This window comes from Pistacia vera, unplaced genomic scaffold (assembly GCF_008641045.1).
Source record: "Pistacia vera cultivar Batoury unplaced genomic scaffold, PisVer_v2 Contig857, whole genome shotgun sequence".
Classification (NCBI taxonomy): Eukaryota; Viridiplantae; Streptophyta; class Magnoliopsida; order Sapindales; family Anacardiaceae; genus Pistacia; species Pistacia vera.
In genome coordinates, this window is record NW_022196731.1 from 189,688 (window position 1) to 261,776 (window position 72,089).

The 72,089-nt window shown below is 35.2% G+C and overlaps 2 protein-coding genes and 3 pseudogenes across 2 annotated transcripts in view; 3 read left to right on the forward strand and 2 right to left on the reverse strand.

Moving 5' to 3' along the window:
- Nucleotides 1-16,973: 16,973 nt before the first annotated feature.
- On the forward strand, nucleotides 16,974-21,933 carry LOC116118706 (annotated as a pseudogene).
- A 1,854-nt stretch (nucleotides 21,934-23,787) lies between these two features.
- On the reverse strand, nucleotides 23,788-24,348 carry LOC116118707 (annotated as a pseudogene).
- Nucleotides 24,349-35,014: 10,666 nt separating this feature from the next.
- LOC116118709 lies at nucleotides 35,015-39,825 on the forward strand (annotated as a pseudogene).
- A 1,876-nt stretch (nucleotides 39,826-41,701) lies between these two features.
- On the reverse strand, nucleotides 41,702-42,263 carry LOC116118710. The gene is made up of 2 exons (XM_031404684.1): nucleotides 42,002-42,263; nucleotides 41,702-41,934 (listed from the first exon to the last, which is right to left on the reverse strand). Exons 1-2 carry the CDS (start codon nucleotides 42,261-42,263, stop codon nucleotides 41,702-41,704), a joined length of 495 nt encoding a protein of 164 aa, XP_031260544.1.
- A 24,444-nt stretch (nucleotides 42,264-66,707) lies between these two features.
- Nucleotides 66,708-72,089, forward strand: part of LOC116118724 (dynamin-related protein 1C) — an 8,754-nt gene continuing 3,372 nt past the window's right edge. Inside the window, exons 1-11 of the mRNA XM_031404696.1 lie at nucleotides 66,708-67,038; nucleotides 67,163-67,226; nucleotides 67,626-67,730; nucleotides 68,507-68,608; nucleotides 69,837-69,887; nucleotides 70,010-70,071; nucleotides 70,575-70,665; nucleotides 70,790-70,854; nucleotides 70,947-71,141; nucleotides 71,265-71,384; nucleotides 71,486-71,556. Coding sequence (XP_031260556.1) covers nucleotides 66,907-67,038; nucleotides 67,163-67,226; nucleotides 67,626-67,730; nucleotides 68,507-68,608; nucleotides 69,837-69,887; nucleotides 70,010-70,071; nucleotides 70,575-70,665; nucleotides 70,790-70,854; nucleotides 70,947-71,141; nucleotides 71,265-71,384; nucleotides 71,486-71,556 — 1,058 coding nt within the window. The 5' untranslated portion in view covers nucleotides 66,708-66,906. The remainder of the gene's footprint in view (nucleotides 67,039-67,162; nucleotides 67,227-67,625; nucleotides 67,731-68,506; nucleotides 68,609-69,836; nucleotides 69,888-70,009; nucleotides 70,072-70,574; nucleotides 70,666-70,789; nucleotides 70,855-70,946; nucleotides 71,142-71,264; nucleotides 71,385-71,485; nucleotides 71,557-72,089) is intronic.

Genomic DNA, 72,089 nt, shown 5'->3' on the forward strand with positions numbered 1-72,089 from the left:
AGTCGTGCTGAGTTCCGTAGACCGAGTGGGGCCAATACGAAGGTGCAACTCTCGAATCGGGTAGGACCGATCCGAGGATGTCATTGTGAATCGAACAGGGTTGATTCGAATGTGTAAGTACGTTGTCGATTCAGAGGTGCAAGTATGTTTATCGGGCAAGACCGATATGAAGGTGTCATCGTGAATCAAGCAGGGTCAATTCGAAGGTGCACGTACGTTTATCGGGCAGGGCTGATTTGAAGGTGTCAGTACGTTTAGGTGTCATCGTGAATCGAGCAGGGTCGATTCAAAGGTGTATGTACGTTTATCGGGCAAGGCCGATTTGAAGGTGTCCGTACGTTTATCGGGCAAGGTCGATCTGAATGTGTTATCGTAAATCGAGCAGGGTCGATTCGAAGGTGTACGTACGTTTATCAGGCAGGGTCGATTTGGAGGTGTTGTCGTGAATCAAGCAGGGTCGATTCGAAGGTATACGTACGTTTATCGGGCAGGGCCGATTTGAAGGTGTCAGTACGTTTATCGGGCGGGGCCGATTTGAAGGTGTTATCGTGAATCGAGCAAGGTCGATTCGAAGGTGTACGTACATTTATCGGGCAAGGCCGATTTGAAGGTGTCGTCGTGAATCGAGCAGGGTCGATTTGAAGGTGTACGTATGTTTATCGGGCAGAGTCGATTTGAAGATGTCAGTACGTTTATCGGGCGAGGCTGATTTGAAGGTGTAAGTAATTCGTCGACCGGGGTCGGTTTGGAGACGAAAAACTTCTGAATAGTACTTCATTAAATATTTGGCCATGAGGCCGAATGTCTAAGAGGAGGTGGATAGGCCCACTCATCCTTTTTAAAATGAAAAAAAAAAAGAAACAAAGTTCACCTAGTAGTAGTAACGTTTGAGGTGAATAGCATTCCAACTATTGTTGATGTCTTTGCCCTCGGGGGTCTGAAGTTTGTAGGCGCCATTCCCTACTGCTTTGATTATCTTTTATGGGCCTTCCTAGGTGGGACCAAGTTTGCCAGAGTTGGTCTCCTTGGTGTTTTGGAAGACCCTGCGGAGGACCTAGTCATCTATCTTGAAAGTACGGATCCTCACATTGCGTTTATAATGTCGGGCGGCCTGTTGCTGGTAAACTGCGTTGCGGATGCTCGCCCGTTCCCATAGCTCGTCCACGGTGTCTAGGTTCTAGCAGAGGTTGTGACTGTTTGATTCCTCATCCGCCCATTGGAGCCTGGTGGATGGAACTGATACTTCAGCTGGGATGACTGCTTCAGAACCGTATGTGAGGGAGAACGGGGTTTCTCCCGTTGATGAGTGAGCCGTGGTTTGGTACGACCAGAGGACTTCGGGTAGCTCGTCTGCCCATGCACCCTTAGCTTTCTGCAATCGCTTCTTCAATGTCTGAATGATGGTCTTGTTTGATGACTCAGCCTGGCCGTTAGACTGGGGGTTACGGGGAGTTGAGAAGCTCAGTTTAATTCCCCACTTGTCACAATAATCCCTGAAGCCCGAGCTAATGAACTGGGATCCATTATTGGTAACGATCTCCTTCGGTATCCCGAACCTACAGATGACATTCTTCCAGATGAAGGCCTTTACCTCTCGATCTCTGACTTGTGCGAAGGCTTCGGCTTCGATCCACTTGGTAAAGTAGTCTGTCATAGCTAACATGAAGACTCGTTGCCCAGGTGCAGTAGGCAGCTTTCCCAGGATGTCCATTCCCCACTTCATGAATGGCCAAGGTGTGAGGATGGAATGGAGTCGCTCTGGTGGGAGGTGTGAGACATGGGTAAACCTCTGACAGTTGTCACACTTCTTCACGTAAGTGGTCGAATCGGTGCGTATGGTTAGCCAGTAATATCCAGCGATGATCACTCGGTGTACAAGACTGCGGCCCTCTGCGTGGTTCCCGCATTCACCTTCATGGAGTTCGGCTAGAACACTTTGGGCTTCTTCTGGGCTTACGCACTTAAGATAAGGGCCCGAGAATGACTTTCTGAGAAGTTGGCCCTCATGTATGGTGAATCTGGCGGCTCTTGCTTTCAGTCGGCATGCTTCGTTCTTGTCCGGAGGTTCATCATTTTCCAGGTATCTTACTATTGGAGTCATCCAGCAGTCGGCTTGTTCAACGCCCATGGCTTCTACACTGCATGAGTTAGCCTGATAGTTCTGGTTTGTGCAGTATCTTCTTGAGTGGGAAGGAGGTGATTACAACAATGGAGTGGCACTGAAAGTACGGCCTGAGCTTCCTGGATGCATGGATGAGGGCGAGGGCCAGTTTCTCCAGTTGACTATACCGAGTTTCTGCGTCGAGGAGCGACTTGCTCACATAGTAGTCCAGTAACTGCTTTGATTCTTCTTCCCGAACTAGCACTGCTGAGATGGCTGTTTCTGAGACCGCTAAGTAAGAGTAGAGCTTCTCCCCGTCCACAGGTTTGGAAAGAAGCGGGGGTGTGGTCAGATACCTCTTTAGCTGTTGTAGGGCTTCTTCGCAGGAGGGGTTCCAGTCGAACTTCTTAGACTTCTTGAGGGCATGGAAGAATAGGTGGCACTTATTAGCTGATCTGGAGATGAAGCGGCTCAGGGCGGCTACTCGTCCTGCAAGGCGCTGGACATCTCTAATGCAAGTCGGGGATGGTATGTTGAGGATCGCTTTGATCTGGTCAGGGTTCGCTTCTATCCCTCGCTGAGTAACAATATAGCCCAAGAATTTACCTGATGAGACGCCGAATGAGCACTTGGCTGGATTCAGCTTCATGTTGTACTTCCGGAGGACGGCGAATGCTTGGCTAAGGTGGTTAAGGTGTTGTTCGGCAATCAGGGACTTGACGAGCATGTCATCGATGTAAACCTCCATAGTCTCTCCTAAGTGGTTGGAGAACATCTTGTTGACTAGCCGTTGGTAGGTGGCCCCAGCGTTCTTCAGTCCGAATGGCATTACTTTGTAGCAGTAGGTTCCCCTCTCTGTGATGAAGGCTGTCTTCTCTTGGTCGTCTGGATGCATCAGGATCTGGTTATATCCTAAGAAGGCGTCCATGAAACTAAGGAGTTTGTGCCCTGCAGTCGCATCTACCATCATGTCGATATGTGGGAGTGGGAAAGAATCCTTGGGACAGGCTTTGTTCAAGTCAGTGAAGTCGATGCAGACTCTCCACTTCCCGTTCTTTTTCTTTATGACTACGACGTTTGCTAGCCATTCGGGGTAGTGACCTCTCTGATCATGCCGTTGCTTAAAAGCTTTTCAATCTCTTCATTGACGATCCGGTTTCGCTCAGGTGAGAATTTCCTCCTCCTCTGCTTCACTGGTGGGTGATCTGGATCTGCCTTGAGCTGGTGGACCATTGCGTTTAGACTGATTCCGGTCATGTCGACGTGGGACCAGGCGAAGCAGTCTTTGTTCTGTTTGAGAAATTCTATCAGCTTCTCTCTTGTCTCAGGTTTGAGGCGGGAACTTATATGTGTCTTTCTCTCGGGGTCATCCGGATGCATCTGCACTTCATCCAACTCCTCAATAGTCGGTTGGTCAAGCTCGGTCCGAGGGGTTGGATGAGACTGTAATTGCTATGAAGAGTTTCCTTTGCTCTTAAAGGCGTTCTTATAGCAGTCTCTGGAAGCTTTGGGGTCGCCCTTGATCTCTCATGCCCCCCACTCGGTTGGAAACCTGATCGTCTGGTAGAAGGTAGATGGGACTGCCTGCATGTCGTGGATCCAAGGTCGACCCAAAATGACGTTGTAGGGAGATGGGCAGTCGATCACCAGGAAGACAGTCTGTTTGTTTACTCTGCCGGCATAGATAGGAAAGACGATCTCTCCGATAGAGTATTTCTACTCCGAGCTGAACCCAACCAGCAGTGTCGGCCGCCTGTTGACGTTTGCTTCTTCTAGTCCCATTGCCTTTACTGCTTCGAGGAACAGGATGTTTGCTGACGAACCCCCATCTACAAACACCCTTTTCACTAGGATGTTGGCAATCTGCAGGGAGACGACTAAAGCATCATGATGAGGAGTGGCCAGGGTGACCGGTTCGTCATCTTCAAACTGAATTACCTGGTGAGAGTGTGACCGCGAGACCGGATAGATGGACTGGATTTCATGGTGGTGGTTGGCTCTAGCATACCGCTTGGCCGATGAGTAACTTATCTCACTGATCTCTGATCCTCTGGAGATGAGCGAACAGAAACCTTTTGGTGTGGGTTCCCGCGAAGGGGGTGACGGTTCTTTAGAGCTTTTCTGGCTAATGGTGTTCTTCCCCTTGTCAATAAGTAGATCACGGAGATGTCCCCTTTTCAGAAGTGCGGCAACCTCGAGCCGCAAGGCAATACAGTCTGCAGTGTTGTGCCCATGGTCACTGTGGAACTCGCACCACTTGGTTGTGTCTCTCCTTGCCTCGGGATTGAGCTTGCCAGGCCACTTGACGGTGGATCCCAATCTTTCATTATTGCTACGACCTGGGTTGGTTCGACGTTGAGGTTGTACTCTGGTATTTTGTGTCGGTTCGATCCGAACTGCCTGTTATCATTTCTCGCGGGTTGGCAATCATAAGGCTTCCTAACTCTGCCCATATTACGTGCTGGAGGTTGGTAGCGGTGCTCTATTAGTCCAGGCTCTGGCTTCCTGTCACTCCGCCTTGATTCATATCAGGAATGAGCAGCTCGGTTCATCTCATTTTCCTCCCCTCTTATCTAGATAACCGCCCGGGCCAGAATGTCTTCCATTGTGGTGTAACCCAGCTTCGTAAGTTCTTTGTACAGTTCTCCGTCTGGGAGGAGGCCTTTCCTGAAAGCGTCCACAACAGTCTCGGGGTTACATGAGGGGATAGAGATCTTTTCTCTATTGAATCTGCTAACATATTCTCTCAATGGCTCTCCCCTTCTTTGGTATATTCAATATAGGTCGGCTGACAGTTTCTCTAGTTTCTTGCTGTTGGCGAACTGTTCCACGAAGGTGTCGATAAGCTGGGTGAATGAATCGATGGATCCGTTCGGGAGGTTTGTGTACCATTAGAGCGTCGGGCCGGACAAACTAGAACCGAAACTTTTGCACATGCAGGCTTCCTTAAGCGGTCGGGGTATTGAGACTGTGAACATCTGCTGCTTGTACGAGGCTATGTGGTCATCTAAGTCGTTGGTACCATCGTACGGTTTCATGTTGGGGATGGTGAACTTCTGGGGCATGTCCGCTAGAGCGATCTCATCCACAAAGGGTGAATCAGCGTAACAATGGGGTCTGCTCTTCTTGGTTGGGATCGACATTCCTGGAATACATCTCATCACTGCCTCGACATCGGCCAGTCTCTTGGCCAGTACTTGTTCCACAGGAGAGAGGGATACTACAGGGTCATCCCGTCTTACATCTTACTGGGTCTACTACTGCATTCGTTCTTGGCACATTCCGTTGGGTCATCCCTCAGGGGGCAGTCTGATAGATCATTCCGTCGTGCATTCCTTGGTAGCATGGATCTTCGTTTATCCCTTCCGGTTGGATGAATCCCATTGTCACTGTTCTATTATTCCGCCCTACATGAATGGTTAGGGGAGTCGACTGGTAGTCGCTTGGTCTGTCAGGATGGATGAGCTCGAGTGTTGGAGTTGGCTTGGTTTGGCCATTCAACCTGCGAAGGTGAGCCGAGCCGAATGGGGTTTGTGTTTGGGTTGTTGACTAGAGGTGGAGCGGGATGGTAAGGATGGGCTGGTCTTGCAGATGTGAGCTTTCTGTTATTGGATTGTCTTGGCCACGAGGCTGGGATGGGTCGACTGGATGGTGTTCTACTAGCATATCTTTGTCTCCATTAGTCAAAACGAAGTCGTTGAGCGCCAATGCGCTTAACGGACGCTGCCCTTTACCGAAGACTGAGGGCCGATGCTCTGGTGTAGAGAGTGGTTGCATGGATGGGATAGGGGCGCGGAACCGATTGGGGGGTACTTGGTTGGGCAAGAACTCGAGATCATAGAATTGATTCACCTTCTCTTTTAGAGACGGGTTTTCAACCCTAATGGACGTGTTTTCAGTCCGGATTGCAATGTTCTCGGCTTCTAGTGCTGCCACCTTGTCTGAGTTTTGTTGCATGAGAGAGGTCAAAGCCTCCAGTCTGGCCTTGAGGCTGGAGTTAACGTTGTCGGGATTGTCAGCCATGGAATGTTCCTCCACGTAGCAAGGTTTGTCGAGTCGAATGATTGCTAGAGGCCCCACGGTGGGCGCCAAACTGTAGACGTAAAAATCTACCTGTACGGAAGGGGGGTCTGATCCCATGAGGTTGAGGCCACTAGCGATCTGCTACACCTGGACACATAGAGAAACATATGCGTGAAGCGAACGGGAAACACCGGGGTGGTATTTGCCATAGGCACTCCGACGCTCAAGTCAGCAAGGCTAAAAGAGGCTTGTATAGTGAGGGCTAGGGAATAGAAAGATTGCCGGAAGTCTAGTCGGAGACTATGACTACGACGGTGATGTAAAGCTCTCAAGTAGGAGCTTCAGGTGTGAATGTGTAATGTAGTGTCCCTTGTGAGAGGGCGGGCCTTTGTTTATATAGTGACTGTTTGGTCTCCCAATCCTAGTAAGAGTATGAGTCCTAATGTGACTCTGATGCAAACCCTAGAAGAATTAGGGCTGTGGTAAGCTGTCTTACCAGTGTCCGGATAGGAAAGTGATTCTGATCAGGAAAGTAACTTCGTGTAGGAAAGTGTTCTGAACAAGAAAATGACTTCGAGTAGGAGATTGATCAGGAACAAGAATATGATCAGTGGACCGTGGACTCGGAACTTGCCTACAGGCCCATGAAGTGAACTGGAACTGGGAGGCCCGTGCCCAGAGGGTTTGGGTCGACCGTATCTCGTATCAAATGGGACTGATCTGGCTTGGGCCTCTTTAGGACTGGGCACGGTCTTTTCTTCACTAGTGGTCCTATTTTCTTATTTGGGCCAAGGACGATTTTTGGCTTTAACAAAGATCATGGGCCAAAAGTCCAAGAAAAAAGGGGTACTGCAGCCCGAGGAATCAGAGTCTTAGCCGGAGGCCTTGGGGGTGCAGCCTGGGAGGTCGCAGTCTTATCAGGCTTTTCGCTCAAGAAGGAGCACAAGGCGCGCGATCGGGGTTACACTGGTCTGTCCGCGCAGGGACAAAGGGAGGCTACAACTTCCGGGAGGAGAGAAGGCAAAGGGCCGGCTGGCAAGGTGCCCTCTACTTCAAGAGCTAACATACCAGTGTTGGACTCTATGGGTCAAATTTCAGAGCACCTGTAGCCAGTGGTGTTCACCCTTTTGGAGTGTCAATTTACCAAAGTCTTTGAAGAGCTCGTGGCCTCCAACCCTGTGGACCTGATGATTAGGGCGGTTCAAATGTAAAGCCGTAAGTCCTCGAATACTTTACTCTTTTCAAGGAGACAGTCTAATGTTTGCTTATTTTACTATGCAGTCTTTGCTCGCCAGGCACCTGGCCTAACAAAAGATCCAACTGGAAGCTGTCGGGGGACTCTTCGAGCTGAAGGAAGAGAACACGCAGCTGAGGCACGACTTAGCAGCTGCCGGGGGACAAGTGCGCTTTATTATTTTTCTCTGTAAACAAAGTTTTTCTCCATCTTTGTATGCCTTACGGGCAATATCATAGAAATAGCCAGAGAATAGCAAAATAATAGTGGATGTAGGATTCGCTTTAAGCATCTGAACCACTTTAAAAACCTCTCTTGCCAATCTTTTATTTATGTTTCTGCAACATATATAATCTCAGCACCATATTCAAATCTCATGGATTGATCACATGTAATTTCTAAGACTCTCTTAGTACTTTGCATGTGCGAGTCGTTGGTGTCAAAATCAAGCATCAACAACTTTCATTCTTAAAAAGCCCCACGTATGCTATCTTAAAATTAGATCTTCCATATCACATGCTTCCTTTAAGAGCCCTTTTTCTTTTCCATTATTGATCTCAGTGGCTTGAGTAGCTTGCAGTATTCTCATACATTCTGGAAAGCTAAAACTTCTTCATTCATAGTTCACATTACTCGTTTTATTATTTTATTTCATCAATGAGACATAAGGGAAAAGTCGCAACTCAATTACAACTGTGGAGGTTATATATCTTCCACATCAAAATACATGATTAGAACAATTTTGCCAACAATTTGAGATAGTGTTCTGCCAACAAGGAAATTGTATATCTTAGCTACTGCTCTTTTCTTTGCTGCCATTTTTGTGTATAATCTGAGTGGTTTTTCATTTAATGTTTCTGACTTTATATCCTTTTTGCAAAGGGATTTGTTAATTCCAATGGAGCATCTGTCATTCACCCCCAATCGAACACACCCTTCCACTTCACGAATGCAAACAGTAGAAGATATCTTTGAAACGTGATCTGATGACGATGCCACACCCACAGCCACACCTAGTGATGGTGTTGATGCTTCTACCCCTCGTATTGACGAGGAGCAAGTTAATCATTTTCAGAGGAAAAAGAGACCAAAGACATCAGTGGTTTGGAATGAATTTAAAGAGGTAGTTTTATCAAATGGTTCTACAAAGGGAGAGTGTGTTCATTGTAAGGCAAAGCTCGCAATAACGGAGACCAAGAGCACAACTCAGTTTGCAAGACATTTGAAAGTTGATATGATTCGGTAGAAGAACATAGTACTCGTAGAGGATGCTTTTTGTTTCCCATGGACTTAATTTCATATGCTTAATGTTTGCTTGTATTTTGTGTTTTGCTTTGGATGTTGTTTTTGGATGAAGGATTGTTAAATTTACAGCTTGTGTTTTGCTTTAGATGTTGTTTTTTTTTATGAAGGTTTGTTGAATTTAGAACTTCATCAATGCTTTGAATGTTGTTTTTTTTATGAAGGTTTCCTTGGGATCAAGTGGTTGGCTCATTTTCCGAGTTTGTATTCTGTGATTTTGGTGAAAATGATTAAATTAAAGTTGAATTTCTTTTCCTCTGTTGATTTGTAGAATTGTAGTCCAAGTGTTGATAATTTGGCTGAGTTAACAGAAGACAACAGCATGTTTTGTGAAGCAGAAACCCTAAACTGAGCTTGGCTCGAATTCGGCTTAGCTCGGCTCGTCAAGTTTCGAGCCAAGCTCGAGCTCACTCCCAATCTCAACAAGTCGAGCTCAAGCCAGCCACTACTCGGCTCGGCTTGTATGCACCCCTACTTCCATCCATCACGAATTGCTTGAAAATTTGGACGTGGGTCAAGACGAGAGAAGGTGAAAAGCCCAACAGTGTCATCTCCTTGATAAAAATATATAGAAGTAAACGACATTTTTCCAACTAAGGTTTGCCTTAATGACACTTTTTTATCCAAAAAGTTTTAAAATATCATTTTTTACCCAAAATTTATTATTCCGTTAATATCTAAAATACACTTCATTTTCTTAACCGATGTTCTGCGAGTTACCAATAGCTAGGGTAAAAGAGATTTTATATAGTGGAGGCCGATGGATCGAATGGTGGTAATCAAATTAATATTTCCTGTCGAAATCAGCCGAAAATTAGTTAAGAATAAGAAACCCTAACTTTGCAGTGGTAAAGAATTTGCGAGAAATCAGATGCTGAAGTGAGAGGGGTTTTGTAAAGGAGAGACCAAAGGTTCAAATGATAGTTATAGAGAGAATTTTTGTCGTCAGAATCGGCTTTGGGTAGTGATACAATATTAACTTTGGATGGGATAGTTTATTAAGGCAAACCTTGGGTAGAAAAAATCATTTACTCAGAATATATAATATAATTAATATTTATTTAAAAATTAAATTAGGATTTATGAATACAGGGCTGGGATATGTATTGCATTCTCCTCCTAGATATACTGACCCTTGACCTGCTCCAAAATCTAAGGTTGAATCAAGAGGATCCCACTCCAAAATCTAAGGTTGGGTTAAAAGAGACGGCATCATAACGGAATACGGTTAGAGATGAAATTCCTTAACTCTGTCCCCGAAAATTACTAACACTATATTATTAGTTTTTTTTTTTTTATTTGCATAGAAATGTATATTATTACTACCAAAGATATTAATTCAAACTCTTTAAATATCAAACTAATACAGAACAATGAAGTAGATATTTATCATGACATAATAATAATACCGCATCAATTTTATGCATGATATTATAATATATATATAAACTGCAAAGTAGAAAGATATTACAGTTTATTGATTTAGCCATCAAAATCTAGGGTTAGGATTTTTTTTTTTTTTTTTTTTTTAAAAGACCATGTTGCATATAGGAGACAAATGAAGCAGAACACTTACACATAACCAAGGTTTGTTGAAACATAAGTTGGTACCTAAAATGTTTTAAAATGACAAATAGGTATCTTCCGTCATATTCTGTTAGTGATTTTCGTTTGATAATAGTGAAAGGCTAGAAGCCGTTGAAAGTTTATATTTTAATTTTTTTATAAATTAAAAATTTCTAAAAAATCTCCTAGGTTTGCTAATTTGACTAATACCCCAATATATAAATTTTTATAAAATACAAAAACACCCCCGTCACCTGTAGTGCCAGAATTTTCGACCAGATTCTGCGGTGGTGGCTGGAATCTGGCACTGCGGTGGTGGGAGTTTTTTTGTTATTTTATAAAAATTTTATATATTAGGGTATTTAGTCAAATTAGCAAACCTAGGATTTTTTAGAAATTTTAAATTTATAAAAAAACTAAAATATCAAACTTTCAAGAGCATTTTGTCCTTTTACTATTATCAAATGAAAATCACTAACAGAACATGATGGAATGTACCTATTTATTGTTTTAAAACCTTTTAGATACCAACTTATTGTTTCGGTAAACTTTGGTATGCATAAATCGCTTGGCCACAAATGAATGGGCTCACCACTCTTTGTATCATCAAATCTAGGACATCTTGGAGGTAACGTTTATTTCAATAATTTAACTGACAACCTGAATGTTCTCCACTATCTATACTTATAATTTTAAATAAGCCTGTCTGGATACACTCTGCACAAAACAAATAATTAATATCACGTTCATGCATGTCTTACAGAATCTAATGAATGAATGTGGCAATTATTGCGGCCAAAATTTTGCATTATTTTTATGCTCCCTGAAATCTTACTCCATTCATTATCTGTAAATTAATATGTGTCAGTGCATAGATTCAATGACATAAATCTGTCTTTGTTAAGAGTACTAATACAATAATGAATGAATCTTTTGAGCCCCATCTTCATACACATGGCCTGGGCCTTAAATGTGAATCTTTGAGCCCCTTTGTATGATAAGGGAAGCAATTTTTTGTCCCCATCTTAATTTTAGTGAGGATATAACTTTAATAAAAAATTATTATTATTATTATATTTTTATAACTAGTATTTGGATCATTTGTACATACTTTACCTAATTTTCAGGATTCATTAAACCCCCTACAAGCTCAATTTCCAGTAAGCTACAAATGTGATAGGTAGTTCTAAGATAATTTTTAGGACCCACTGAAGATCCTACAAGTTCAATATTTCAAGTAAGTTACAAATTGGTAAGTGATCCTAAGATAGTTTAACCAAAAAGTCAATAAAAAGCAAACCTTCTTGACTACTAGACCAACCCCTTTAAGGGTTATAAAAAAAAAATGATTCTTCTTTCCTCCATACTTTTAGGTTGTGAATCAACATGGAATAGAATCTTTTCCCCCATCCCATGTTTGATTTTATTAATTTAGTGTGTAAAAAGACTCTTATTCCTTAAAGAAGTGTGAAGGAGTAGCATTGCTCAAAAATTTGGAGGAATGCCATACATTACCATAATGGATGAAAATGTTTATTTTAACACTCTTTACATTTTAATTTTCCATTTACCCCTTAGAAAATTAATTAAAAAATTTATTACTTATTAAATATTAATAATTAACATAATGAAACTATTTACTGTTTTGCCACCGCCGGTGCCATTGTTGGAAACAGCCACTAACCGTCAGTAAAGTCATTAGTGGTAGATTTCCTTCTAATATCCATTTCTTTACCACCAATTTTACATTTGTTTTTACTCCCACAAAATATTTACTTAATATGCTTTATTTATCTTTTAAAATATTTCTCTGTACCTCATTTATATCTAAATACCCTTAATATTGAAGTTAAACCTCTTTCTAAAGATGATTGTTAGGCGGTTAATGATATTTTCACCCCAATCTAAGGTGAAGGACATTTTCGAATTCAAGCATTAAAACTTAACCATCAGAGGGCAATCTTATCAATTCATAATGGTAGATTGGGTTTTTTGTCTTCATATGTTAATATGGAAGGTGAATTGACAAGATTACCCTTTCACAATTAAATTTTATGCATAAATTCAAAAAGAGGATAATTTGAGTGTTTGGAACCAGGGGAAAGTTTCCTTTCATGGTAGTTAGGGAGTTAAAATGTTAGTCAGCCTCAGTTAGTCTTTTTTTTTAAATGATTGGAGTGTGTTAGCCAATTTACATGCACCCCAAATGATTCCCTTAAGACCTTGAAACTACTGGTCGGTAAAATTATAGTTGCCACCTTTATTAAAAACCGAAGAAGGACTCAAATTTAAGATCTCTTAAATAATACATCTAACCAGCCTTAATTAGACTTTTAATCTTCATGTATTTTATCTTCAATATCTAAGTTTTCTCTTTCCGAAAATAATTTCATTGAATAACAACTGATGGATTTCAAGGGAGAACGACCTTTTCCCCAAGGTTTGGCGAAAAGGTTTGGTGAAACAATACTTTCCCACCCATCAAGTTTCAAATGACACTTTCTCACCCATTGTTATATTCCGTTAGGAAAATCCGTTATCAAGAAGATGGGTAAGTAAGTGGAATGGATAGGCTTAAATCCATCAAGTTTCAAAGATTCAGGAGATGTTTTTGGGTCTGGTATTAGGATGCGCAAGAGATGGGTATGCTTATAAATTGACCATCCTACCCTTCTTTAGAACAAAATTTCTTACATAATATAACGGTAGGTGGAAAGTGTCATTTTGAAACTTTGGTGGAAATGCCGATTTCAATAGGTAGTTTTGATGGGGTATAGACAATGTGATGTACATAAGAAGAAATTGGAATTTACTTTTAGACTTCACAAACTGCCACGCCTATTGTTAGCTATGGCTATTTGAAAAGAGAACACCACAATAATTCTGCACAAATACGCAACTTAGACAAATAAATTACGTAATTAATTAAAACTTTGCTCAATGAAGTGGTGATTGGTCCATTTGTGCACATGTTGGTATCTCACAATTGATTTTGTCTGCCAACTCAATCACACTGACACGTGCATGGATATATTTTAATTTCATCTCTTTATCAATCTAATCCATAAATCATGTGACTTCTTCTGGGACAAGGAATCAATCCACGTTTAAAACTTGGGATTTGAATTTTGGAGTAGAGTAGAGTCCAAAAGAGATTGTGTTGTGTTCTTGTATGTTACCCTATTCTGGTTAATTATATTTTATCTGATATTTAGATTAAAATATTTTCTGTATTTGTTTATTTATTGGGATTATTATTCTAAAAATTAATCCAAATCAAATAACTTTTTTTTTTTTTTTTCTAAAAATGAAAAGAGATGGGAATTTGTTTTCAGATTATTCAACTCAAAAGTATTTTTTTATTCAACTCTATTTAGCTCAAAACATTTTTTTTTTTCTTTTCTCCTTCTCATTTTTCTTTCCTTCCAATTTGAAGATCAATCCACCTAAGACCACTGTCGCCTGTCCAACCACAACCGTCAACGCAGACAAAATGACAATCCAGCCAGTTATGCATAGATCTGGCTAAAAAACCAAATCTACGACCAGATTTTGGCTGCAATCTGGCTATCTGGCTGTTAAAGAGAACCAGATCTCAGCCGTAGATTTGGTCGTCAACAACTAGATCTTTGGCCATAGATCTGACTGTGTCACATATCGATGCATGATCGACCAATCTAACAGGTTGTGTGTCGTTCCAGTGATTGTCGCTACCATTCGACGTGGTGGTTGGTGGCCAGTTGTCCTCTTGGGTGGTTATGGTGCTTTTTTTAATTTTTAAACTTTTATTATGGGGTTGTTTAGCTAAATAACAATATAGGAAAAATAATAATGAATATTTCAGAAAATATACCAAACAACTATTCTGTCTTAAAAACCTCTTTAAAAAAATGTACCAAATAATTATTACAATATTTTATCCAACTCTGATATAATTTCAAATATTTTACTAAGCGCATTTTCAAAATCTAATCCTTTCGATTAATCTAACTCAACTCAACTTAAAACACTTTTTCAGAATAACATTTTTCAAATAATCTACCAAATAGCCCACAACATTTTAGAAGAAATTATAGATTTTGTCTTTTCTTTTTGGGTCACTAAAGAAATCCCCACAACTATTTTCTTATTAGATACATCTTTATTCATGTAAATTTCAAATTTTTATAATTACTTGTAAGGTATATATAGATAAACAAATGAGTCTAAATTTGTCTAGGTCATAGCTGGGCACACACCAATCAACTAATTTCGAGGTCCATTGAACACCTTATAGGTTTAAAGAGTAGGTACCAATATAATTGTATCAATAATACTATGCGTACTAACGAATTTCTAACCAATGTATCAACCTAAAGCATAGTACGGTACTATACTCATAGTAACGGTACCATATGTATTTTAACAAAAGTTAATAAGATGGTTGAGTAAGATTCGTGAGTACGCATAACATTACCCTATTGTGATAGGTGGCCCCAAGTTTTAACCTAGAAACTTGAGGAATTGAACAAATCTTCTTTATCACCCGATGCAATTAATCAAGTTAGCATACTAAGACCAACTACAAGTCATAATGAACTTTTTTTTAAAAAAAACTTTTTTGGGTTGTATTGATACATGCATTGTGTCAATGGATCTTACCTAACCAATTTATGATATTTTGTTATGACAAAGAAAAGCAAGCATGCTTCTGATTTGTAAATTAATTTGAGATGTACAAAGTTTGTGATGTATTCGCATGACTATCATACCCCATCAATCATTTTACGTTACATTATAAAATAATAAACTATATAAATATTTGTAACACTTTTATTTATTCTTTCAAATTCAATTATATTCAACTAACAATGAAGATGGTTAATTAGTATAAGCAATTGGAAATGGAATGGTCAATTGTGCGTTTTATGGACAACTCCCAATTTCACTACAAGAATGCATGATTTAGGGCAATTGTAAGGTATATCTTAAAAGTTTTATTACACCAATACAGATTTACTTATAACTCAATTTCCACAAATCTCTCCCACAACCCCTAGGTAGAGCTGTCCAGTTTTGTCTTTGGATTTCCCAAAATGCTATTATAAGGTATATCTAAAAAGTTTTTATATACCAATAAAGACTTACTCATAACTCAATCTCACAAACTCTTTTTACAACTCCTACGTGATAGCTCCCATTTTTTTGTTAATGAATTTTGAATTTTGGGAAATTCATCAATAAAAACTAGACAGCTCCTACCTAGGGTTGTGAGAGAGAGTTTGTAAGATTGAGTTGTAAATATAGTATTGTACTTATTACACATTAAGAATATCTCAGGGGTTTTAGGAAAGGATAAAATTGGCTTACAACTCAATCTTACAAACTTTCTCTACAATTCCACATGAAATCACAATTGGTTAACTCGTAATTTAGCAGGCAAGACCCATAACAAGCAGGTGGGACCCATTTGTGATTTGAACAATTGCTGTTGTCATTTTGAGATTGTGAAAAAAAGTTTATGAGATTAGATTTAAAAGTAGTATTACTCTATAGCTAAAGCTTTGTGCTTTGAGGTTTTTTATACTTGTTTTTGAGTTTAATGTAGGAAGACCTTATTTTAGCTTTTTAAAATCTATGAGAACAACTTTCCCCACCCAAGTGTTGGTGAAACGGCACTTTCTTACCCTTCAAGTTTCAAAATGACACTTTCGCACCCTTCATAGGTTATTTATATTATGTCTTTCATTAATATTTACTGAAAAGACGAAAATATCCTTAAATATTTGACCTTATAATTTTTATTTATTTTTAATTAGCTAAAAAGTTAAATATTAAAAAGTCAAAATAAAAATAGTAAACACTACCTAAAAATTTATGAGTAATGCTATAATTTTTAAAGTTAAATGAGGTTAATATTTTATTTATTTATTATATGTCATCAATATACTATCACTATTTTCAATAATCTACTAAATTCATAATTTTTATAATATAATGTTTTTCATTTTTACTAATTAACATAGAAAATCAATATTTTTAATTAATTAATAAACAAAAAATAAGATATCTTTACACTTGAACTAATAAATATCGAGTAAAGACTTTACTTAACTAATTTTAATTTATAGTAAAATAATTAAAATAAACTATTTAAATGTTTTTTGTCTTTTCAATAAATGTTACAAAAAACATTAATGAATCTGCCGAATGGTGGAAAAATATCATTTTGAAACTTAACGGATAAAAATGTCCTTGGCCAAACCTTGGGTGGGAAAATGCTGTTCTCCCAAAAATCTATAACTATAATTATTATTTTTCAACTGTCTTTTTAGTTGACCTTCAGTTGGCTAAGTTCAACTTACAATAGAAAATATCGCACTGCCATTTCATCCCATTAATAATTCCTATATCAGTGTTGCATTTAATGTAGGGATTAATTACCCCCATTATACCTTATACCTTTATATATGTTGTAAATAAACCACTAGTATAGAATTATCAAATCTAATTCATAAGGTACTCAGTCTTCCATTAAGTTTGTTGAAAGAACACTCCTGGTGGGATTTTTAATCTCTTTCTTGGATCACTAAATTACACTCGACGTTCTTGTTCTTGCATAGAATTATCATAAAGACACCGACATCAAACAGAGATTTTATTTTTCATAATCTTTAAAAATTCCATTCTTTTGTTCTTTTTCTTACCTTGTCGTCTTCCTGACCATTGAATTCTGATCCCTCCTTGTCCCTTTCCGTGGCACCTCATGCCATGCCACCATCACTAACCGCCACCGTCACTTAATCATTTCCATCACTCTCCAACTCATTTATTTCCCACAACAACTTTTTTCAAACGTGAAACGACAGCTAGAATGAAGAAACTAGCGCTCAAGCCCGGGAGCCGGCCGCCGTGGGTGGGCTTAGCGGCTGCCGTGGTGGGTGGAAATGTCAGCTGGGAATGCTTACAACTTTCCTTTATTTCAACTGCGTTGAAATCGTGATGGGTTTATCAGCAACAAGTTACAATCTTGGGTGGCGAATGATATTGGGGAAATGTTGGCTTGCTTCCGGTTATTGCTTGCAACAAGTTCCCACCTTGGGCTGTTCTTCTTGTTGGTGTTGTGTTTTGTTTCTTGGTTTATGGTGTTCTCTGTCTTGCTGTCAGTGAGACTGTCACTGTCTGCCTTACTGGCTGGTAATTTTTTTTTTTTTTGGTTGATGGGCAAACTTGTTTTTTGAGAAGATTGGTTGCTTGGAAATAGTGGTGGAGATAATTTGAAGGGAGGTTTCAAATTTTGAGTTTGATTTGCTGTGTGTATGAAATTTTCTTTTTTAACTAAGAATTTGATGGATGTTTTGTGAACTGAATCGAGAAGTTGGTTGGGGGAATATTGCCTGTGTGTTCGATTGTAGTTTATTTCATGTTTGATTGATTTCATGTTTTTTGTTTTTTTCGTATCTATTTGGGGATTTGATCTCTTGGTATTATAGTTGATGGATTTACTTGCTTGGGTTTTGATGCATTTCTTGGTGACTTCATTACTGGAGCTGATTGACATAGCTATTACTTGATGTTTAGTACGCTCAAGGATTTTGGTAGTTTGGTAGACTGACTCTGAATTTATTCATCTTGCTGATTGGAAAGTGTAAATGTGTGGGACTTGTTGCAAGTTTGATTGTAGAAATGGTATAAGCTTCTGAAATGGTCTATCAGCAAATAGGGAATAGGTTGTTTTCAACAGGTTGTAGTGATGATTGATTCTCATAGCAGTCTCATGTGTGTAAGATCTTACTAGTTCTATACAAATTTGGTTTTTCTTAGTTTCTAAGCAGTCAAATACAAGCAACTTAAGCTTGAATGAAATAAGTAAGGTAATGAGAGAAATTTCTTGTTGTAGAGCTGTTCTTTGCTCAAATTTTGTAAATTGAGTACCTCCTCAGATTATTAGAATTTTCCGTCTTCAAAACTTTGGTTTTGGTATATTTTTTGGTTTTCTTCCTGTCATCATATAATGATACATCTCGTTAGGACAGTAATCAGTTTGTTTAGCATGAGTTAGGGAATTTTGAGATAAAAATTAGTTTCAATTAGTCAATTGACTTCAACTTGGATGAAGAATATATAAAATTTTAACGTGCACTTTTTCTCCAAGTCTTCTAAAAATTATTGTACTTTTTTCTGTTCTGTATTACAAAATGTCAGCAACTGCATAAGAGGTTGTTGGACAGATGGAAATATTCTTATCTTGCCATGCCAAGCATGGCTAGGGTTTCTGCAGGATTCATCTTCTATCTTGAAAGCAAAGTAAAATCGGAGTAGTGTCCAGTGGAATGTTTATATATGGAAATAGATGGTATTTAAACCCATGTAAGTTTCAGGAGACAGGCCATGTTTGAGCATGGAAATAAAATTCTTAGACTTGCATAAAAATTGTTAGAGGAGATATTGAATTCATTATGAAGGTTTTTTAATTAACTTTGTCAGGAAGGTAGTCCTTTGCAAAATTGTGCGATGAGTGGTTGAACAAGATAAACCATCATTCAGATGTACTCCATACAGTAAATGCCTTCTTTATTGTTGGTTACTGTTGCTGGTCAGGAGGATGCAGAAGATTCTTCAATTTAATATGACCATATAATTTAGAAGCACACATTGTTTCTAACTCAAAGTGACTATATAAAATTTATGGCATCTTTGAAGTCCTGTAGGAATAATTTGTGGGCCCTTTATAATTCTTGCACAGAACCATCTGGGGCTATCCATTGAAGCAATGGAATTACTTCTAATGCCTTGGACCACATTCTTGATATCGTGAGGATACATTGGCAACTATACTCACGTATATTGCTTTGCCTTTTTTAATCAGAGAAAGGTCAAACAAAATTATTCACTTGAATATTTAATAAGTTGTTTCTCGTGCGCATCTCTTTAGTTTCCCTTATTCGTAGGGAGGATAGTAGTGTAGAGTCATGGAAAAGTTCCTTAGTGTTCAAACCCGTCTAATGTGCTGTAAGAATGATGGCCAGTTCTTGGAATATCTTCGTGTTGTTGATTCTGTAAGGCCTTGAATCTTTCTTTGATGAACATCGTGAACAGCAGTGGATTATTTTATGGTCTGAAATATCAATGCATGTGTACAGAGAGCAAAGCTTTATTTTATCCACATCACATCTTGTTCAGTTATAATCAAAAGCATGTAGTTTGGGAATTCTTCCAATCCTTTGGAAACCAATAGTTAAGACATGATTCTTCTTACTTTTGATTTCTTGAACAAAAAGATGTTTTCTTTTTTTTTTTTTTTCTTTTCTTTTGAATAATGGTTGGATTATATTGATGGAACTTTGTTTTGTCAGACCATCCAATATTTCTTTCCTACTAACTACTGCCTGGATAGACAATGTGGATGTAAAAATGGGATCAATGGAGGAAAAATATGGGTTCTAGGCTGTGTTTCTTTTTTCATTACTACTTGTGTACACTGCATGCAAACCACAGAATATCCAGGTTTTGAGAGAGCATTATTAAACAAATAATAAGCTGTATTTCTAAACTCATTTCTTTATACTTTAATGATACTGCGAGTAGGAGCTTGGTTTATGTCTGAGAGAAAACAAGTTTATGGAATCAAGCTTAATGCACATAGACACACACAATATATTCCAAGGTATGTTATAATTCATCATAATGAGTTTTTTTTTTTTTTTTTCTTTTCCTTTTATTGAACTTCAGTGAGGTCATATTATCACCAAAATCTTGAGATGATATGAGTTAATTGCATATTGCAACAATGATATCATATGAAGTTAATTGCATATTGGCAACATAGTTCTATGTTTGTAAATGAGCATTAGTTCAATTGATATGTCAACATTTTGCATGACCCTTTTGTTTGGAGCTTCTATGTAGGCGGATCTTGCCTTGATCGTATCCATTCTGGGTACATACTTATAATCTTATTATTCAATGCTATGGCAGTTATTTCTTGCGCTCGTTGTTGCACTATAGCAATGCATGGTTTGGGACGGCAGTGCTAGTAACTAACTGAGGAATTTCCCCTTATAGGGTAGGGCACTGTTGCGTTATCCTCAAAGGTTATGTGTGGATTATTGCTGCAATAATACTGCATTATACAGTATGGTGCTTAAGAGTCTGCAACGGACTTTTACTGTTCCTGCACTTGAATTCCCGTTATATTTTAGTTATGCTGTATTTAATCCGGCCATGCACACCAGCTTCTCTGGAGAAGACTCTTCAGTGCATGCCATTTTTATTTTTACCCAAGCAGCAAGTGTTTTTCTTGCCATCTATTTACTATAATTTCGATCACGAGTGATGTCATTTCTCTAAGTGAAACTGTTTCATACATATTAATCGCCATAATGGTTTGTCTTGATGATGTCTCCTCTTGTGATTCCTATCAAATGACCCTTTCCCTGCTAACACCAATAAACCTACACACCAGCGAGTTCTTCAGATGATTTGGTTCGACAAGGGGGTGATTCAACTCAAACAGATCCTTTGTTGACACCGTCTTCGTCTTTTTATGATAATGAGGATGATGTCTCAGATGTTGAGACACTACTTTGCTGTTGGGGAGGGGGCAATAAAGAAGAAACGGAGACCAAGGAGGGGGGAGGATTTTAAGTTAGGTGAAGCGTTTAGGAAGGCTGATTTCTGGCTTCTGTGGGTTGTGTACTTTCTTGGGTTGGATCTGAGTCACAGTTCTAACAATTTGGCTCAAATCGGGATTGCATTAGAATTGATGACACTACAACATTGTTTGTGTCTCAGCTTTTGCAATTTTGCTGGACTTCTTGGCTCGGGTGCTGTTTCTGAATATTTTGTCAGTCATTACTCGTTGGCTTTGATTAAGAAACCTATGTTGAAATGCAAAGGTTTTCCTTTTTTGCTCAATATCAAAACCAGGACTGGAATTTCTTTTAGCATACCTAACATAATCGGACCTTGTTACAGTTTAAATTCCTATACTTCATGATTACTTGGATTAGGTTTTCCTTTATTCCTCTCTCTCTGTGTATAGGATTTTCTTTCATTTAAAGTTATTTGAAAATGATTAAAGAATTGTGTCATAGAACTGATTTGTTGGTTTCTCATGTTTTTTTCTTAATACTTTTTCCCTTCAAAACAAGTTTTGAACCTTTTATGCTCATGTCAGATGTGATATTCTTAGTTCTTACTGCATTGGATGGGCTTTTTTCCAATTCTATCTAAAATCCTGTTAATTGCAGATCTAAGACAATTCCACGGACAGTTTTGGTTACTATTACGAATTAATCATGGTCTTCATATTCCTCCTCTAATGCATCATCTCTTAATGGTACTCTCTATGTCTATGCTGCAACTGCGCTGCTTGGATCTGCTATGGAATTATATAACTCTCTGATGGTTCCACCAATCGCCTCAGAGCTTTTTGGGTTGAACATTTTGGTATCATTTACAACTTTGTTCTGCTGGGAAATCCCATTGGCACTCCTTTCTCCGGCATTCTTGCTGGTTATGTATACGATGCAGAAGCTGCAAGCAAGGAGTTCGACCTGCTTAGGTGCCGAGGCTTCAGGCCTCACCTTCCAGATTCTAGCCGGCGTCTGTGGACTAGAACCATCTGATCGGCAATTTTGACATTAGAATACGACCAGTTTACCAAATGCTTTATGCTGGTGGTTCTTTTCGTCTGCCTCAACATCAGGCCCCTGATTGTCGATAATAATATTTATCGTCCTAGAGGCTGCCTTATTTTGTACCGGTTGCTCTATTTATCTTATTTTTGCTTCTCAGTGTGCCGCATTAGCCATATATATCGCAACATTCCTACATTACAGGTAGTACAATTTTGCCTGAGCTTGAATATCTTGTAGTTTGTTGTAACTTCTTAAAACAATCGCCAAGCTGCGGGATACATAGGAAATGATGCTGTATTAGCCTGTAAGATTAAGTGAATGCTGTATTTTCTTCTGTAATCATATCTGAAGATTGCTTTATTATAATCTGGGGAACATGTGTAATATTCTGAACTATAATTGTGATTGATCAATAAGAGCTTCCCTTTATTAGTATTCTAGATTTGTTTTCTTCACTTCGTTGGCTTTGAAATGTTATCCCTCCTGTATGTTTAACTTTTCCAACCCTATTAGTATTCTACTATCCTATCTTAAAAAATAAAAAACATGTTGTTCTAAATTGTTCAAAATCCAATCAAATTCTATTCAACTTAAAACTTTACTAATTACCTTTCTTTATAACACTTATAAATTAAAAAAAACTTTCACCCACCCAAGCAACAGTTGCCCATCAGCAACCACCATTGTTCCAGTCGTCGTCCCTGGAATGACGCATGATCGTCAGATCTGACCGATTGTGCATTGATATGTTCATTTTCGACCAAATCTTTATGGATCTAGCTGAAAACGCTAGATCTACAAAAAATTCTAGCCGTCAACGATGGCTAAGAATAACTGTTGTCAACAACTAGATCTTTGCATGTAGATCTAACCGGAAACAGCCATTGGCACACTACCCGCCAAATCCAGTAGTTCGTGCATCATTCTGGTGACTTCCGACATGTGGTGGCTATCCGTCGGCAATCAGTTTGGGTGGTGAGGATGTTACTGTTAATTTATAAACTTTTATTATGGGGTGTGTTTAGCTAAATTACAAATATTAGGGGTTAAAGTAAAACTAAATATTTTCAAAAAATATATAAACATATTCTCAGGATCTTACTTATTTGATTAAATTATATCCTACCTTTTCATAGAATATTATTAAAAAGGTGCACTAAACGAGTGCATTTGAGTTGCTTGCCCATTACTTTCTTGGAAAACTATCCAGAAAAATAATTTTATCATTAATATTAGTTTGCATCCGAAGGATTCCAGTAGAAGCTCCAGCTCAAATGTATAATGGCACATAAAATGAACTGCTTCTTTATGCTTTAAATTTTTGGTCAAAATCTTTGGCTGCTATATCCAACCAAAAGTGAATAAAAGGTTCCAAACTTCATATGACAGAAAGAAAAGAAAATGGATTCACTGATCTTCATATTCATATTCATATGAACACCTACCAATACAATTTTCTGAGTATTTTCTCAAAACCAAGATAGATACAATGGTATCTTCATATTGCTACATATTGTATAAACCTAACACAATAGTTATCTCCTCAACAAGCTAGACACTGAATACTAGTGCTTTCTTGTCTATTAGAAAGAAAGAAAGAAATTAGAGCATACAAAAAAGTAGTAGGAGACAGCCTGATTACTGAACAGACCCTTGCTGCTAAAGTATGGCTTTAACTTGACCCACCCTGAATAAAAAAAAAAAAAAAAACAGATCAATACTCTTCTTTGACAAACATCTGGTGGAAGACCCTAAAACCCATCTCTCACCATTACAATTTAGAAGGAAAAATTTATTCGCCCCCTTTATTTGGCAAACACATAAACTGTAGAATTCCCTTTTGAAATTTTTGAAATTGTCACAACCCAGATAAAATTTTAATGTGAATAGCAAAATTAAGGGAAAGTGAATAAAATTTGCCCCTATTGAATCAAGTTTGATCAAAAAATGAAAAATAAAGGCAACCTTTTATGTGGGTTTGAGATCTTGAAACTGGATTCCCATCTGATTTCTTCACTCCAGTTGACCAATATCCATCATCATCACCATCAAATTCTCTCTTCCTTTGGTAATCAAGAACCACTGGACTTGAAAAACTATTACTTCTCTGAGGTCCAGAGACCACCGTGGGGCTTCCATTTGTAGCACAACTCCCTTGTTTAGCCCATGTCAGCTTCTTGTTCCTCTTCAAACATGCCACCTCTTCATCTTGTTGCATAACCAGCAGGCCTAGACCAATAACAAGAGCTGAAGATGATGATGATGATGACGCTTCACCATGAACCCAAGTTCTCAAATATTTGGCAAGACTTCTCTTGTCCTCTTGATTGCAAAAAGAAGTCTGACAACTGGTCTTGGAGTGGGGCTCCTTTCTCTTTTCTTGCAGCTTGAGAATTTCCAGTCTGTGTTTGGCTATCGAGATCCCCAATGCTTTTGAAGAAATTCATGGTTAAGTATGCTATGTCTTCTTCTTCAAGCTCATATGTGCAAAAGCAGGCCATACTCATACACAAGAATGGCTCAAGGCTACTCTTTGATAGCCATGAATACCAACCATCATTTTCAGTGATTTGAATTGAATGTGGATTTGTGTAATACTCTTAAAGCTTGACACATACATCACTATTATAAGTATGAAGGAAGAAAAAATGTAAAAAAGAAAAAAGAATAGATATATTATTATATATAATCTATATATATATATATATATATATATAATATATACCTCTAAAAAATGTCTTGTATTGAGTGATATTTTATAACAACACAAGCAAAAATATCGGTACACAACTTTATTACGACACCAATGTTATGGTCACAACATAATATCTATCGTCTATCTCCATCATTAACACTAAACTATGTAACGGAATAAATAGATCAGAATATATTCTTATAACACAAAAATAAATCACTATTTTTGTAATCTTTAAAAGTATAAATCCAATTAAAAAAAAAAAAAGAACGTAATCAATAATAAATCTTCGACTTTACTCATCATTAGGATACTAACGATGTGACACGTGTGATTGATAAGGTGAGACGGGTATGCGGTGTTCAAATGATTTTTTAGGGTTTTGATTTCTTGAATTGAATATTAATAGTGGTTGTAATCTTGAGAGTGACTCAAAAAAAGAGAGAAGCATGTGGTGTGGAGTGCAAAAATGGGGTAAAGCTAAAGAGATCAAAACTCAAGGAGGTCGCCAAGAATTTGTTGTGGAAATGAATGGTATTGCATTTCATTGCTTTTGCCATTATCAACGGCATGGGAAAAGAGTAAATGGTGTAGGGAACGACCACTCACTCACTTTAATGTGTTTTGTGTTTTAAGGGTTAAAGTGAAAAGAAATCAAACTTAAAGAAGGGATTTAGTTTTTGGTCATATATATTGAAAGCAACTCTCTTGAATCATTGCCACCAATTAACTGCAATGAATGATATGAAATGATTTCACATATTACTCTCTTTTTTTTTTTTTTTTTTTAAAAAAAAACTTTAGGTAAAAATCTAATTTTTAGTTAATTACTTTGATTTATGATCATAAACTTACTTTTAGGTAACTGAGTGGTTTCAATCAGGACCTTGGTGCATTGATCATTAGGTCATTGAGTTTTCGAGTCTCTCCTTGGTTGTTAATACTACTGCAGTTCTTGTTGATAGTTTCAGAGTCTCAGAATTAATAAAATACACTAAGCTAGCTCGGATACCCCCATCATTGAAAAAAAAAAAAAAAAAACCTTGAAAGATATGTTTGGTTTGAAAAATGCTTAAAAGGTTTTCCAAATTTGACTGATAAAATACTTTAATTTTGGTTCGGTTAAAAAGTGTGGGAGGCTTGGCGATATAATAATAATAGTGGGTTTTGACTAAAAATAATTGTTAATTATTATTTATTATTAGTGTGTCTTCCACTCACTATTTCTTATTAATTTTGACTCTCCTTTGAAAAAACCAAAAAGAAAAAGAGCTGACGTTTTCACCTTACTACTTCCTCAACAATAAGTATTTAATTTCGGGGAATACATATTTTAAAAGAGTATAACGATTTTTCCCACCCCAGATTCTTATAACATTCCCCACCTAAAAGTTTCAAATCTACTTTCCCACCCAAAGTTATATTTCATTAATACTTAAAAATCCACTCCACTTTCTCATCCACGTTCAGGAGTTTACTAGGAGTTAAATAAGAGGGGTTTTATAGAGTGGGGCCAGTGGATCAAATGGTGGTAATCGATTGAATATCCACCGTCAGAATTACTGAAATCACTCAAGAATAGGAAACTTTAGTTTTACGGTAGTGGTAATTAGGCGAAAATCAGTGTTAAAATGAGAAGAGGTTCATAGAGAACCGAGGTTCAAATGATGGTGCACGAAGAGAATTTCGCTGTCAAAATCGGTTTTGGGTATAAGGAATATTAACTTTGGGTGGAAAGTGATAGTTTTGAAACTTTAGGGGGAAAATGTCATTAAGGCAACCTTGGGTGGGAAAAAGTTGTTTACTCTTTTTAAAAAGTAATAAAGAAGAGGAAAATGAAAAAAAATTGATTCGATATTTCTAATATTGAAACACTATATATATATGTAATATTTATGGTTGACTATGCCTGCAAATTTCAGAGCCATGCTGAATTCGATCTACAACTATTTAAAAAAAACAAAAAGATTTGTTTTAGAATAATATGTACATAATTGATTGTTTATTTCATTAGTTGTTGTTTTGCCATTACCACTCAAGTTTAGTTAATACTATTATCTAATTAGCGCGATAAAACACAAGATAATCTAGTTAGTTCACGCTTTTACTCTTGGCATTATTTTAATTATTAAATCATATATATATTTTTCAAAAAAAAAAAATATCTATATATAATATATATATATATATTAAAGTCACCAATTATTTATACAGAAAATGGACGGCTGGGAATTGTCTACCTCATCAGAATTTTAAATTTTTTTTTCTATCGATTACATGACATGAGCCTGTGTATATTGTATTTTTTTTTCAATTGAGAATAATTACTTTATTTATTATATAGATGAATCAATCGTTTGATAAAATAATAAAAGCAAAAGCATGCAAGTTTTTAGCCGTGAGATTGGTAATGATGTTTAGATTAAAGTAATGCAATAGATTAAATCTCAAGGAAACATAATGATCATTTATAAGAACCTACTTGGTGAAGATAATTTTTTTTTTTTTTTCTTTTTTAACGACCTGGAGTGTTCAGGCCAATTTGCATACACTTCAATTAATTCTCCAGGATCTTGGAACTACTGTTAGGTAAGATTTCTAATAGTCAACCTCTATTAGTATTCGTGTGGGCTCGAACTCCAAGAACCATGTTAGATCTTCTCTTACTGCTCTTTTACTATCAAGAAATCGAACTTAGGAGACCATATTAGATCTTCCTACTGAGAGGTCATGTTAGATCCTCCTACTTGAGAGAGACATGTTAGATCTCTTTCTGTCTTTAATCAAAATTTTTATTATCACATCTTATAATTAATTATAGAACAAAAAATTTAAATCAAGAAAGAGATATTGTGACTTAAATTTTGTTGTCGATCTATTACAATCCAATAGTTTAAGATTTGGTGAGGTGACAAAGAAAATAACCATTTCTAACATTCAACTTGCATCTCATATCCGTTGATTACTAAATTTATGGCCATGAATTGTGTTTCAATTAGCTAAAAGATTTTATCCCAAATAACTACATGACCAGATTATCTCTTGATTCTCGTAGAGCTACATAAGTAAGGGTCTATTTCATTTTTCTCTGGTAAGATTGCTTAGCATTTAACTCATTTGATTAGTTCAAAAAGTACTAAAAACCTCTTTACGTCATCAAAAACATCTTTAAAAATTGAATGAAGTAAATAAGTTTCATTGAACCCTAAGATATTGGTCTGACGGTCAAGAAAGTTTACTCTCTTTAGAATTGTAGAGTGTTTAATAGACTTCGAAAATTAGTTAATTTGTGTGCAAGTTGATCCGAATACTCCGGTTACCCACAAAAAATAATAATAATAAGTTTGATTGTAACAATCTCATTTAAGAACAATGAAATAAATCCTAGTAAGTGATAAGGACAACATGTGAGACAAGATGTTATGAGCAAATGGGTAACAGTCAGAACACTAAGTATTGTCTGAAAACGCCCTTGTTTAAAGTCTTTTGGTTGTGTCCCAATATCACATGCAATCTTATCAATTGCGTTTTGAACTTAAACACCTTCTCCTTCACGGCCTCACACTACTATTTCCATGTGAATGTGACTACTTTTTCTTTTCTTTTTTGGAGCTTTGGATGCAAACAAATATTAAGAAATTTACTTCATTTATTTCAATGGGACATTTTTTGTTAATTTCCTAGTTTTATTTTGTTCAATATGACAAAATTTGTAATGAAAATTGAAAATAATCGAATTTAAGATCTCAATATGATTTGATTAAGCGATGGAGCGCCATGCAATTTTGGGCATAATACAACCCTTTTGTCGTCTCATTGTTATGTTGAGTGTGGGCTTACTCAATAATGGAGTAGCAAAGCCGACAGCCTTATCAATATTTTTGTCTAATTCTTCATTTTACATGCTTCTCCTCACTACATACTTTTTCTATTATTCTTTTGTCTCGTTTCCTTTTTTCTTTTCAAATGTCTCATAGCTTATATATTGTTATACGATAAATCCAAAAGGCCTAAGATCTCGACACATGTCTCATGACCATACAAAATACTTGGGTCAGGTGTTTTCCCATGAAAGGGTGGCTTTCCCTATAAGATTGTCATAGGTCACTTCATTTATTCATACAACTACCAGAGTTAACTTCAACCGCAAGACTCACGACTAAATCACCAGCCAAGACGTATGACAACTTCACCATTAAATCTCCAATCAAGACAGTTTGCCAAGTTAATTATTGGACTAGACCACCCTTGCAAAATTATAAATAGGGGTTCCCCTGCCCCAAAGATTCATTCCAGATCTTCTCATTCTCTTCTTAATAGTTACAAAACAATTATCTCTCTTCAGAGTAAATATCTTTTATTATAAACACATCAATAAAATAATAGTGAAAGTAAGAATTGCGCTTTGTATTCAAACTATTTTAAAAATTGCTCTTATCAATTCTTCTAATTTATTTACTTATACTATTACTATTATCCACGGGTTCAACATCATATTTCATAGTCTCACACGGACCCTTTACACAAGCTCTCATAGAAGATTCGCGTACTTCTTTTTGGTGCGAAATATCGCAACAACATATACATATTTAAACCATAATATATCTAAGATAAAACATATATATATATATTAGAAACTCATCAGGAAAATCCTTAGATGATCAAGAAAATTAAGAGGTTGAAAATATTATATCAAAAAAATAATATTTATAATCACCCAATTGATATATGAATATTCATGTAATTTCACAATCCTTAGAAATTCTAATCAATTTAAGATTAATCTAGATGGCTGATAATTTTAAATTTTTTTATTTTATTTTCTTATGAATATAGAGTGGAGTAAACAACTTTTTCCCTCCCAAGGTTTGGTCTAATGACACTTTTCCACCCGTCAAGTTTCAAAATGCCACTTTTCCCTACTTGTCAATTTTCAAAACGAAACTTTTCCCACCTACCATTATGTTCCGTTAGGAAAATCCATTATGTCACATGATATAAACGGTGTAAAGATAAAAATACCCTTCTCTCTTATTCCTCTCTTTTCTTCTTTTTCATTCGCCACCTCTGATTCCGATGACCAGAAAAACAATCACACACAACCATAAACATCTCTAATCTGGCAACCAGAAAAAAAAATTACACATAACCACAAACACTTCTAAACCAACTTCAAAAAAGCTCCAAACAATTACACCCAAATCATCAATGAAGCAAAAAACCCTAAGAAAGGAAGCGGTGATCAGAGACCTTTGGCAGACAAACAAGATCGAGTTTGTTGGGGGTTTTGGAAAGGAAGTGCCAGTGGTGTGTTTGGTGGTGTCGGGGTTGATTTTCGATGACGGGATTGATCGGAAAAGCTTAGGCCACGCAAAACAAGCCAAGCGCAGTGACCGCGAACGACAGGCTAAACAAGTGTGGAGTGGTAGGGGTTTTGATGAGGGAGCTGAGGGGAGTATTTTGCTGGAGTCGAGGGAGGTCGACAACACCAGAAACAGACCGATTTGGCCTGGATTGGCGGTACGAGGGGGTTTTTTCCATGGAAAATTGCTTAATTCCGAGTANAAAAGGTTTTCCAAATTTGACTGATAAAATACTTTAATTTGGTCGGTTAAAAAGTGTGGGAGGCTTGGCGTATATAATAATAATATGGGTTTTGACTAAAAATATATTGTTAATTATTATTTAATTAATTAGGTGTTGGCTTCCATCACTATTTAACTTATTAAAATCTTAACTCTCCTTTGAAAAAACCAAAAAGAAAAAGAGCTGACGTTTTCACCTTACTACTTTTCCTCAACAATAAGTATTTAATTTCGGGGAATACATATTTTTAAAAGAGTATAACGATTTTTCCCACCCAAGATTTGCTTAATAACATTCCCCACCTAAAAAGTTTCAAAATACTACTTTCCCACCCAAAGTTTATATTTCATTAATACTTAAAATACACTCCACTTTCTCATCCGACGTTCAGGGAGTTACTAGGAGTTAAAGTAAGAGGGGTTTTATAGAGTGGAGGCCAGTGGATCAAATGGTGGTAATCGATTGAATATCCACCGTCAGAATTAGCTGAAAATCAATCAAGAATAGGAAACTTTAGTTTTACGGTAGTGGGTAATTAGCGAGAAATCAGGTGTTAAAATGAGAAGAGGTTCATAGAGAGGAGACCGGAGGTTCAAATGATGGTGACGAAGAGAATTTTCGCTGTCAAAATCGGTTTTGGGTAATAACGGAATATTAACTTTGGGTGGGAAAGTGATAGTTTGAAACTTTTAGGGTGGGAAAATGTCATTAAGGCAAACCTTGGGTGGGAAAAAGTTGTTTACTCTTTTTAAAAAGTAAATAAAGAAGAGGAAAATGAAAAAAAATTGATTCGATATTTCTAATAATTGAAAACACTATATATATATTGTAATATTTATGGGTTGACTATGCATGCAAATTTCAGAGCCATTGCTGAAGAATTCTAGAACTATTTTTTTTTTATAAAAAAAATAGTCTTAGAATAATATGCAACATTAATTTGATTGTTTATTTCATTAGTTGTTGTTTGCCATTACCACTCAAGTTTAGTTAATAATGTTATCTAATTAGCAGATAAACACAAGATAATCTTAGTTAGTTAAACGCTTTTACTCTTTGCATTATTTTAATTATTAAAATCATATAATATAGTTTTTCAAAACAAAACTCTGATCAATCTAATCCATAAATCATGTGAACTTCTTCTGGGAACAAGGAATCAATCCACGTTTAAAATTGGGATTTTAATTTTGGAGTAGAGTAGAGTCCAGAAAGAGATTGTGTTGTGTTCTTGTATGTTACACTATTCTGGTTAATTATTATGTTATCTGATATTTAGATTAAAAATATTTTCTGTATTTGTTATTTATTGGGTATTATTCTAAAAATTAATCCAAATCAAATAACTTTTTTTTTTTTTAAAAATGAAAAGAGATGGAATTTGTTTTCAGATTATTCAAACTCAAAGTATTTTTTTATTCAACTCTATTTAGCTCAAAACATTTTTTTTTCTTTTTCTCCTTCTCATTTTTCTTTCCTCCAATTTGAAGATCAATCCACTAAGACCACTGTCGCCTGTCAGCAACCATCAACCGTCAACGAGACAAAATGCAAATCCAGCCAGTTATGCATAGATCGGCTAAAAACGCCAAATCTACGACCAGATTTTGGCTGCAATCTGGCTATCTGGCTGTTAAAGAGGACCAGATCTCTAGCCGTAGATTTGGTCGTCAACACTGATTTGGCCATAGATCTGACTGTTGTCAGCCATATCGATGCATGATCGGCCAAATCTAACAGGTGTGTGTCGTTCCAGTGATTGTCGGCTACCATTCGACGGTGGTGGTTGTGGCCAGTTGTCCTCTGGGGGTTATGGTGCTTTTTTTAATTTTTAAACTTTTATATGGGTTGTTTAGCTAAATAACAATATAGGAAAATAATAATGAATATTTTCAGAAAATATACCAAACAACTATTCTGTCTTAAAAACCTCTTAAAAAAATGTACCAAATAATTATTACAATATTTTATCCAACTCTGATATAATTTCAATATTTTACTAAGCGCATTTTCAAAATCTAATCCTATTCGATTTAATCTAACTCAACTCAACTTAAAACACTTTTTAGAATAACATTTTTCAAATAATCTACAAATAGGCCACAACATTTTTAGAAGAAAATATATAGATATTTGTCTTTCTTTTTGGGGTCACTAAAGAAATCCCCACAACTATTTTCTTATTAGATACATAACTTTATTCATGTAAATTTCAATTTGTTAATTACTTGTAAGGTTATATAGATAAACAAATGAAGTCTAAATTTGTCTAGGTCAATAGCTGGGCACACACCTCAACTAATTTTCGAGGTCCATTGAAACCTTATGGTTTAAAAGAGTAGGTAAACCATATATTATTGTGATAATAATACTATGCGTACTAACGAATTTACTAACCAATGTATCAACCTAAAGCATAGTACGGGTACTATACTCATAGTACGGGTACCATATGTAATTTTAACAAAAGTTAATAGATGGTTAGTAGATTCGTGAGTACGCATAACATTACCCTATTGTGATAGGTGGCCCCAAGGTTTGAACCTAGAAACTTGAGGAATTGAACAAATCTTCTTTATACACCCGATGCAATTAATCAAGTTAGCATACTAAGACCAACTACAAGTCATAATGAACTTTTTTTTTAAAAAAAACTTTTTTGGTTGATGATACGATGGCATGTGCTTCAATGGATCTTACCTAACCAATTTATGATATTTGTTATGACAAGAAAAGCAAGCATGCTTCTGAATTTGTAAATTAATTTGAGATGTACAAAGTTTGTGATGTATTCGCATGACATTCATACCCACATCAATCATTTTACGTTACATTATAAATAATAAACATATAATATGTTGTAACACTTTTATTATTCTTTCAAATTCAATTATTCAACTAACATGAAGATGGTTAATTAGTATAAGCAATTGGAAATGGAGAATGGTCAATTGGTGCGTTATTATGGACAACTCCCAATTCACTAACAAGAAGTGCATGATTTAGGGCAATTGTAAGGTATATCTTAAAAGTTTTATTACACCAATACAGATTTACTTATAACTCAATTTCACAAATTCTCCCACAACCCTAGGTAGAGCTGTTCCAGTTTTTGGCTTATGGATTTCAAAATGCTATTATAAGGTATATCTTAAAGTTTTATTATACCAATAAAGATTACTCATAACTCAATCTCACAAACTTCTTTTTACAACTCCTACGTGATAGCTCCCAGTTTTTTGTAATGAATTTTGAATTTTGGGAAATTCATCAATAAAAACTAGACAGCTCCTACCTAGGGTTGTGAGAGAGAGTTTGTAAGATTGAGTTGTAAATATAGTATTGTACTTATTACACATTAAGAATATCAAGGGGTTTTAGGAAAGGATAAAAATTGGCTACAACTCAATCTTACAAACTTTCTCTCACAATTCCAACATGATAACTCACAATTGGTTAACTGAATTTAGCAGGCAAGACCCTAACAAGCAGGTGGGACCCATTTGTGAGAACAATTGCATGTGTCATTTGAGATTGTGAAAAAAAGTTTATGAGATTAGATTATAAAAGTAGTATTACTCTATAGCTAAGCTTTGTGCTTTGAGGTTTTATACTTGTTTGAGTTTAATGTAGGAAGACCTTATTTTTAGCTTTTTAAAATCTATGGAGAACAACTTTTCCCACCCAAGGTTTGGTGAAACGGCACTTTCTTACCCTTCAAGTTTCAAAATGACACTTTCGCACCCTTCATTAGGTTATATATATTGTATTCATTAATATTTTACTGAAAAGACGAAAATATCCTAAATATTTGACCTTATAAATTTTTTATTATTTTTAATTAGCTAAAAAGAAATATTAAAAAGTCAAAAATAAAAATAGTAAACACTACCTAAAAAGTTATGAGTAATGCTATAAAATTTTTAAAGTAATGAGGTTAATATTTATTTATTTATAATGCATCAATATACTATCACTATTATTCAATAATCTACTAAATTCATAATATTTTTATAATATAATGTTTTCATTTACTAATTAATACATAAATCAATATTTTTAATTAATAAATAAACAAAGAAAATAAGATTTTTACACTTGAACTAATAATAATCGAGTAAAGACTTTGACTTAAATAAATTTTAATTATAGTAAAATAATTAAAAATAAACTATTAAATGTATTTGTCTTTTCAATTAATGTTAACAAAAAACTAATAGAATCGACGAATGGTGGAAAAAATCATTTGAAACTTAACGGATGAGAAATGTCGCTTGGCCAAACCTTGGGTGGGAAAATGCTGTTCTCCAAAAATCATATACTATAATTATTTATTTTTTCAACTGTCTTTTAGTGACCTTCAGTTGGCTAAGTTCAACTTAACAATAGAAAATATCGCACTGCCATTTCATCCATTAATAATTCCTATATCAGGTTGCATTTAATGTATGGGATTAATTATTCCCCCATTATACCTATACCTTTAATATGTTGTAAATAAACCACTAGTATAGAATTATCAAAATCTAATTCATAAGGTACTCAGTCTTCATATAGTTTGTTGAAAGAACACTCCTGGTGGGATTTTTAATCTCTTTCTGGATCACTAAATTACACTCGACGTTCTTGTTCTTGCATGAGAATTATCATAAGACACCGACATCAAACAGAGATTTTATTTTCATAATTCTTTAAAAAGTCCATTCTTTTGTTCTTTTTCTTACCTTGTCGTCTCCTGCCATTGAATTCTGATCCCTCCTTTGTCCCTTCCGTGGACACCTCATGCCATGCCACCATACAACCGCCACCGTCACTTAATCATTTCCATCACTCTCCAACTCATTTATTTCCCACAACAACTTTTTCAAACGTGAAACGACGCTAGAATGAAGAAACTAGCGCTCAAGCCCGGGAGCCGCCGCCGTGGTGGGCTTAGCGGCTGCCGTGTGGTGGAAATGTCAGCTGGGAATGCTTACAACTTTCCTTATATTCAACTGCGTTGAAATCGGTGATGGGGTTTAATCAGCAACAAGTTACAATCTTGGGGGTGGCGAATGATATTGGGGAAAATGTTGGCTTGCTTCGGGTATTGCTTGCAACAAGTTCCACCTTGGGCTGTTCTTCTTGTGGTGTTGTGTTTGTTTCTTGGGTTATGGTGTTCTCTGTCTTGCTGTCCGTGAGACGTCACTGGCTGCCTACTGGCTGGTAATTTTTTTTTTTGGTTGATGGGCAAACTTGTTTTTTTGAGAGATTGGTTGCTTGGAAATAGTGGTGGAGAGTTAAATTTGAAGGGAGGTTTCAATTGAGTTTGATTTGCTTGTGGGTAGAAAATTTTCTTTTTTAAACTAAGATTTGAGGATGTTTTGTGAACTGAATCGAGAAGTTGGTGGGTGGAATATTGCCTGTGTGTTCGATTGTAGTTTATTTCATGTTTGATTGATTTCATGTTTTGTTTTTTTTCGTATCTATTTGGGGATTTGATCTCTTGGTATTATAGTTTGATGGATTTTACTTGCTTTTGGGTTTTGATGCATTTCTTGGGACTCAATTACTGGAGCTGATTGACTATAGCTATTACTTGTGTTTAGTACAGCTCAAGGATTGGTAGTTTGGTAGACTGACTCTGAATTATTTCATCTTGCTGATTGGAAGTGTAAATGGGGGGAGCTTGTTGCAAGTTGTTTTGAAAAAAAGGTATAAGCTTCTGAAATGGGTCATCAGCAAATAGGGAATAGGTTGTTTCAACCAGGTTGTAGTGATGATTGATTTCTCATAGCAAGTCTCATGGTGTGAAGATCTTACTAGTTCTATACAAATTGGTTTTTCTTAGTTCTAAAGCAGTCAAATACAAGCAACTAGCTTGAGATGAAATAAGTAAGGTAATGAGAGAAAATTTCTGTTGTAGAGCTGTTGCTTGCTCAAATTTTGTAAATTGTACCTCCTCAGATTAATTAGAGATTTCCGTCTTCAAACTTTGGTTTGGTATTTTTTTGGTTTCTCTCTGTCATCTATTAATGATACATCTCGTTAGGACAGTAATCAGTTTGTTAGCATGAGTTAGGGAATGTTTGAGATAAAAATTAGTTTTCAATTAGTCAATTGACTCAACTTGGATGAAGAATATATAAAATTTAACGTGCACTTTTTCTCCAAGTCTTCTAAAAATTATTGTTACTTTTCTGTTCTGTATTACAAAATGTCAGCAACTGCATAAGAGGTGTTGGACGATGGAAATATTTTATCTTGCCATGCCAAGCATGGCTAGGGTTTCTGCAGGATTCAATCTTCTATCTTGAAGCAAAGTAAAATCGGAGTAAGTGTCCAGTGGAATGTTTATATAGGAATAGATGGATTTTAAACCCATGTAAGTTCAGGAGACAGGCCATTGTTTGAGCATGGAAATAAAATTTCTTAGACTTTGCATAAAAATTGTTAGAGGAGTATTGAATTCATTATGAAGTTTTTTAAATTAACTTTGTCAGGAAGGTAGTCCTTTGCAAAATGTGCGATGAGTAGGTTGAACAAGATACCAGTCATTCAGATGTTACTCCAATACAGTAATGCTTCTTATTTTGTTGGTACTGGCTGGTCAGAGGATGCAGAAGATTCTTCAATTTAATTGACCATATAAAATTTAGAAGCACACATTGTTTCTAACTCAAAGTGACTATATAAAATTTATGGCATCATTGAAGGTCCTGTAGGAAATAATTTGGGAGCCTATAATTCTTGCAACAGAACCATCTGGGGTATCCATAGAAGAAATGGAAATTACTTCTAATGCCTTGGAAGCCACATTCTTTGATATCGTGAGGATACATTGGCAACTATACTCAGTATATTGCTTGCCTGTTTTAATCAGAGGAAAGGTCAAACAAAGAAATTATTCACTTGAATATTAATAAGTTGGTTTCTCAGTGCGCATCTGCTTTAGTTGCCATTATTCGTATGGAGAGATAGTAGTGTAGAGTCATGGAAAAGTTTCCTTGTTCAAACCCAGTTCTAATGTGCTGTAGAATGATGAGCCAGTTCTTGGAATATCTTCGTGTTGTTGATTCTGTAATGCCTTGAATCTTTCCTTTGATGAACATCGTGAACAGCAGTAGGATATTTTATGTTGAAATATCAATGCATGTGTACAGAGAGCAAAGCTTTATTTTATCCACATCACATCTTGTTCGTTATAATCAAAAGCATGTAGTTTGGGAATTCTTCCAATCCTTTGATGAAACCAATAGTTAAGACATGATTCTTCTTACTTTTGATTTCTTGACAAAAAGATATTTCTTTTTTTTTTTTCTTTTCTTTGAATAGAATGGTTGGATTATTAGATGGAACTTTGTTTTGTCAGACCATCCAGAATATTTCTTTCCTACTAAACTACTGCCTGGATTAGATCAATGTGGATGTAAAAATGGATCAATGGAGGAAAATATGGGTTCTAGGCTGTGTTTCTTTTTTCATTACTACTTGTGTACACTGCATGCAAACCACAGAAATCCAGGTTTGAGAGAGCATTATTTAAACAAATAATAAGCTGTATTCTAAACTCATTTCTTTATACTTTAATGATACTGCGAGTAGAGCTTGGTTTATGTGCTGAGAGAAAACAAGTTTATGGAATCAAGCTTAATGCACATAGACACACACAATATATCCAAGGTATGTTAGTATAATCATCATAATGAGTTTTTTTTTTTTTTTTTCTTTTCCTTTTATTGAACTTCAGTGATGTCATATTATCAGCAAAATCTTGGATGATATGAGTTAATTGCATATTGGAACAATAGATATCATATGAAGTTAATTGATATTGGCAACATAGATATCTATGTTTGTAAATGAGCATTAGTTCAATTGATATGCAAATTTTTGCATGACCCTTTGTTTTGAGGCATTCTAGTAGGCAGGGATCTTGCCTTGATCGTATCACTTGGTGTACATACTTATATTCTTATTATTCAATGCTATGGCAGTTATTTCTTGCGCTCGTGTTGGCACTAATAGCAATGCATGGTTTGGGACGGCAGTGCTAGTAACAACATGAGGAATTTCCCCCTTAGTAGGGGCACTGTTGCTGGTATCCCAAAGGTTATGTGGGATTAGTGCTGCAATATATACTGATTATACAGTATGGTGCTTAAAGAGTCTGCAACGAGACTTTTACTGTTCCTGGCACTTGGAATTCCCGTTATATGTTTAGTTATGCTGTATAATCGGCCATGCACACCAGTTTCTGGAGAAGACTTTCAGTGCATGCCCATTTTATTTTTACCCAAGCAGCAAGTGTTTTTCTTGCCATCTATGTACTATAATTTCGATAACAGTGATGTCATTTCTCTAAGTGAAACTGCATACATATTAATCGCCATAATGGTTGTCTTGATGAGTCTCCTCTTGTGATTCCTATCAAAATGACCCTTTTCCCCTGCTAACACCAATAAACCTACACAGCGGTTCTTCAGAGATTTGGTTCGACAAGGGGGTGATTCAACTCAACAGATCCTTGTTGACACCGTCTTCGTTTTTTTATGATAAGAGAGGATGATGTCTCAGATGTTGAGACACATATTGCTGTGGGGAGGGGGCAATAAAGAAAGAAACGGAGACACAGGAGGGGGGAGGATTTTAAGTTAGGTGAAGCGTTAGGAAGGCTGATTTCTGGCTTCTGTGGTTGTGTACTTTTGGGGTTGGATCTGGAGTCACAGTTCTCAACAATTTGGCTCAAATCGGGATTGCATTAGGAATTGATGACACTACAACATTGTTGTGTGTCTCAGCTTTTGCAATTTGCTGGACGTCTTGGCTCGGGTGCTGTTTCTGAATATTTGTCAGGTCATTACTCGTTGGCTTTGATTAAGAATACACTATGTTGAAATGCAAAGGTTTCCTTTTTGCTGAAATATCAAAACCAGGACTGGAATTTTCTTTTAGCATACCTAACATAATCGGACCTTGTTACAGTTGAAATTCCTATACTTCATGATTTACTTGGATTAGGTTTCCTTATTCCTCTCTCTCTGTGTATAGGGATTTCTTTCATTTAAAAGTTATTTGAAAAATGATTAAAGAATTGTGTCATAGACGATGTTGTGAGTTTCTCATGTTTTTTTCTTCAATACTTTTCCTTCAAAAAAGTTTTGAACCTTTTATGCTCATGTCAGATGTGATATTCTTAGTTCTTACTGCATGGATGGGCTTTTTCCAATTCTATCTAAAATCATGTAATTGCAGATCTAAGACAATTCCACGGACAGTTTGGATTACTTACGGAATTAATCATGGTCTTCATATCCTCTCTAATGCACTCTCTTAATGGTACTCTCTATGTCTATGCTGCATGCGCTGCTGGAGTCTGCTATGGAATTATACTCTCTGATGGTTCCAATCGCCTCAGAGCTTTTGGGTTGAAACATTTTGGTATCATTTACAACTTGTTTGTGCGGAAATCCCATTGGTGCACTCCTTTTCTCGGCATTCTTGCTGGTTATGTATACGATGCGAAGCTGCCAAGCAGGAAGGTTCGACCTGCTTAGGTGCCGAGTGCTTCAGGCCACCTTCCAGATTCTAGCCGGCGTCTGTGGACTAGAACCATCTGAGCCACAATTTGACTATTAGAATACGACCAGTTTACCAAATGCTTTATGCTGGTGGTTCTTTTCGTCTGCCTCAAACATCAGCCCCTGATTGTCGATAATAATATTTATCGTCCAGTAGAGGCATGCCTATTTGTACCGGTATGCTCTATTTATCTTATTTTTGCTTCTCAGTGGGTGCCTGCATTAGCCTATATATCGCAACATTCCTACATTACATGTAGTACAATTTGCCTGAGCTTGAATATCTGTAGTTGTTGTAACTTCTTAAAACAATCGCCAAGCTGCGGGATACATAGTGAAATGATGCTGTATTGCCTGTAAGGATAAGGAATGCTGTATTTCTTCTGTAATCATATCTGAAGATGCTTTATTATAATCTGGGGAACAGTGTGTAATATTCTGAACTATAATGGAGTTGATCAATAAGAGCTTCCTTCTATTATTTCTAGATTTGTTTCTTCACTTCGTTGGCTTTGAAATGTATACCTCCTGTATGTTAACTTTTCCAACCCTATTATATTCTACTATCCTATCTTAAAAATAAAAAACATGTTGTTCTAATATTGTTCAAAATCCAATCAAATTCTATTCAACTAAAACATTTACTAATTACCTTTCTTAATAACAATTATAAATTAACAAAAAAAACTTTCACCACCCAAGCAACAGTGCCCATCAGCAACCACCATTAGTTGCCAGTCGTCGTCCCTGGAATGACGCATGATCAGTCAGATCTGACCGATTGTGCATGATATGTTCATTTTCGACCAAATCTATTATGGATCTAGCTGAAAACGGCTAGATCTACGGGAAAAATTCTAGCCGTCAACGATGGCTAAGATATACTGTTGTCAACAACGATCTGTGCCATGTAGATCTAACCGGAACAGCCAGATGGCACATACCGCCAATCCAGTAGTTCGTGCATATTCTGGTGACTTCGACAGTGGTGGTAGCCGTCGGCAATCAGTTGGGTGAGGATGTTACTGTTAATTTATAAACTTTTATATGGGGTGTGTTTAGCTAAATTAACAAATATTAGGGGTTAAAGTAAACTAAATATTTTCAAAAAATATAAAACATATTCTCAGATCTTATCTTATTGATTAAATTATATCCTACCATTTCTAGAATATATTTAAAAGGTGGCACAAACGGATGGATTTGAGTTGCTTGCCCATATACTTTCTTGGAAAACTATCCAGAAAAATAATTTATCAGTAAAATTAGTTGATGCATCCGAAGAGTTCAGATAGAGTAGCTCCAGTCAAATGTATAATGGCACATAAAAGTGAACTGCTTCTTTATGCTTTAAATTTTGGTCAAAATCTTTGGCTGCTAATATCCAAACCAAAAGTGAATAAAAGGTTTCAAACTTCAATATGACAGAAAGAAAAGAAAAGGATTCACTGATCTCATAATTCATATTCATATGAACACCTACCAATACAATTTTCTGAGTATTTTCTCAAAACAGAATAGATACAATGGTATCTATATTTGCTACATATTTGTATAAAACCTAACACAATAGTTATCTCCTCAACAAGCTAGACACTGAATACTATAGTGCTTTCTTGTCTATTAAGAAAGAAAGAAAGAAATTAGTAGCATACAAAAAAGTAGTAGGAGACAGCCTGATTACTGAAACGACCCTTGCTGCTAAAGTATGGCTTTAACTTGACCCCACACTAAAAAAAAAAAAAAAAACAGATCAAATAACTCTTCTTTGCAAACATGCTGGTGGAAGAACCCTAAAAACCCATCTCTCACCATTACAATTTAGAAGGAAAAATTTTATTCGCCCCCTTTATTTGGCTAAACACATAAACTGTAGAATTCCCTTTTGAAATTTTGAAAATTGTCACAAACCCAGATAAAATTTAATGTGAATAAGCAAAATTAAGGGAAAGTGAATAAAATTTGCCCCTATGAATCAAGTTTGATCAAAAAATGAAAAATGAAGGCAACCTTTTATGGGGTTTGAGATCTTGAAACATGGTATCCCATCTGATTTCTAACTCCAGTTGACCAATATCCATCATCATCACCATCAAATTTCTCTTCCTTTTGGTAATCAAGACACTGGACTTGAAAAACTATAATTCTCTGAGGTCCAGAGACACCGTGGGGCTTCCATTGTGGAGCACAACTCCTTGTGTTAGCCATGATCAGCTTCTGTTCCTCTTCAACATGCACCTCTCCATCTTGTTGCATAACCAGCAGGCACGGAACATAACAAGAGCTGAAGAATGATGATGATGGACGCTTCACCATGAACCCAAGTTCTCAAATATTTGGCAAGACTTCTCTTTGTCCTCTTGATTGCAAAAAGAAGTCTTGACACTGGTTTGGAGTTGGGCTCCTTTCTTTTTCTTGCAAGTTGAGAATTTCCAGTCTGTGTTTGGCTATCGAGACCCCATGCTTTGAAGAAATTCATGGTTGAAGTAGCTATGTCTTCTTCTTCAAGCTCATATGTGCAAAAGAAGGCCATACCATACACAAGAGATGGCTCAAGGCTACTCTTTGATAGCATGAATACCAATCCATCATTTCAGTGATTTGAATGAATGTGGATTTGTGTAATATCTCCTTAAAGCTTGACACATACATGCACATATTATAAAGTATGAAGGGAAGAAATGGTAAAAAAAGAAAAAAGGAATATATATATAATATATATATATATATATATATATATATATATATATATATATAACCTCTGAAAAATGTCTTGTATTGATGATATTTTAACAACACAAGAGAAAATATCGGTACACAAACTTATTACGACACCAATGTTATGGTCACAACAAATATCATATCGTCTATCTCATCATTACACTAAACTATGATACGGAATAAATAGATCAGAATATCTTTTATAACACAAAAATACAATCACTTTTTGTAAATAATCTTTAAAAGTTATAATCCAAATTAAAAAAAAAAAAAAGAAACGTAATCAATAAAAATCTTCGACTTAATCATCATTAGGATACTAACGATGTGACAGTGTGATGATAGGTGATGACGGGTATGCAAGGTGTTCACAATGAGATTTTTGGGTTTTGATTTCTTGAAATTGAATATTTATAAGGTGGTTGAATCTTGAGAGGGATAAAGAAAAAGAGAGAAGAAGCATGTGGTGTGGGGAGTGCAAAATGGGGTTAAAGCTAAAGAGATCAAACATCAAGGAGTGGTCAGCAAGAATTTTGTTTGTGGAAATGAATTGTATTGCATTTCATTGTTTGCCATTAATCACGGCATGGGAAAAGAGTAAATGGTGTAGGGACGAACCATCACTCACTTTAATTGTGTTTTGGGTGTTAAGGGGGTAAAGTGAAAAGAAATCAAACTAAAGATAGGGATTTAGTTTTTGGTCATATATATGAAAGCAACTCTCTTGAATCATTGCACAACAATGAATGAATGAATGATATGAAATGATTTCACATATTATCTCTCTTTTTTTTTTTTTTTTAAAAAAAAAACTTTAGGTAAAAATCTATATTTAGTAATTACTTTGATTTTGATCTAAAACTACTTTAGTAACGAGTGGGCAATAGGACTCTTGGTGCATGATCATTAGGTCATTGAGTTTCGAGTCTCTCCGGGTGTTAATAGAGCTACTGGAGTTTTGTTTGATAGTTTCCGAGTCTCAGAGAATTAATTAAACATACAAGAAGCTAGCTCGGATACCCCCAATCATTGAAAAAAAAAAAAAAAAAAACCTTGAAAGATATGTTTGGTTTGAAAAATGCTTTCTTGGAGGTAACGTTTATTTCAATAATTTAACTGACAACCTGAATGTTCTCCACTATTCTATACTTATAATTTTAAATAAGCCTGTCTGGATACACTCTGCACAAAACAAATAATTAATATCACAGTTCATGCATGTCTTACAGAATCTAATGAATGAATGTGAAGGCAATTATTGCTGCCAAAATTTTGCATTATTTTTATGCTCCCTGAAATCTTACTCCATTCATTAATCTGTAAATTAATATGTGTCAGTGCATAGATTCAATGACATAAATCTGTCTTTGTTAAGAGTACTAATACAATAATGAATGAATCTTTTGAGCCCCATCTTCATACACATGGCCTGGGCCTTATAATGTGAATCTTTTGAGCCCCTTTGTATGATAAGGGAAGCAATTTTTAGTCCCCATCTTTAATTTTAGTGAGGATATAACTGTAATAAAAAATTATTATTATTATTATTATTTTTATAACTAGGTATTTGGATCAGTTTGTACATACTTTAACTAATTTTCAGGATTCATTAAACACCCTACAAGCTCAATGTTCCAAGTAAGCTACAAATGTGATAGGTAGTTCTAAGATAATTTTTAGGACCCACTGAAGATCCTACAAGTTCAATATTTCAAGTAAGTTACAAATGTGGTAAGTGATCCTAAGATAGTTTGAACCAAAAAAGTCAATAAAATGAGCAAACCTTCTTGACTACTAGACCAACCCCTTTAAGGGTTATTAAAAAAAAAATGATTCTTCTTTCCTCCATACTTTTAGGTTGTGAATCAACATGGAAATGAGAATCTTATTCCCCCATCCCATGTTTGATTTTATTAATTTAGTGTGTAAAAAGACTCTTATTCCTTAAAGAAGTGTGAAGGAGTAGCATTGCTCAAAAATTTGGGAGGAATGCCATACATTACCAATAATGGGATGATAAAATGTTTATTTTAACACTCTTTACATTTTAATTTTCCATTTTACCCCTTAGAAAATTAATTAAAAAATTTATTACTTTATTAAAATATTAATAATTAACATAATGAAACATATTTACTGTTTTGCCACCGCCGGTGCCATTGTTGGAAACAGCCACTAACCGTCAGTAAAGTCATTAGTGGTAGATTTCCTTCTAATATCCATTTCTTTACCACCAATTTATTACATTTGTTTTTACTCCACACAAAATATTTACTTAATATGCTTTATTTATCTTTTAAAATATTTCTCTGTACCTCATTTTATATCTAAAATACCCTTATAATATTTGAAGTTAAACCTCTTTTCTAAAAGATGATTAGTTAGGCGGTTAAATGATATTTTCACCCCAATCTAAGGTGAAGGACATTTTTCGAATTCAAGCATTAAAACTTAACCATCAGAGGGCAATCTTATCAATTCATAATGGTAGATTGGGTTTTTTGTCTTCATAATGTTATATATGGAAGGTGAATTGACAAGATTACCCTTTCACAATTAAATTTTAATGCATAAATTCAAAAAATGAGGATAATTTGAGTGTTTGGAACCAGGGGGAAAAGTTTCCTTTCATGGTAGTTAGGGAGTTAAAATGTTAGTCAGCCTCAGTTAGTCTTTTTTTTTAAATGATTGGAGGTGTTCGAGCCAATTTACATGCACCCCAAATGATTCCCTTAAGACCTTGAAACTACTGGTCGGGTAAAAATTATAGTGGTCACCTTTATTAAAAACCGAAGAAGGACTCAAATTTAAGATCTCTTAAATAATACATCTAACCAGCCTTAATTAGACTTTTAATCTTCTATTATGTTTATCTTCAATATCTAAGTTTTCTCTTTCCGAAAATAAATTTTCATTGAATAACAACTGATGGATATTCAAGGGAGAACGACCTTTTCCCACCCAAGGTTTGGCGAAAAGGTTTGGTGAAACAATACTTTCCCACCCATCAAGTTTCAAAATGACACTTTCTCACCCATTGTTATATTCCGTTAGGAAAATCCGTTATCAAGAAGAATGGGTAAGTAAGTGGAATGGATAGGCTTAAATCCATCAAGTTTCAAAGATTCAGAGAGATGTTTGGGTCTGGTATTAGGATGCAGCAAGTAGAATGGGTATGCTTAAATAAAATTGACCATCCTACCCTTCTTTAGAACAAAATTTCTTAACATAATATAACGGTAGGTGGAAAGTGTCATTTTGAAACTTTGGTGGGGAAATGCCGATATTCAATAGGTAGTTTTGATGGGGTATAAGGACAATGTGATGTACATAAGAAGAAATTGGAATTTACTTTTAGACTTCACAAACTGCCACGCCTATTGTTAGCTATGGCTATTTGAAAAGAGAACACCACAATAATTCTGCACAAATACGCAACTTAGACAAATAAATTACGTAATTAATTAAAACTTTGCTCAATGAAGTGGTGATTGGTCCATTTGTGCACATGTTGGTATCTCACAATTGATTTTGTCTGCCAACTCAATCACACTGACACGTGCATGGATATATTTTAATTTCATCTCTTTATCAATCTAATCCATAAATCATGTGAACTTCTTCTGGGAACAAGGAATCAATCCACGTTTAAAACTTGGGATTTGAATTTTGGAGTAGAGTAGAGTCCAGAAAGAGATTGTGTTGTGTTCTTGTATGTTACACTATTCTGGTTAATTATTATGTTATCTGATATTTAGATTAAAAAATATGTTCTGTATTTGTTTATTTATTGGGATTATTATTCTAAAAATTAATCCAAATCAAATAACTTTTTTTTTTTTTTTTTCTAAAAATGAAAAGAGATGGGAATTTGTTTTCAGATTATTCAACTCAAAAGTATTTTTTTATTCAACTCTATTTAGCTCAAAACATTTTTTTTTTCTTTTTCTCCTTCTCATTTTTCTTTCCTTCCAATTTGAAGATCAATCCACCTAAGACCACTGTCGCCTGTCAGCAACCATCAACCGTCAACGCAGACAAAATGACAATCCAGCCAGTTATGCATAGATCTGGCTAAAAACAGCCAAATCTACGACCAGATTTTGGCTGCAATCTGGCTATCTGGCTGTTAAAGAGGACCAGATCTCTAGCCGTAGATTTGGTCGTCAACAACTAGATCTTTGGCCATAGATCTGACTGTTGTCAGCCATATCGATGCATGATCGGCCAAATCTAACAGGTTGTGTGTCGTTCCAGTGATTGTCGGCTACCATTCGACGGTGGTGGTTGGTGGCCAGTTGTCCTCTTGGGTGGTTATGGTGCTTTTTTTAATTTTTAAACTTTTATTATGGGGTTGTTTAGCTAAATAACAAATATAGGAAAAATAATAATGAATATTTTCAGAAAATATACCAAACAACTATTCTGTCTTAAAAACCTCTTTAAAAAAATGTACCAAATAATTATTACAATATTTTATCCAACTCTGATATAATTTCAAATATTTTACTAAGCGCATTTTCAAAATCTAATCCTATTCGATTTAATCTAACTCAACTCAACTTAAAACACTTTTTCAGAATAACATTTTTCAAATAATCTACCAAATAGGCCCACAACATTTTTAGAAGAAATATATAGATATTTGTCTTTTCTTTTTGGGGTCACTAAAGAAATCCCCACAACTATTTTCTTATTAGATACATAACTTTATTCATGTAAATTTCAAATTTGTATAATTACTTGTAAGGTATATATAGATAAACAAATGAAGTCTAAATTTGTCTAGGTCAATAGCTGGGCACACACCTCAACTAATTTTCGAGGTCCATTGAACACCTTATAGGTTTAAAAGAGTAGGTAAACCATAATATTATTGTGATCAATAATACTATGCGTACTAACGAATTTTACTAACCAATGTATCAACCTAAAGCATAGTACGGGTACTATACTCATAGTACGGGTACCATATGTAATTTTAACAAAAGTTAATAAGATGGTTAGTAAGATTCGTGAGTACGCATAACATTACCCTATTGTGATAGGTGGCCCCAAGGTTTGAACCTAGAAACTTGAGGAATTGAACAAATCTTCTTTATCACCCGATGCAATTAATCAAAGTTAGCATACTAAGACCAACTACAAGTCAATAATGAACTTTTTTTTTTAAAAAAAAACTTTTTTTGGGTTGTATTGATACGATGGCATGTGCTTCAATGGATCTTACCTAACCAATTTTATGATATTTTGTTATGACAAAGAAAAGCAAGCATGCTTCTGAATTTGTAAATTAATTTGAGATGTACAAAGTTTGTGATGTATTCGCATGACATTCATACCCACATCAATCATTTTACGTTACATTATAAAATAATAAACTATATAATATGTTGTAACACTTTTATTTATTCTTTCAAATTCAATTATATTCAAACTAACAATGAAGATGGTTAATTAGTATAAGCAATTGGAAATGGAGAATGGTCAATTGGTGCGTTATTATGGACAACTCCCAATTTCACTAACAAGAAGTGCATGATTTAGGGCAATTGTAAGGTATATCTTAAAAGTTTTATTACACCAATACAGATTTACTTATAACTCAATTTCACAAATTCTCTCCCACAACCCCTAGGTAGAGCTGTCCAGTTTTTGGCTTATGGATTTCCCAAAATGCTATTATAAGGTATATCTTAAAAGTTTTATTATACCAATAAAGACTTACTCATAACTCAATCTCACAAACTTCTTTTTACAACTCCTACGTGATAGCTCCCAGTTTTTTGTTAATGAATTTTGAATTTTGGGAAATTCATCAATAAAAACTAGACAGCTCCTACCTAGGGGTTGTGAGAGAGAGTTTGTAAGATTGAGTTGTAAATATAGTATTGTACTTATTACACATTAAGAATATCTCAAGGGGTTTTAGGAAAGGATAAAAATTGGCTTACAACTCAATCTTACAAACTTTCTCTCACAATTCCAACATGATAACTCACAATTGGTTAACTCGTAATTTAGCAGGCAAGACCCATAACAAGCAGGTGGGACCCATTTGTGAGTTGAACAATTGCATGTTGTCATTTTGAGATTGTGAAAAAAAAGTTTATGAGATTAGATTATAAAAGTAGTATTACTCTATAGCTAAAGCTTTGTGCTTTGAGGTTTTTATACTTGTTTTGAGTTTAATGTAGGAAGACCTTATTTTTAGCTTTTTAAAATCTATGGAGAACAACTTTTCCCACCCAAGGTTTGGTGAAACGGCACTTTCTTACCCTTCAAGTTTCAAAATGACACTTTCGCACCCTTCATTAGGTTATATTATATTATGTCTTTCATTAATATTTTACTGAAAAGACGAAAATATCCTTAAATATTTGACCTTATAAATTTTTTATTATTTTTTAATTAGCTAAAAAGTTAAATATTAAAAAGTCAAAAAATAAAAAATAGTAAACACTACCTAAAAAGTTATGAGTAATGCTATAAAATTTTTAAAGTTAAATGAGGTTAATATTTATTTATTTATTTATAATGTCATCAATATACTATCACTATTATTCAATAATCTACTAAATTCATAATATTTTTTATAATATAATGTTTTTCATTTTTACTAATTAACATAGAAAATCAATATTTTTAATTAATTAAATAAACAAAGAAAATAAGATATCTTTACACTTGAACTAATAAATAATCGAGTAAAGACTTTGACTTAACTAAATTTTAATTTATAGTAAAATAATTAAAAAATAAACTATTTAAATGTATTTTTGTCTTTTCAATTAAATGTTAACAAAAAACATTAATAGAATCTGACGAATGGTGGAAAAATATCATTTTGAAACTTAACGGATGAGAAATGTCGCTTGGCCAAACCTTGGGTGGGAAAATGCTGTTCTCCCAAAAATCTATATACTATAATTATTTATTTTTTCAACTGTCTTTTTAGTTGACCTTCAGTTGGCTAAGTTCAACTTAACAATAGAAAATATCGCACTGCCATTTCATACCATTAATAATTCCTATATCAGTGTTGCATTTAATGTATGGGATTAATTATTCCCCCATTATACCTTATACCTTTAATATATGTTGTAAATAAACCACTAGTATAGAATTATCAAAATCTAATTCATAAGGTACTCAGTCTTCCATTAAGTTTGTTGAAAGAACACTCCTGGTGGGATTTTTAATCTCTTTCTTGGATCACTAAATTACACTCGACGTTCTTGTTCTTGCATGAGAATTATCATAAAGACACCGACATCAAACAGAGATTTTATTTTCATAATTCTTTAAAAAGTCCATTTCTTTTGTTCTTTTTCTTACCTTGTCGTCTTCCTGACCATTGAATTCTGATCCCTCCTTTGTCCCTTTCCGTGGACACCTCATGCCATGCCACCATCACTAACCGCCACCGTCACTTAATCATTTCCATCACTCTCCAACTCATTTATTTCCCACAACAACTTTTTTCAAACGTGAAACGACAGCTAGAATGAAGAAACTAGCGCTCAAGCCCGGGAGCCGGCCGCCGTGGGTGGGCTTAGCGGCTGCCGTGTGGGTGGAAATGTCAGCTGGGAATGCTTACAACTTTCCTTTATATTCAACTGCGTTGAAATCGGTGATGGGGTTTAATCAGCAACAAGTTACAATCTTGGGGGTGGCGAATGATATTGGGGAAAATGTTGGCTTGCTTCCGGGTATTGCTTGCAACAAGTTCCCACCTTGGGCTGTTCTTCTTGTTGGTGTTGTGTTTTGTTTCTTGGGTTATGGTGTTCTCTGTCTTGCTGTCAGTGAGACTGTCACTGGCTTGCCTTACTGGCTGGTAATTTTTTTTTTTTTTTGGTTGATGGGCAAACTTGTTTTTTTGAGAAGATTGGTTGCTTGGAAATAGTGGTGGAGAGTTAAATTTGAAGGGAGGTTTCAAATTTTGAGTTTGATTTGCTTGATGGGTATGAAAATTTTCTTTTTTAAACTAAGAATTTTGATGGATGTTTTGTGAACTGAATCGAGAAGTTGGTTGGGTGGAATATTGCCTGTGTGTTCGATTGTAGTTTATTTTCATGTTTGATTGATTTCATGTTTTTTGTTTTTTCGTATCTATTTGGGGATTTGATCTCTTGGTATTATAGTTTGATGGATTTTACTTGCTTTTGGGTTTTGATGCATTTCTTGGTGACTTCAATTATTGGAGCTGATTGACTATAGCTATTGCTTGATGTTTAGTACCAGCTCAAGGATTTTGGTAGTTTGGTAGACTGACTGTGAATTTATTTCATCTTGCTGATTGGGAAGTGTAAATTGTGGGGAGCTTGTTGCAAGTTTGATTGTAGAAAATATGGTATAAGCTTCTGAAATGGGTCTATCAGCAAATAGGGAATAGGTTGTTTTTCAACCAGGTTGTAGTGATGATTGATTTCTCATAGCAAGTCTCATGTGTGTAAGATCTTACTAGTTCTATACAAATTTGGTTTTTCTTAGTTTCTAAAGCAGTCAAATACAAGCAACTTAAGCTTGAGATGAAATAAGTAAGGTAATGAGAGAAAATTTCTTGTTGTAGAGGTGTTGCTTGCTTAAATTTTGCAAATTGAGTACCTCCTCAGATTAATTAGAGATTTTCCGTCTTCAAAACTTTGGTTTTGGTATGTTTTTTTGGTTGTTTACTCTGTCATCATATTAATGATACATCTCGTTAGGACAGTAATCAGTTTGTTTAGCATGAGTTAGGGAATGTTTGAGAATAAAAATTAGTTTTCAATTAGTCAATTGACTTCAACTTGGATGAAGAATATATAAAATTTTAACGTGCACTTTTTCTCCAAGTCTTCTAAAAATTATTGTACTTTTTTCTGTTCTGTATTACCAAATGTCAGCAACTACATAAGAGGTTGTTGGACAGATGGAAATATTCTTATCTTGCCATGCCAAGCATGGCTAGGGTTTCTGCAGGATTCAATCTTCTATCTTGAAAGCAAAGTAAAATCGGAGTAAGTGTCCAGTGGAATGTTTATATATGGAAATAGATGGTATTTTAAACCCATGTAAGTTTCAGGAGACAGGCCATTGTTTGAGCATGGAAATAAAATTTCTTAGACTTTGCATAAAAATTGTTAAAGGAGATATTGAATTCATTATGAAGGTTTTTTAAATTAACTTTGTCAGGAAGGTAGTCCTTTGCAAAATTGTGCGATGAGTAGGTTGAACAAGATAAACCAGTCAATTCAGATGTTACTCCAATACAGTAAATGCTTCTTTATTTTGTTGGTTACTGGTGCTGGTCAGGAGGATGCAGAAGATTCTTCAATTTAATATGACCATATAAAATTTAGAAGCACACATTGTTTCTAACTCAAAGTGACTATATAAAATTTATGGCATCATTTGAAGGTCCTGTAGGAAATAATTTGTGGGAGCCTTTATAATTCTTGCAACAGAACCATCTGGGGCTATCCATTAGAAGCAATGGAAATTACTTCTAATGCCTTGGAAGCCACATTCTTTGATATCGTGAGGATACATTGGCAACTATACTCACGTATATTGCTTTGCCTGTTTTAATCAGAGGAAAGGTCAAACAAAGAAATTTATTCACTTGAATATTTAAATAAGTTGGTTTCTCAGTGCGCATCTGCTTTAGTTGCCATTATTCGTATGGAGAGATAGTAGTGTAGAGTCATGGAAAAGTTTCCTTATGTTCAAACCCAGTTCTAATGTGCTGTAAGAATGATGAGCCAGTTCTTGGAATATCTTCGTGTTGTTGATTCTGTAATGCCTTGAATCTTTCCTTTGATGAACATCGTGAACAGCAGTAGGATTATTTTATGGTCTGAAATATCAATGCATGTGTACAGAGAGCAAAGCTTTATTTTATCCACATCACATCTTGTTCAGTTATAATCAAAAGCATGTAGTTTGGGAATTCTTCCAATCCTTTGATGAAACCAATAGTTAAGACATGATTCTTCTTACTTTTGATTTCTTGAACAAAAAGATATGTTTCTTTTTTTTTTTTTTTCTTTTCTTTTGAATAGAATGGTTGGATTATATTAGATGGAACTTTGTTTTGTCAGACCATCCAGAATATTTTCTTTCCTACTAAACTACTGCCTGGATTAGATCAATGTGGATGTAAAAATGGGATCAATGGAGGAAAAATATTGGGTTCTAGGCTGTGTTTCTTTTTTCATTACTACTTGTGTACACTGCATGCAAACCACAGAATATCCAGGTTTTGAGAGAGCATTATTTAAACAAATAATAAGCTGTATTTCTAAACTCATTTCTTTATACTTTAATGATACTGCGAGTATGAGCTTGGTTTATGTGCTGAGAGAAAACAAGTTTATGGAATCAAGCTTAATGCACATAGACACACACAATATATTCCAAGGTATGTTATAANAGTTTTTAAAACAATGTTTACCCATGCTCACCCTTACATCTAACTGTTCATGAGGGCTTGCATGCTCACAATCAAGTTTTCTCAAGCCTTTATAGTAGTTGCAACATCATGTCGGGGTTATAGGGGTTATCAAAGTTCTCGTAGATGACTTGAAATAGTTGAAAAACATTAGTGTTAGAAGAAAAAACCACCATATTGTGCTCTTTGGAAAAGAAGGAGAAATGTGGCATCACTTATTGACAAAACGGGGCAACCTTAATTCATATATATAGAGTTACAAATATCTTTTTGTCTTGGTTGTTGTTTGGATGATTTTTTGATAGTGTTGGATATAGGTTTCCTTCAACAAGTCAATGTTATTCCTTTATCGCCACTAAACCATGTGTTTATACTTGAAGGAGAGCCATGTTTCCTACCTACAATGGCTAGGCCAAGTCCAAATACCTCCTATCTTTTCGCTATGCAAATGATTAAAACGGTGTATACTGCAACTTAACCATGTGTGCATTCTAAAAAAAGGCAAAAATCCTGTATTGACTAATAGGCGAAAATTGTATTGTGACCAAAACCAAGCAAAGATCCCACTAAAATTGTAGAAGTTTAATAAAATCAAGGAGCAGACATAGCAAGTCGTTATGTGCAAGGAAACTTAATATTTTTTTGGTAACAAATAAATTGAGAAATATGAATAGACACATGGTTAGCTGGAATTGAAAAATGCATTTATAAATAAGGATAAACATCAAATTTTTATATCATATTCACAAAATTAAGAAAAAAATTGTTGAGGATAATTTTGAGGACTTTTGGCATCATAAGATATGAGGGCCAACATATCTTGAAGGGCGGCATCATTGACACCAACAAAAGCTTCAATGAGGGCTAAACAGCTTGTTAAATGTCGTTGTTCTCATTACCGTTTAGAAAAACTTTGGCTTTAGGCAACAAATTCAAATTATCTTGCATCTCTGTGGCTCTTTCTTTTACTCTTTTCAACAACTCGGTCCAAAATCTTCAAATGAACAGAGTGTCTTGATTGCTAATGATAGATTTCGGAATACCCCAATATTTCACCACATGTTTGAAAAAGAGTTTTGCGGTGTCTTTCGATGTGCACTCCTTCGGTGCGGGGATGAATGTAGCATACTTTGATAGTCTGTCTACTAATATAATGATAGTGCTAAATCCTTCGGATTTTGGTGGACTTACTATAAAGTCTATTTAAATGCTTTCTCATGGTCTATTTGGCGCGGGTAGTGGTAGACATATCTAAGGATGTAAAACTTGTTTAATTATTTATCAAATAAACTTTAATGTTGTATGTACTATTGTCAACAACCTATTAATGGTGATAAAAAATCCCGACCTACCATTGCAATTTCAAGGACAACATTTATTGAAGTATTGACTCCTCATTGTCATATCTAAGACCTTTTGGTAGCATCCTCTCTTCTTTATTAATAACTTCTCTCAACTCTCAGATTTATTGTCAAGAGTTTTCCTTCCATGTTTGATATTGCTATTAAGTCTCATTTAACATTTTTTTTTTTACCTTGATGCTAGCTAAATACTTGTAATGATTAAAGGTTCTGTTTAATTTTTGAATCATTTTCCACAAAGGCAAAACTAGAGAAACCAAAAGAGTTTGATATCAAATGATTGATATAAATGAAGTGAATGCACATCATTACAAGCATATAGCCAGCATCAAGGTTAAAAAAAAAAAAAGAAAAAAAAAAAAAGGAAAAAACAGGTGGCAAATGAGACTTATCAGCAATCTCAAACGTGGAAGGAAAACTCTTGACGCTCTTCCACAATGGTGATAATCTGTGAAAAGATAAACCAGAGAGTTTAGAGAAGTTCTTAATGAAGAGGAGAGGATGCTGCCAAAAAGCCTTGATATGACAACGAATGGCCAATACTTTAACAAATGTTGTCCTTGAAATTGCAATAGATAGTTTGGATTTTTTTATCACCATTAATGGGTGCTTGACAATAGTATGTACAACATTAAAGTTGATTTAACAAAGAAATAAACAAGTCTTACATCCTTAGGTTTTAAGAATATAAACTAAATTCACATATTTCAAAAAGTAACACTAGTAATTATAATATAATTAGCTTTAGGGCGATAAGTATCATTATTTAAAATAGATAGGTCAAAACGTGTTTATATTTTTGTCATAGTTGAAAATATAAAGTAGTTGACCCTTGTTTTTCAAATACAATGTGGAGAGAACTCAAAAGAGTTCCTGAATTTTTTGGAGGGTGCTAGATCATTTCTAACATGAGATGCCAACCAAGTATTCAATGAAATTCTTGTGAGACGTCATATTCTCCCCTTTCTAATCTTCCACATCCTCATTGACTCATCATGGAATTCTTGAATCTTATCTTGGAATTGCCACAACGTGCTTTCAGTTTCCCAACTTGTTTACCTCTTCGACAATCATTTCCACTTGACAAAGTATTCTTGACATGAAGGATGACTTTCTGTCGAACGATGTGGTTTGCTAACACACACTCCACCTCCTTGTCATAAGACTTAGTGTCGCTAAGTGGTGCCCATTTTGATTCCCTCCACCTTGGATCTTTTGTATCTATGTGATATGGCTTTAAGAAACTTACGTGGAAGACCAGATGAAGTCTTAGCCAAAAGGGCATGCAATTTGAGCTTGTATGATACATTGTTGACCTATTGTTGATGGGAAAATGCCTCTCATATTTTCAAACGAGGCCATTGTGTAGCGGACATGTGGACTTATGTTGTGTGGAGAGGATTTCAAAAGTACTAAAAATCCCCCGCATTGTATTTTACATGAGTTCGATCGATAGTCAAGATCAACAAAAATGAGTCCGATCTTTCATCGAATGATAATCACTTAAAAATATCGAACAGTTCCAAGATCAATTCACTGGAGGCAGAAGTATTGGCGAATCTTCTAAAACAAGCTCAAAATCAAGTTTCCAACTCAATTGATATAGACGCCTGGTCTAAGAGACTTCTGGATGCACTTGTTAAGATCATTGTAGAGGAGCTCTACATAATGCTTGAAGAGAAAGACTGATTGACTGAACTTGTTTTGATGAAGACTCATATTGTGTTGCTATGTTTCTTGATTTGTATTATTGCAATGTTGGTGATTTTGTTCTTCAATTCTTGCTTTGGAGGATCTTTTAGTGGACCTCCGCCTACATGATTTATTGCCTGTGAGGTAAGGTTCCTTGTTTGGCTTAGTAGGTGAAATAACTATTGTTCTCTGCATCTAGACTTATAATGAAATTTGTGTTTTTAATTTATGAAGTGTAACTGGATTGGCATCTTCCTCATTGCTTCCAATACATGCTGTTGTTAGTTTCATATTCGATAAATTGAGCTTCTTACATTCTCATTTACATGATCTGTTAGTTCGTGTTAACCTTAGCTTGCTCTAGCACAATGCTACTAAATTTTGCTTAAACTGAATTGAGCCTTCATTCAACATAGTGCTACTTTTTAAATGTCAGACCTATAGTTTAGAGCAACCGACGTTTAACCATATCAAGTGACTAAATTTGTATCTATAACATAAACCCATTCCTTTTTTTATAAACTGGTTTTGTGATAGTTTTGGTGTAATCAACAAAACGTTATCCATTTGTTCAACAAAATTTTTTGGCTGGAGAGAGAGAGAGAAAGAGAGAGAGAGAGCTAGTTGTACTCTAAAGCAGTGTTTCTTGAGTATGACTAAAGTGAAATTTGAGGTTTGTGCTGTAACTATCGACACTATTTAGATTTGCAATAATGTTACTTGTTTTTTCTACAATGTTTCATCCACTATGATATCTTGTTTTACACTATCAATCATAGTGATGGGCCTCTTCTATTCTCACTATTCTAATACAGTTTATTTATCCTAGAAAAAAGTTTTTTCGTTGTCTAAGTGATTTATGACAACTATTAGTTTGCTTTGACACTATGCTACTAACATCTTTTGCTTGTCCGCCCACTTTTTCATCTTCTTGGTTGCTTTGTTGAGATACGCCTGTGCTATGTCAGCTTGTTTATACAATGACCTAGAAAACTTAAGTGCCATGGGGCTCCTCTCTGTACAACTCGTAACAAGCGTGTGCGGCATGAATGGTTGATTGTTAGGAAATTATTGAATAATGTAGCAAGATACAAGCAAAATTTCTTAATAAGTTCCTTTAATTCCCAAGATCAAGGGAATTATTATATGTGTTTTACATGTTAATAATAATTAACTCCATACAAGCATTAATAAATCTCACCATTGTTTAGAGGCTCCTTCAAATTCTTTAATTCTTTTGCAAACCAATTCAAGGAGAGAATTGCACTTGAGGTATCGACACGAAGGAAATCTGAGACACTAAGAAACCGTTCAACTGCTAGATTGAACAAGGGGAATTTCGGCTATGATGAATGCATGAGACAACTAAGGTTTTCCTTATTTTGTTTTATACAAAATTTTTACACATATGAAATTGTGTAAACCCTAAAATTATAAGTTTGCTTTTATATGCACACTTAAACCTATTCCAATGCATACTTAAACCCTATTCTACATTGGAATAGGTTTATCCATATTCCTAAGTAGAAATGTTAATTGGTATTTTAATTATATGTGTCTATATATATATATATTTCATGACAAATTGAACACAAGCAACAACCCCAACCTTATATTCACTTAATTGCACAACAAAATTACCAAGATACTCTTTCGCTTAAAAAGGTGAAAATGTCCCTTAAACCTTAATCACCTTCTTGATGCATATCAATGCTTTGGAGATTAACCCTTCTTATGTGTGTGACCAGAAGGCTCCCTGTCATGTTGGAAGTGAATAGTATTATGATTGATCACCAATCAATCGTCTCATTACATATCCACCAAGATTGACCTCTAGCAAGGCGTAATTGTCACCCAATGTGTAGAGATTAAGCGAACAACTATTACCTATCAACAGTATGGTTACTGTGCAATCTAATTCTTTCATCATATGTTATTTCATCAAGGTTGAAGCATAAAAATAGTGTCAACTTCAAATATTTCCTTGATATGTTGGTATTTGGTTATTGTGCTAATGACCAAACAAAATCAAATTGAGACCAACTCAATTCCACTATGGCCATAGATTCATGATCATTGCCATCTAATCGAACTACGCATTAAGATAACTTCTCATATATCTAAGAGTGATGAATCTTTTGTCGATCCACCATAACCTCAATGTACTTCTCCATGCAGCCAATCACTACAATTCTAATAGCCCTCAAAAGTATTACGTTGGGCTAGTGTCAAACTACATTAATTGGTATACAAGGCACTTCGGTGACCTTAAGTCTAAAGATCACATCCACTACCATCCATTAGAGGATTTATTCCATAGACACTAAGGTTACCATTTATATGTAATTCTTTGGTGGGTTAGTCTCGTTAACTTGCTTACAATAAGCACTTATGTGTTGAACCAGGTTGTCACCAAACAACATTAACAAGTGAGATCTGTCATTGCCTTTTGATAGGGTCGTTCAACACGATGGTAACCTTACTGTATTGTCTATGTCCTTGGTTAGATAATACTGAGGTTACAAATATTTATAGAATGAACACCAAATGTGCTCATAGGGATCTCATTATCAAGATTTAAAACATTTGATTCCCTCGTTATGGTTCAACCATCTTGAGGACATATATCACAACATATGGTAAATACAAACTACATGATATAGTAAAATACCTTTATTGATAAATAAACATGATACATTAGAGTTAATTTACAATAAATGGGTTGGCTCTAGAGCATAACTCTAACATTGATGACCCATCACCATTTCGAAAGGGCTTTTGATAGTAGCCTCGCTTCGTTGTAAGTTGTAGGAGAATTGGGCTACATCGAGCAACGTTGCCTAATCATGCTGGTTGGTGCTTATAAAATCCTTAAATACATCTCCAATAAAGCATTCACCCTTTTGATTTTTTCGTCGGTTTGAATGTGAAAGCTTGTAGAAAATTGTAGCGTTGACTCATAAGCTTGAACAACTTGGTCCAAAATCTTTCTATGAATTAAGTGTCTCGATCGCTAATGATAGATTTTGGAAGATCCCAATCTTTCACCAGATGATTGAAAAATAGCTTAGCGGTGTCTTCCTATACGTAACTCATTTCTTTCAAATTCTTAATTGTTATCAAATTTTGATATCATATTCCCAAAATTAAGAAAAAATTATTAAGGATTATTTTGAGGACTTTTGGCATCATAGGGTTTGAGGGCCAACATATCTTGAAGGGCGACGTCATTGGCACTTGAAAGAGTCTATGCTATTTGAGCTAAAATTGATGAATACATAAACAAAAACATGATAAATAGGAATAAGGATGGATATGACATCTTACTTGACAAAGTTAGAGTAGAAAAATTACCTTTCGAAGCCAAACAACACTTGAAGCCTTCAGTGGAAGTGAGAGATCTCCAAAAAGAAGAAGAATCCTCCAAGTAAAAGTCCACCACCAACAGAGAAAGAGATGGCCGATTTTTAATAAAGGGTGAGATATTTTTCAAAATAAAAAATTATGTTAAAAGTGGAGATAATGATGTATTTATATACTTGGGCCATTTTTCAATTTTTGAAACTTTTGGGTCCCTTGAAACTTATTTTAAATTAAAAGTTAACCCATGGTTTAAACCAATGTGTAACTAAGACACACATAATTATCCCATTATATATATAACCCAAATTGAATCCAATTCAATAATTATATAAATATATCAACCCATTATTGAATCTAATCCAATAAATATATATTAGCCCATTATTAATTATTGAATCTAATTCTATAATGACCAAAATACCATATTACCCTTGGTAAGTGCTACTTCCCGTGGGTAATCATTTCTCATCAATACATAAATTCAAATACACACGTTTACATCCGAGCATCGTTAACCTTTAACGTTATGTATTACCATCTCTCCTCATACTTGGTTTTTATGGTGTGGCTACTTAGGTTTACTATGACATAGCGGTGGGCCTAATATCGTATTCCGATATGTTTCGTCATAACTCTTTATGATCGAAACTCCCACTAATTATGATAGGCATCTAATAATGCAACATATAGGGGTGGGATACTTCGGTTAACTGAACCGGATTAGGAAAACCAAAAATCGAACCGATTATTCGGTTTAGACAAAATACAAACCAAAATCGGACTGGTTTTCTGTTATAAACCGGTTGTAAACCGAACCGAATATTCTGTTCGGTTAACCGGTTAACCGGTTTTCAAAAATCAGAGACTGCTGGCGGCGTGTCCCTGCATAGTCACAACCTTCTTTAATTTTATGAATTCACAAAGACAAAGAGACGTGCAGAGAAAAGGGTCCCATACTGACTCAGCTTGATGGAACAGATTGAGTGGATACCGTCTTTTTGAGAAAGATTTGGAAACTATCCTCCAACCATCGATTCTTTTTTGTGAATGTTAAAGAAGATGATAACTGGCTAGCTGAAAGATCCCACAAGACATAAATACTGTAAAAAAGGCTCCAATTTCTTCTTGTTCATGTCTTCGATCAAAGGGAAAGAAACCTTCATGGAAAATCGATGTGCTATCGCTATGTTAGCCCCAAAATGAAGAAAATCAAAGCAAATAATAACAAAAGATAATAGTAGTACAGAGTGCTAAGTTCTTTATAGTAACTAATCACTAATTGATGTATATTCCTCGGGATCTAAAGCTCTAATAATAAGCAAATGAGAATATCTCTTTTCCAAGGTTTAAGGCCAATTTCTTTTACAAGAACGAAGTATATGAATGGAATGGTCCCTTCCCCTCTTCTCTTATAAAATGAAAATAAATTTAAAAAAAATCAGAGACTACTGGCGGTGTGGCCCTGCTCAGTTGGTTTCAAACTGGTTTTCAAATTAACTCGCAAACATCAAACAAGGAAAACCTGTTAACTCGCTGCTGGGTGCTGGCAAAGTGCGACGATCGAAGACTATTGGCGGCGTGGCCCTACTCAGTTGGTGTGGAGTGTGGACTGTGAAGATCGGAGCTTGGAGAGTAGAGTCTGCTCACGGTGTGGACAGTGGAGTGACTGGAGGGTGGAGTCTGCTGGGTGTTGGCGAACGTGCGAAGAAATGAAGAATGAAGATGGAGTGGACAATGGACACTGGTGACTGGACAGTAGAGTGTGCACTGTGCACTGTGGAAGTGTAGAGATCGGAGCTTGGAGGCAGAGAAGAGAAATAGAGAAGTAGAGATGTGAGGTGAATTTTTTTTTGCTTTTATACTTAGGGTAAAACAGGTTTGGAAAATATTCCGAACCGGTTTTTCGGTTTTTAAAATTTTGCAAACCGAATCGGTTTGCAAAAAAACCTAGTTTTCAGTTCGGTTTCTGGTTTGGTTCGGTTTTCGGATTATTTATCCCAACCCTAGCAACACAATTCCTAAGCCATAATGAAGTTACACTCCAATGAACCTATTTCCCGATCGTACATACCGTGTAGTAAAATCTCTCCGTCTTCTAATCTCAATTAAGAATGGTTCATGGTATGTTAAAACTCTTTTAATCGAATCGTCAATCAATACAATGGAATGTGTCATCATGAAACTACTTTTCATATGACATCTTTATATACTCTGGCTAGAGATTTACTTTTTCCAATGTTTATTGATATTCGACTAGGAACTCAAGATCAAACTATTTCGAGTCAACGAATCTTGTCTTGACCATCGCTTGTCTTCACACATGAATAACATATGACCAAATCGGCTTTTTGCATAAATCCGCTTTTTGCATAAGACATGACTAATCTCATGCTTATACATCATATGAACCATATGCATCCTATGTCAAATCTAACTATGATATCTCAAGTCTAAGGATCAGTGGTACACTAGTATGATCATACGATGTATCATTGACCATATTCTAAATGTCCATGTGATTCATTGTAATCGGTTGTATTCGATAAACAATTCACTAATTGTTTATCCATGCTAATGTCCTAGCAACATAACTCTTACAATCACCCACACTAATACCATCACATGATATTCAGTGGAGATATTCAACATACCTACTGTATACTGTTATTGCCCTATGTAAGGAATGTTTTGATGATTTAATCTTCTGAAGATCTGTATCATCTGGACATTTCACATGTGTATATATATATATTCGAAGCAGTAAACAAACATGTGAAAAATAAGAACTCTGTTTTTTTTTTATTAATAAGAAATATTTACAAGAAATAATATCCTAGAACTGACAACACAATTGGTTCTTAGTGCATACACTAACAACACCAACAAAAGCTTCAATGAGGATTGAGCTTGCCAAATGTCATTGGCCACAACCAAGTTAGCGACAACAATGTTCTTATTATCCGTTTAGAAAAGCTTCGACTTTAGCCAACAAATACAAATTATCTAGTACTTCAATGGCTCTTTCTTTTAACTTTTTGATTTGGTGTGTCTAACAACACATGAGTTTGTTTTTGAGCGAGATTAAAAACCATTTTAGAAGGGATTTTTGACTCTTAATGAAGGATTGCATGCTCACATCCAAGTTTTTTCGAGCCTCTAAAATAGCTACAACATTATGTTCTAGGTTATAAGCGTTATCAAAGTTCTAGCAGATGACTTGGAATAATTTAAAAACATTAGTATGGGAAGGAAAAACTACCATATTATGCTTTGTGGAGAATAAGAAAAAATCTGGTGTTGTTTATTGAAGATATAAAAGGTGGCCTTAATTTATATAGATAGAATTGCAAATATCTTTTTGCGTAAGGACATGAGCATACTTGATGAAGAAGATATAAGCGTGCTCAATTAGACTTCCTTTTCCTCTTTTTAAGCAGCAAAAGTTTGTTCATGCCTTTAGAGAGCAATCATCGAGCGAAAAGTAGTATGATGAATAATATGACAGTAAGTCTCGTCGTAGTCGATATCCGAAAACTTCAATAAAACCACAAGCAACGAGACGATCTTTAAATCAATCAAATGAGCTGTCTTCATGTTGCTTTATCCGATAAACCTATTTAGACCTAACATTTACGTTAAAAGAACAAGGCACCAAATACCAGGTGTGGTTGGAATGAAGAGCTTGAAGCTCCTCGATCATAAAAATTATCCAATGAAGGTCCTTAAGAACATAGAGTTCGAAGCTCGACATAAAATTTAGTTTGAGGAAGTTGACACTCATAATCATGTAGAAAATTGGGAGGATATCCATTTCGCCAAGGGCAAGACGAGACAACAAAATAATTTATGTTTGGTCTTGTATAGAAATAGTAGCACCATCGATGTTGTTAGCGGCTACTGATGTATCATTTGAGACACAATGACAGTGGACGAGGCACTGTGAGTAACAATTGGGATCTTGTCATTTTGGGAAGTAGCAACTGCACCATTTGAGGGTATAACACCAGCATTGTTATCGTCTAGAGTGTCGGTGTCAACATGAGACTTGTGAGTGACATCAGTATCTGCATTAAAATAGAAGCTAGTTTTTAAAACAAGTTGTTGCAGTCTTTTTGAGGCAGTTATATTATTTGGAATTTCAACCCACTTACCAAGCGATGAGAATTCTGCAAGCTTTGGAGAGGAAGAAATCAACTTTGGTTGGGTTGACTTGAAAGGAAATTTTCCTTTATCAAAGATGATGTGCATTGAAACATATACATGTTTAACTCTTCTGGATTAGACTATAACTAATAAAAACACATGGGTAAGTTTTATTAACAAACTTGTTGCCCCCTTGATGTCATAAGGAAGGAAAACACAAGATCCTAACACTCGCAAGTCGCTATAATCTGGTTCCTTTTAATACAACTTTGAAAATGGAGTTTTGTAGGATAAGACTCAGGAGGGCATCTTGTTGATTAAATAAGTAGCAACAAGAAAAGATCCAGTTTGCAAAGATAGTGACAAATTTACATAAAATAACATGGTTAAACCTATTTCAACTATGTGGCGATGTTTTTGCTCAATAATTAACCTTGTTTCGTTCAAGCATAGCGAGATAAGATATCTGTAATTGAATCCTACAATTTTCAATATGATAAAGAAAGTTAAAAGAAGTCAATTCTCCACCTTCATCGCATTGAAAAACCTTAACTTTTCTCTCAAATTGATTTTCAACAAGACTTTAAAACTTGATAAAACAAGAATAAAAAATTGACTTCTTACTTAAGAGGTAGAGCCAAGTAAATTGTGAGAAATCATCTATAAAGACAACGTTAAATTGTGAGAAATCATCTATAAAGACAATGTAAAATCTAGAAGCTTGATTTGAAGGAATTAGGGTGGTTCCCAAAGATCACAATCTACTTTTTCAAGAGGCGAATCTGAAATTTTATTATTCAAATTAAATGGTAGCTTACAACTTATCCCCGATTGACAACTAACGTAGATACATGATTTAGTCTTCCAATTAGTGACATGAATAACTTTTCTTCCTTTCAACTAAGACAAAATCTTCGAGCTTGGGTGTCTAAGTTGTTTGTGCCACAATGAGGATGAGTTGCTACTCTTTATTGCTGTTAATACCTCTTGGAATCCCGGATCTAGTGCATAGAGTTGTCCTCATTTATGCCCCCTCACCAGTATTTTTTGGTTTTGGTCCTTAACTACAAAATCAAAGGATGTCAATTCAACTATACAAACATTACCTAAAGTAACTTGCTAATTGACACTAGATTCTTTTTCAATAGAGTAAAGTAAACTTGCTAATTAACGCTAGATGCTTTTTCAATTGAGGAACCACAAATACATCTTTTAAGTCCAAAGTCCCAACATGAGCATCTCCATTATGTGTAATAGGCATTTTATTTCCCTTGCCAAAATCAATAACATCATCTCCTTTATAGGGTTTTCCACGATAATATGCCTGCATCATTTGTCACATATACGCGGTTGCACTTGAAACTATATAAAAAAAAATGATTTTCTTTGTTGAGAGTAAAGGTTGCTAAGGCTTGTGGAAAAGTCCTTTGATTGATGTCAATTATCTAACTTGTACCAACAATGAAGAGCAACATGATTAATTTTTCCGCAAATTTGATAAGAATAATACTACAAATACAACATTTTAAAAAAAAATTATAAAATAAAATAAAATAGAAAAATAATAAAAAAAAATTAAAAATTAAAAAAAAAATATTAAAAAATAAAATATTAAAAAAAAAAAATAAAAAAAAAATGTTGAATGTATAATATTATTCATTTGATAAACTAATTTACCACCCTTTTCAGATACTTGATTTTGTCCCACTTCCTTTCCCTCCTTCGTGGGATTGTTCGAAGTGGATCGTAAGTTATTGTTGGTGCTACTTTGAGTGTTGTAACGACCCATTAGAGTGAAGCCTTTTCCTTTAGAGTTGAAATTGCCTTGACTTCCTATACCACCACATCTATGACGTCGTTGGTTGAAGAAGGTCTCACCATGCTCGATATAGACTTTTTCTTTCTCCTTTTGAGTAGCAAGTATTTGTTCATGCCTTTGGAGAGCAAGAACAAATTGATTGAAGGTAGGATAGGGCGGTTTCTTCACCATGGCTGAACGAAGATTCTCATATTTTAGTTCGAGGCGTGACTCGTAAGCAAACTAGAACACTTTGTCGAGGTCAGAGAGATGCTTCTTGAGGCAGCGAGTTTGTCACAAACCAACTTGAAATACCTTACATTCTCATATAGGGGACGTGACTCTTTCTTGATAGTCATGAACATGTTTTTGAGTAGTCCTTCTTTCTCAATAGTTGTTGGAAGCAATTTGTCTTACAACAAACTCCAAAGAACATAGGTTGTTGCATCTTCATAAATGACTGACTGAGTTTCCTCCTTTATTGTACCAAGAAGTGGTTTCCCACAAAGTATAGGTTGGGTTCACACTTTTATCTTCCAAATGTGCCTCTGGTTTTTCACCATCCTTTTTGAGATGATGGAGCACTTTGAGACTACGAGCAAGATAAAGAATTTGCAAACGCCACTTATGATAATTATCGGCCCTAGTTTGACTGATAATAGACTAACACACTGGTGGAATGACTGAATTATAAGTTTCGGCTCTTCCATTACAGCTTGGTGAGATATGAGGATGAAAAGACTAGTGTTTGGGAAGGCTGGTGTTTTGGAAAGCTAGTATTTGTTTTACAGCTTTGATACCATGAAAACTCGTTTAATTTGGTGAAGTTGAATTGTGTGTTACTTCATTATTTGATACATATATAAATACATGAAAAGAAATATTCTAGAATACAAGAATTAGAGAAATTAATAAAAATTATTCAGTTTCATTGGATGTAAAGACTTGTTATGTTTGGTCCTTGATTTGAGAAATATCTCTAATGCTAGTGGGATCTTTGTTTGGTTTTGGTCGTCACATGATTTCCACATCATTCGGTACATATATCAAGTGTTTTGTATATTAAATTATAAGAAACCTAAAAATGTATATTCTTAATTATGACATTTTCTTATTTTAAAACACACCCAAACAATAAAAATAATAAGATATTGAAATGAAGACCATGAAGTCAAATGTCAAAAGTAAAATAGAGTTCTAACAAAATATATTTTTATTTTCTCCCCAATTTAGTAATTTTGTAAAATCAATGACAATATCAAAACTAATTATATGTATTATTCAAGTCAATTACACTATTATTATTATTTTTAAAAATTATATCATTAACCTAATACCATGCCTTAATATTGATAATTTTATTAAATTATTTGATGTTATAAATAAGACGGATTAATAAAATAAAATTTAATTAAAAATAAAAATGGAATATAAATTATGTCTTGATTTTAATTAGCAACAAAACAATACTACAACTTCCAATACAGCTTGAAAATTACAAAAGAAACAAAATAGTTTTCCAACATGCAAGGTGCAACTACTACTTTAATACAAAAGTAACAAAACAACCGTTTCTTCATTTCTTCGTTTTTTCTCTTACCAAACCAAGCCAGTCTCTTTGTTTTGATCCCAGATTCTCTTCTCTGATCTGATTCATCTTCACTTCACATTCCCATTTCTCTTCTTGATCTCTTAAAACTCCCCTTAAATGGCCACGTTGCAGAGCCTTATTGGTCTCATCAATAAAATTCAACGCGCCTGCACTGTTCTCGGCGATCATGGCGGCGAAGGCATGTCCCTCTGGGAAGCTCTCCCTTCCGTTGCTGTTGTCGGTGGCCAGGTTCGAATCTCAAAAGTTTTGATTTTTATGCTGTTTGGTTTTTAAAGTTTTGATTTTGATTTTGATCCTTTCACGCATCTATGTACTTTTTTGATTTCTGGGTTTTTCTGTTTCGCGGTTTTAGAGTTCTGGGAAATCTTCAGTTTTGGAAAGCGTTGTTGGGAGGGATTTCTTGCCCCGTGGATCTGGTAAAGATGTTGCTTTTTTATGTTTGTTTACCATTTGTTTGGTTGTGGGGAAATTTAGAGAAATTGAGATGTAGATCTTGTCATTTATTAGATTTTGATAATGAAGGAGATTGAAGTTACATCTTAAGTAAGCTTATTTATTAGATGCATAAACTCAGTTGAATGGTGGGTTCATTTATGGGTCCCAAATCTTGTGAATAATCTAATTGCAATTGATTTACATGTTTTTTGCATTTCTTAAGCAGCTAAGTGTAGCTTTTGACTAATGACATGACTTTGGACTCTCAAATGATTATGATCTCTACTTAATATTTGGTAAAAAGTTGATATGAAATATGCTCGTGTTGCATTACACTTGTATAATGTTTCTTTTAATTGTTTTCTTTATTCGATTAAAAGGTATTGTCACAAGGAGGCCTTTAGTGTTGCAACTTCATAAGACAGAAGGGGGAGTTGACTATGCCGAGTTTCTTCATGCACCAAAGAAGAGGTTTACTGATTTTGGTATGTTAAACTTCTGGAATGTGGGCTTTTTTTGGGGGTAAATACAGGCATCATACATGCACTGTTATGATTTAGAGCTATATATTTGTGCTGGTTTCTATTTTCAATCTTGATTTAGTTCTGGTTATCAAATTTTATTTCATTTTAGACGCCAAAATATTTTCACTTGCCTTTTTAACTTCTGGTGTGTTTTTGGTATGCACCCAAGAAGAGGTTTACTACTGTTGCAAGAGAACACATTTTTGACCATCAATACATTGTCAAGAATAAGGAAACTCACTATAACATTCATCTCTACTGCGTTCTCTGCAACAAGTGATATAATCAATCATCTAATCATATAGTTATTCTGCATCTGCCATGGCCACAAAAAGCATTATGGTTTTGGTTTGTATCTGTTTTTCATTGTTAGTAATGTTTTGACAACCCTTGTGTTTTATTGAAAAGCTCATTTCTTTAAGTGTGCTACAACGAAGCATTAAGACATTGAAGTGCACAACTTTGAATTGGTTGAGATTTTTTATTGACTGATCTGTCTTTTACCATTTTTTGTGCAATGGAAACTATCAATTGATTTAGTTTCATAATATGAGAAGTTATATATTACACTCACCAAACAAGTAGCTCATTTTATTTATGATCATTGAATTTTGCAATTTGTTTTCTTTGTTATGTTCTTTTGTATTAATATACATGGAATAATCATATATCTACTTTTCACAACAAAGAACCATTTATTTTCTTAACAAACAATGAGCACTCATTTTTTTATGCAGCTGCTGTACGTAGGGAGATACAAGACGAAACAGATCGAATAACTGGAAAGACTAAGCACATCTCTAACATTCCAATTCAGCTGAGCATATATTCTCCAAATGGTTTGTATATATCCTCTTAACAGTATGCTAAATGCAGCCTAGCTATTGCCAAAAAATGCTTAGGACAACTAATTGGATTGACTTGTAACTTGAAAGATTACTACTTCACTTGGAAGAGCTACGTAATAGAATTTCTTGACCTCTTGACTTTATTCATTTCTTCTGGACTATAATTTCTTTTTGGTCCTAGGGTGAATAGTGAAATATGTCGTAACTATGATTGTAATTAACCAGTTTTTTTAAGGAAGGGAAAACGAGAGTTTGCTGAACATTTACCCTGGGGTGCCATTTATTTTACTGGTCTGCATCGTTATGGTGGAATATGTCTTCTTTGCCTTGAACTTATACACTGGATTTAAGAAAGATATAACCGAGGAATATGATCTTTAAGATGAACTTTAACTTGCTAGGTCCAGTTAACAAGGAAATTGAATCATGATGGTACCTGGTGCTGAATCAATATAAATTCCTTTTGCACACATGTTGTATCCGAGTAAACTCGGAATTCTAGAAATGTTGAAGGTGATAGTTGCTGGGAGATTGAGTAATATCATGAATCTGCTTTCTTTACAGAATCGATGAGATAACAATGTGTACAACTTCCATGTAGAGTTGCTTCAAGTTCTGAGAAGTTTGCATGCACTTGTACATTATGAAACTTCTTGTGACAGCTGGAATGTATCACACAAATTTTTCTGCTTAAATTAATTGATTGAATCTTCTTCTGTGGATACTATATAAAGAATAATAAGGAAGCTAATAGCTAAGGAAGAAGTATCCACTTTGATGTCAAGGCCCAGATGGTCAAGGCCTTGGTGATTTAGATCCATCATTTATGCATTGATATCATTTTCTTTTCTCCTGCATTTAAACTGTACATTGGTAACCTGGTGATAACTGGCTCTGTGAATCAGTTTCTGAGAGCTTCACAAGGTTGAAACCTTTAGCCACTGAAGAGAAACTATTTACTTTATTTGACTTGAATCTTCTGGTGGCTTGAAATGTGATTTTATGATCATTGTGAAGTTTCTTTCATTTTATTCAAGAAATATTTTGACTTCATGTGTGCCTCTCTTGTCGTTTTTATCCTTTGATTTCCACAGCTCTTAAGATTTCCTTTTAATGAGTTCTCAATATTTTTTAGCAGTTACTGAACCTTCGGGTTTTGGTTTCCTAGACTCTCGGCTTATTTAGATGTATGACATAAGTTTGTGGTTTTCTTTGGCAGTTGTTAACCTAACCCTCATAGATCTTCCTGGTTTGACAAAGGTTGCTGTAGGTAATTTCAAAACATTCTTTTTCAAATATGAAACCTTAATCGATGAATTTTTTATTTCTTTCACAGGAGTACAAACTACATATTTCTCAATTATTTAATCATTTAATTTTTGGCTTTTTCAGAGGGGCAGGCTGATAGTATTGTTGAAGATATTGAAAACATGGTTCGCTCTTATGTTGAGAAGGTAAGAATGCTCTACATGTGTCATGAATGTATTTAACTTTTAGAAAACACAGATAACAGGCAGATATTCCAATAGTTTTTTTCTGCGATAGTGAGTTTTTGGTATGCAATCACAGCCTTGGATTTTCCTTTCTAAAACTTTTGACTCAGTAAAACCAAAGTTGTTTTAGCATAATGTTATTGGCATGGATCCAAATGTTATTGGTGGAACCCAATTTAAGCTCGCCATAGAAAGGGCTTGCTCTAAAATCCTTTTCCCACTAGTGGTTATCTATCTCACTTCTTTGGAGATTATTTATAGTATTTTTTTTAATTAAATGAGTTAGCATACTCAATTACATCACTACACTGGTGATGGCTTAAAGTGTACACAATTCTTTGCCCAATGTATACATTGCCCTTTTTTTTATTATATATATATTTATTCTCTGGTTTTGTAGCCTAACTGCATTATGTTGGCTAATTCTCCTGCTAATCAAGATACTGCCACTTCGGATTTTGTAGCCTAACTGCATTATATTGGCTATTTCTCCTGCTAATCAAGATATTGCCACTTCAGATGCTATAAAGCTTGCAAGAGAAGTTGATCCAACAGGTATTGTTAATTACACTTTGTATGTTTACGGACATAATACTTGGTCCAATCTGAAGCATTGCTTTGCAATAAGAGTGGCGTCAATTAAATATATTAATTATTCCATTCTGTTCCTATTGTTTAGGTGAAAGAACTTTCGGAGTGCTGACAAAACTTGATCTGATGGACAAGGGAACCAATGCTCTGGATGTATGGATTCAACATACTATATCAGTTTCTTAGACAGTCTTTTTCCTTGCATAAAATATAAACAAAAGATGTTATATGTAAATGTTTTTAAGGTTCTTGAAGGAAGGTCATATAGGCTGCAACATCCCTGGGTTGGAATTGTAAATCGTTCGCAAGCTGATATAAACAAGAATGTTGACATGATTGCTGCTCGCCGAAAGGAGCATGAATATTTTGAAAGTAGCCCTGACTATGGACATCTTGCAAGTAAAATGGGATCTGAATATCTTGCAAAACTATTGTCACAGGTCTTTCTCCCTCCTCGTTGTCTTCTAATTTTGGCCCTAATCTACAATTCTGTTATCTTCGCTGGAGCTTTCTGAAACCTTTCTCATGTTGAGTTGTTTCTTTATTTTTCCTGTCTTTATCAGCATTTGGAAGTTGTTATCAGGCAGCGCATACCCAGTATCATTGCGTTAATTAATAAGACCATCGATGAGATTAATGCTGAGCTGGACCGGATAGGCAGGCCTATCGGAGGTGATTCAGGGGTAATGATTTAGACTTATGAGGAATTAGTGTACATAGGTATACAAGAAATCGTTTCATGGTCCTAGTTTATTTATTCAGTTAATCTTATCTATCTGTGCAGGCCCAGCTGTATACAATCTTGGAAATGTGTCGTGCATTTGAGCGTGTATTCAAGGAACACCTGGATGGAGGGTAAAGGACATGGCTTTTTTCAGCCTTTCTTTTCTGTTTTCAGCATTGGATCATCCTATGTGTGTTACTTTTTGATAATTGTTTGATTTGATTGATTAACACTGCATAAGTAATATCATTTGAAAATACTCATTCTGAATTCATTGGTTTTGACCATTTGAGTTTGACAATATAATGCCAAGTGGTGGATATTAGTAAAAAAACACAAGAAGGATGTATCATGTTAAACTGAGATTTGGTGAGCATCTGAAAGGTAGACATACCCTTTTCCCAAGATGTAACAGTGGCAAATTTACCTAACTTCGTCATTTCCAGTTCTTGGTTCTTTTGTCTTGAACCTTTTTGTGGCTTAGCTCATGGCTTAGTAGCTATTCCACTGATGTAGCTATCAAGCTTTGAAATTTCAACTTTCATTAAGTAAGCGAAACAGTAAACAATTAATCTAAAGTATTTGCTCAGGGATCATAGAAACTGGGTTACTGTGAGCTTTGAAAGCGTCAATCATGTTTGAATCCATCTCAACCCAAAGTCCT

Coding starts and splice junctions, on each gene's coding strand:
- LOC116118710 (XM_031404684.1), bottom strand. CDS start 42,263: ATGCTATCAAAGAGTAGCCTTGAGCCATCTCTTGTGTATGGTATGGCC. Junction 41,935..42,001: donor TTTGAGAACTTGGGTTCATG/GTGAAGCGTCCA, acceptor TTATGCAACAAG/ATGGAGAGGTGCATGTTGAA.